Source organism: Eschrichtius robustus, chromosome 1, assembly GCF_028021215.1.
Source record: "Eschrichtius robustus isolate mEscRob2 chromosome 1, mEscRob2.pri, whole genome shotgun sequence".
Classification (NCBI taxonomy): Eukaryota; Metazoa; Chordata; class Mammalia; order Artiodactyla; family Eschrichtiidae; genus Eschrichtius; species Eschrichtius robustus.
Genome location: NC_090824.1, coordinates 120,564,985 through 120,637,073, shown reverse-complemented (window position 1 = coordinate 120,637,073; position 72,089 = coordinate 120,564,985). Strand labels below are relative to the sequence as shown.

The window sequence follows — 72,089 nt, the reverse complement described above, 5'->3', positions numbered from 1 at the left end:
TGTCACTCTCTCCCTAAGTAATTTTATATGCTACTTCATGTATAAGCTGATATTTCAAAATTTTATATCTTTGCTCACGTATTTCTTCTGAGCATCAGATATATATGTTCAACTGCCTATTCTACATCTCCACTTGAGTGTCCCACAGGAACACCCAAGCCCAACATACATAGAATTGGATCTGCATCTATATGTCAGTGATTCCAGTCCATATAAATAACATATGTATTCCAGTAATATGTATATTATTTCATTCAATTTCTAAATCTTCCAGCTAGGCATTATCACCAAAGTTTTAGTTTATATTTCCATGATCCCTAGTGAGATTGAATACTTTTCATTTGCTGTCATGCCAGATTTACGGAAAGAGAATCAGAGAGTATAAGTAATTTTCCAAAATCTCTAACTCTACTGTGACCTTCTAAAGTCTAAGTCCTTTGTTTTACTCACTTTTGTATGAATGTTTGTTGAATAATTCAATTAAGAGTCATAAAGGGTCTTAAGGATCATCTAGTTGAGTCATCCTATTTTCCACTAGAGAAAAATAAACCCTAGAGAGATCAAGTAGCTTTCCAATATCCCATATCAATTTAGTTAGTAGCAATAATCAATTCTGGTTTTTTCATCTAAGAGTTATTATTGCCTTGAACTGATCATTAAGTGAAGTCAGCTTTATTCACATTTTAAATGAGACAATTATAGCTGAGACAGTTTAAATTACTTGTCCATGGCCAATGTGAAGTGTGAAGGAGTACACAGAGACAAGATGTTTCACGTTAAAAATATTTTTGTTGTTGGAGGAAGCATATTTTCCACTGCTTCACCTTTGGTTTATGCAACAAAACCTGTCTTAACAATGAGATAATGAACTTAGAAATGCAATCTAAAATTTTGAAACTATGACTTTTAAAATGTGAAATACTCACTAATACCTTGCTATAAGTGCTACTTTAAATGAACCATATTTTATTATATTTACTTACGTGTTTAAACATTCCCAATCCTATTCTCTAAAAGTATTTTCAAGAGCTTACATGAACACAAGTAATATCAAGGTAGAAACCTAAATAGAATGAGACTTTAGATAAACAATGAAAAGTAAATGAGGATAGGAAAATTTAGCCAGAGGGAATTATGCAGAAATACATACTGTAGAATCCTGGACAAATTCTAGATAAGAGCCACAAACCTAGCTTTAGATTCCTTTCAGCCAAAGGCAACAGGAAAATGCAGTCAGTTACAAGATTCACAAGTATCAATAAGGTAATATGTCTCAGAAGAAGCAGAAATTTTCCTTACATTGAGACCTGAAAGAAATATTATTAAAGGGACACTGTGTGACAGTAAACAGCATTCTTAGTAACATGCCTGTAATGATTATCATGGTGAGTTTCATGAAGAGAAAGAAGCTGAGGAGACCTATACCACAGTGAGATCCTCCCATAGCTCTTTAAGAAATTATTATAATAAGTCTTAAAATTAGATAGTGTGAGTCCCCAAATTTGTTCCCTTTTTGAAAATAGTTTTGCTCTTCAAGGTCCTTTATATTTCCATATAAATTTGAGAATCAGTTTTCCAATTTCTACCAAAAGTGTATGGGATTTTAGTTGGAACTGGGTTGAATCTATAGATCAGTTTGGATGTAAAGGACCTTATTATTATAAGGTAACAATAATCAAGACAATGTGGCAATCCTGTAAGGATAGATACACAGCTCAATGGAACACAAAGAGAGTTCAAGTAATAGTTCAAAACATATATGTTCAGTTGATTTTCCATAATGATGCCAAGGTAATTCAATGGGGTAATTCACGTAATAAAATGAACTTTGATTGTTATCTCACACCATATACAAAAATTAACTCAAAATGGATCAGAAGTTTAAGAGTTAAAACTATAGTACTTTCATAAGAAAACATCAGGTAAAATCTTTGTGTCCTTCGGTTAGGCAACTATTTTTTAGATAAGATGTAAAAGCATTAATCATGAAAATAATGACAGACTGTACTTCCTAAAAGTTTAAATGTCCTGTTCTTTGAAAATACTCCTAATAAAACTATGGTAGAAGCTAGAGAACAAGAGAAAATATCTGAAAGTCATATATCTAAGAGAGGACTTAGGGACTTACCTGCTGGTGCAGTGGTTAACAATCTACCTGCCAATGCAGGGGACATGGGTTCAACCCCTGGTCCGGGAAGATTTCACATGTTACGGAGCAGCTAAGCCCATGAGCCACAACTACTGAGCCCGCACGCCTAGCGCCCGTGCTCTGCAACAAGAGAAGCCACTGAAATGAGAAGCCTGGGCACTGCAACAAAGAGTAGCCCCCGCTCGCCACAACTAGAGAAAGCCCATGCACAGCAATGAAGACCCAACGCAGCCTAAATAAATAAATAAATGAATAAATGAATGAATGAATGAATGAATAAATAAATAAATAAAAGAAGACTTATATGGGACTTCCCTGGTAGTCCAGTGGTAAAGAATTCGCCTTGCAGTGCAGGACTGGTTCGATCCCTCGTCTGGGAACTAAGATCCCACGTGCTGCGGGGCAACTAAGCCCACGTGCTGCAGCTAGAGAGCCTGCATGCCTCAAACTACAGAGCCCAAGTGTTGCAACTAGAGAGAAGCCCATGCGCTGCGATGAAGAGCCTGCGTGCCACAACGAATGATCTCCCATGCCACAACAAAGATACCGTGTGCTGCAAACAAGACCCGACACAGCCAAAAATAAATAAATAAAAATATTTTTTTAAAAAAGAGTACTTATATGCATACTATTAAAAAAAAAACTTTAAACCATAATAAAAAATAAGACAATGAACCCAATTTTTATTAATTTTATTTATTATTTATTTATTTTTATATTTGTTTGGCTGCTCCACACGCAGGATCTTAGTTCCCCAGCTGGGGATCAAACCCAAGCCCCTTGCATTGGAAACACGGAGTCTTAACTACTGGACCGCCAGGGAAGTCCCAATGAACCCAATTTTTAAAATGAGCAAAAGATTTGAACAGACACTTCACCATATATACAGATGGCAAATAAGCACATGAAAATATATGCAAAATTATTAGGCATTAGAGAAATGTAAATTAAAATGACAATAAAATGACACTACGTATCTACTAGAATGGTTAAAATTTAAAAAGACTGAGCATACTAAGTGCGTATAAGAATTTAGAGCAACTGAAACCCTCAGATATTGCTGGTGGGGATGGAAAATGGCATATCTGGAAAACAGTTTGGTGGTTTCTCCGGAAGTTAAATATACAAAAACCATATTACCTATTTCTAGGTACCTACTCAAGAAAAATGAAAACATATGTCTACACAAATACCTGTGTGTGAATGTTTATAGCTGCAGCTTTATTCATAATATTCAAAACAACTCAAATGCCTATTAATTGGTGCATGGATAAACAAATTATGGTACAACCACATAATGGAATCCTGCTCAGCCATTAAACAGAAGGAAGTAATAATACATGCAAGAACATAAATGGAGCTCAACAGCATTAAGCTATGTAAAATAAGCCAAAACTAAAAGGTTTCATAGTATATGAGTCCATTTATATGACAAGTTGGAAAAGGCAAACCAATGTGACAGAAGTTAGGTCAGTGGTTGCCAGCAACTGGGAATTCCCCAACACTCGCTTCCAGGACTAGTATGATTTCATCTCATATTTAAATATCTAATCCAGGGACTTCCCTGGTGGCGCAGTGGTTAAGAACCCACCTGCCAGTGCAGGGGACATGGGTTCGATCCCTGGTCCGGGAAGATCCCACATGCCTCAGAGCAACTAAGCCCGTGTGCCACAACTACTGAGCCTGCGCTCTAGAGCCTGTGAGCCACAACTACAGAGCCCACGCGCCTAGAGCCAGTGCTCCGCAACAAGAGAAACCACTGCAATGAGAAGCCCGCACACTGCAATGAAGAGTAGTCCCCACTTGCCACAACTAGAGAAAGCCTATTCACAGCAACGAAGACCCAACGCAGCCAAAAATAAATAAATAAATAAATTTATATAAAAAAATAATCCATTTGGAATTCATCCTGGTGTTAGAAATGGATTCACTTTGGTTATTAAAACCCCCCAATTTTGATGAGACATCACTACATACCTATTAAAACAGCTTTCTTAAAAAAATGTATTTATTTTATTTATTTATTATTTTTGGCTGCATTGGGTCTTCATTGCTGTGCATGGGCTTTCTCTAGTTGCGGCGAGCGGGGCTACTCTTCGTTGTGGTGAGCGGGCTTCTCACTGTGGTGGCTTCTCTTGTTGCGGAGCACGGGCTCTAGGCACGCGGGCTTCAGTAGTTGAGGTACAGGGGCTCTGTAGTTGTGGCTCCCAGGCTCTAGAGCGCAGGCTCAGTAGTTGTGACGCATGGGCTTAGTTGCTCCATGGCATGTGGGATCTTCCTGGACCAGGGCTCGAACCTGTGTCCCCTGCATTGGCAGGCGGATTCTTAACCACTGTGCCACCAGGGAAGCCCAAAACAGCTAACATTTTTTAAGTGACAATACCAAATACTGGCAAGAATGTGGAAGAGCTGGCTGTCTCATAAATTGCTAGTGGTAATATAAAATCGTACAGCCACACTGGAAAAGTGTGACAATTTACTAAAAAATGAAACATACTTACCACATACCTTTTTCTCCTCTAGTTTTAGATGCTCTTTTCAAATTAGGGATATTAACTTTTCATTTTTGACACAGCATTCACACTCCTGGGCATCTGTCCCAGGAAAACGACTGGAGTCTACACACAAATCTTTGCATAAGTGTAGAAAGCAGCTTATTTGTGATAGTTAAAGGCCAAAAGGTTTTTTTTCAATAAGTGAGTGAGTAAACAAACTGTGGTACCTCCATACAATGGAATACTAAATAAAATAAATCTAAATAATATAAAAGAATAAAAAGGAACAAACTATTGATATATGCAACATCTTAGATCTCAAGGGACTTATGCTGTGTAGAAAAAAAAGACCATTTCAATGATTCTATTTCGGTAACATTCTTCAAATAAATTATAGAAATGAAGAATAGATAAGTGGTTGCCAGGGATTAGGTTTGATGGGGGTGGGGGAGAGGAGTGGGTGTGCTACTAAAGTAGCAGCACTAGGGAGATGTTTGTGGTAATAGAATGGTTCTGTATCTTGATTGTAGTGGTGGTTACATGAACCTGTGTATGACAAAATGGCATAGAATTATACACATGCATTGTACCAATATCAATTTCCTGATTCTGATATTGTGGTATAGTTACATAAGATGTAACCATCTGGAGAAACTGGATGAAGTGTATATGGGAACTCTGTACTATTTTTGTAACTCTCTTAACTGTATCTTCTGTTTTTTAAAATAAATAAATAAATAAATTTATTTATTTATGGTTGTGTTGGGTCTTCGTTGCTGCACGCAGGCTTTCTCTAGTGTGGCGAGTGGGGTCGTTGCAGTGTGCGGGCTTCTCATTGCAGTGAGTTCTCTTGTTTCAGAGCACGGGCTCTAAGTGTGTGGGCTTCAGTAGTTATCGCATGCAGGCTCAGTAGTTGTGGTTCCTGGGTTGTAGAGCATAGGATCAGTAGTTGTGGCACATGGGCTTATTTGCCCTGTGGCATGTGGGATCTTCCCGGACCAGGGCTCGAACCTGTGTCCCCTGAATTGGCAGGTGGATTCTTAACCACTGTGTCACCAGGGAAGTCCCAATTGTATCTTTTGATGAGCAAAATTCTTAATTTTAATGTAGTCAAATATATCAATATTTTCCTTTGCAGTTGGTGCTTTTTGTGTCATTATAAATAATTTTTTTCCTAACCCAAGGTCATAATAATATTCTCCTAATATTATCTTTGAGGAGAAACAAATCTGAGGGCTAACCCTCATATCAAGCCTTCCTGTTTGAGCAGGGACATCAGTCTTCTTCTGCATGTGGACTTGGATTTACACCACTGGCTCCAGTGGTTCTCAGGTGTTTGGACTTGGATTGGAATTATGCCACTGGCTTTCCTGGGTGTAAAATCAGGAAATCTTCTTGATCTATAGATTTAAGAAGTTCAGCAAAGCCCAAGTAGGATACATTTTTTAAAAAAAGACATGAAGATGCATGTCCAGATTGTAGATAGCAGATCTTGAGACTTCTCAGCCTCCATAACGATATGAGCCAAGTCTATATATATATATATGTCTATGTCTATGTCTATGTCTATGTCTATGTCTATCTCTATCTCTGTCTCTCTATATATCCTATTGGTTCTATTTCTCTGGAGAACCCTGACAAACATCCAAATCTCGGAGTAATTATATTAAATGTTAATGCATTAAATATTTCAGGTAAAAGAGATGATTGTCAGCCTCGATTAAAACAAAAACAAAAACAAAAACAATCATATGCTAGTTAGAAAAGCACATTTAAGGAACACACAAAAAAGGCTGAAGGCAAAACTTTGTAAAAACTCGTCAAGAAAGCTGGTATAGTATTAAAGGGAGAAAAACCCACTAAAGATGAAAGGCTCATTTAATAATGACGAAGATATAACAACTGAACTTTTGTATGCACCTAATAACAAAGCCTTAAAATATATAAATTAACATTTGACAGTTCTACAAAGAAAATCAACAAATCCACGTTTTTGGTGGGAAATTTTTAACCCACCTCTCTTGGTAAATAATATAACAAGCAGAAAGAAAATCAGTAAGTACGTAGAAGATTTGAACTATGTATTTGGTCAAGCATTTTGTTATCTTCAGAGGGAGCACATATCTAATTTACTTCCTCTGTCATTACCAGAAGCTATATACTTTTCCATTAGGAGAAGGATACAATCATGGAACTATTGCCAACAGTAAATATGGAGGTCAAGCAAGGGTATTTCAAGATATAAAAGATTTCAAAGCCTACCTGAAAGTAAGAGTAAGGAACAAAGATGTTGGGCACAAAGATGGTAAGAAGAGACTAAGGTGTCTCCAGAAAAATGGAGTGAATGGTATAAATTGGGACCTAGCTTTAGGACAAAGGAAGAAAGCTCTTTTGGGGAATGCAAATAAACTTTGATGGAAAACAAGATGTTACATTTTTAAAAATGCAGTAGGTTTGGAATCCTCCTGGATCTTCCATTTACTAACTCTATGATCTTGGACTACTTATTGACATTTTTGAACCTCAGGTTTCTCTTTCATAAAATAAGGATCATTCTATCTATCCCTATAAGGGTTAAATTTTTCTATTATAGGCTCTCAGAGCACTGTGTATTTCTCCTTCATTCCCCTAGCTACATTTGCAATTTTACATGTGTTTTTAAGATTGATTGTGTCTTAGTTTGCCTCATAAGTGCAGGCCAGTCTGTTTTCCTTCAGGTAATCAGTATTTACTGAGTGTCTACACTGTGTTAGGAGCCCACAAAATGAACAATATAGATGAGGTAATCATTTTCTTCCTAGAGCTTGGCATGCCTGGCAGGTAGTAAATATTCAATAGATATTTGTTTAATGATGAGCTTTTATAAAAAACCAATTAACATAATGAATTCCATATCTGAGGGAGCGACTGCAGAGGCTTGGGACCAACCGTCGTGAGTAGGAAGTTTCCTCAGCCGGTTGAGCGCTGAGCAGGGAGATTCGAGGATGTTTCTGGGGAGAAATCCCAACACAAACTCAGAGGAAAGGGAGATCCTTTGAGTGGGATGTGAATACACTAAATACTCAATATTGGGACCTTCCAGGAAAATGAGCTGGGGACCCGCTTTCCGAGTCATGTTGGAACCAGAACCCCAAGGTCCTGGTGCCCCGGCCTGGTGTCAGGCCTGAGCCTCTGAAGTGGGAGAGCTGAGTTTAGGACATTGCACCACCAGAGACCTCCCAGCCCCACATAATATCAATCAGCGAGAGCTCTCCCAGAGATAGCTGTCTCAACGCTAAGACCCACCTCGACCCAACGCCCAGCAAGCTCCAGTGCTGGACACCCCACGGCAAATAACTAGCAAGACAGGAACACAACCCCACCCATTAGCAGAGAGGCTGCCTAAAATCATGCTGAGTTCACAGACACCCCAAAACACACCACTGGAGGTGGGCCTGCCCACCAGAAAGACAAGATCCAGTCCCACCCACCAGAACACAGGCACCAGTACCCTCCACCAGGAAGCCTACACAAGGCACTGAACCAACCTCACCCACTAGGGGCAGACAACAAAAACAATGGGAACTATGAACCTGCAGCCTGTGAAATGGAGACCCCAAACACAGTAAGTTAAACAAAATGAGAAGACACAGAAATATGCAGCAGATGAAGCAGCAAGGTAAAAACCCACCAGACCAAACAAATGAAGAGGAAATAGGCAATCTACCTGAAAAAGAATTCATAGTAATGATAGTAGAGATAATCCAAAATCCTGGAAATAGAATGGAGAAAATACAAGAAATGTTCAACAAGGACTTAGAAGAACTAAAGAGCAAACAAACAGTGATGAACAACACAATAAATGAAATTAAAAATTCTCTAGAAAGAAACAATAGCAGAATAACTGAGGCAGAAGAACAGATAAGTGACCTGGAAGATAAAATAATGGAAATAACTACCACAGAGCAGAATAAAGAAGAAACAGTGAAAAGAATAGAGGACAGTCTCAGAGACCTCTGGGACAACATTAAATGCACCAACATTAGAATTATAGGGGTCCCAGAAGAAGAAGAGAAAAAGAAAGGGTCTCAGAAAATATTTAAAGAGATTATAGTTGAAAACCTCCCTAACATGGGAAAGGAAGTAGTCAGTCAAGTCCAGGAAGCACAGCGAGCCCCAAACAGGATAAATCCAAGGAGAAACACGCCAAGACACATATTAATCAAACTATCAAAAATTAAATACAAAGAAAAAATATTAAAAGCAGCAAGGGAAAAGCAACAAATAACATACAAGAGAATCCCCATAAGGTTAACAGCTGATCTTTCAGCAGAAACTCTGCAAGCCAGAAGGGAGTGGCAGGACACATTTAAAGTGATGAAAGGGAAAAACCTACAACCAACATTACTCTACCCAACAAGGATCTCATTCAGATTTGACAGAGAAATTAAAACCTTTACAGACAAGCAAAAGCTAAGAGAATTCAGCACCACCACACCAGCTTTACAACAAACGCTAAAGGAACTTTTCTAGGCAAGAAACACAAGACAAGGAAAAGACCTACAAAAACAAACCCAAAACAATTAAGAAAATGGTAATAGGAACATACATACTGATAATTACCTTAAATGTAAATGGATTAAATGCTCCAACCAAAAGACATAGACTGGCTGAATGGATACAAAAATAAGACCCATATATATGCTGTCTACAAGAGACCCACTTCAGACCTAGCGACACATACAGACTGAAAGTGAGGGGATGGAAAAAGATATTCCATGCAAATGGCAATCAAAAGAAATCTGGAGTAGCAATTCTCATATCAGACAAAACAGACATTAAAATAAAGACTATTACAAGAGACAAAGAAAGACACTACATAATGATCAAGGGATCAATCCAAGAAGAAGATAGAACAATTGTAAATATTTATGCACCCACCATAGGAGCACCTCAATACATAAGGTAAATGCTAACAGCCATAAAAGGGGAAATAGACAGTAACACAGTAATTGTAGGGGACTTTAACACCCCACTTTTACCAATGGACAGATCATCCAAAATGAAAATAAATAAGGAAACACAAGATTTAAATGACTCATTAGACAAGATGGACTTAATTGATATTGCTAGGACATTCCATCCCAAAACAACAGAATACACTTTCTTCTCAAGTGATCATGGAACATTCTCCAGGATAGATCATACCTTGGGTCACAAATCAAGCCTTAGTAAATTTAAGAAAATTGAAATTGTATCAAGTATCTTTTCCAACCACAGTGCTATGAGACTAGATATCAATTACAGGGAAAAAACTATAAAAATAAAAACACATGGAGGCTAAACAATATGCTACTAAATAACCAAGAGATCACTGAAGAAATCAAAGAGGAAATAAAAAAATACCTAGAAACAAATGACAATGAAAACACGATGATTCAAAACCTATGGGATGCAGCAAAAGCAGTTTGAAGAGGGAAGTTTATAGCAATACAATCCTACCTCAGGAAACAAGAAAAATCTCAAATGAACAACCTAATCTTACACCTAAAGCAATTAGAGAAAGAAGGAAAAAAAAAAAAAACCCCAAAGTTAGCAGAAGGAAAGAAGCCATAAAGATTAGACCAGAAATAAATGAAAAAGAAATGAAGGAAACAATAGCAAAGATCAATAAAACTAAAAGCTGGTTCCTTGAAAAGATAAACAAAATTGATAAACCATTAGCCAGACTCATCAAGAAAAAGAGGGAGAGGACTCAAATCAATAAAATTAGAAATGAAAAAGGTGAAGTAACAACTGACACTGCAGAAATACAAAGGAGCATGAGCGATTACTACAAGCAACTATATGCCAATAAAATGGAAAACCTGGAAGAAATGGACAAATTTTTAGAAAAGCACAACCTTATGAGACTGAACCAGGAAGAAATAGAAAATATAAACAGACCAATCACAAGCACTGAAATTGAAACTGTGATTAAAAATCTTCCAACAAACAAAAGCCCAGGACCAGATGGCTTCACAGGCGAATTCTATCAAACATTTAGAGAAGAGCTAACACCTATCCTTCTCAAACTCTTCCAAAATATAGCAGAGGGAGGAACACTCCCAAACTCATTCTACGAGGCCACCATCACCCTGATAACAAATCCAGACAAAGATGTCACAAAAAAAGAAAACTACAGGCCAATATCACTGATGAACATAGATGCAAAAATCCACAACAAAATACTAGCAAACAGAATCCAACAGCACATTAAGGATCATACACCATGATCAAGTGGGGTTTATCCCAGGAATGCAAGGATTCTTCAGTATACGCAAATCAATCAATGTGATACACCATATTAACAAATTCAAGGATAAAAACCATATGATCATCTCAATAGATGCAGAAAAAGATTTCAACAAAATTCAACACCCATTTATTATAAAAACTCTCCAGAAAGTAAGCCTAGAGGGAACTTACTTCAACATAATAAAGGCCATATATGACAAACCCACAGCCAACATCGTTCTCAATGGTGAAAAACTGAAGCCATTTTCTCTAAGGTCAGGAACAAGACAAGGTTGCCCACTCTCACCACTATTATTCAACATAGTTTTGGAAGTTTTAGCCACAGCAATCAGAGAAGAAAAAGAAATAAAAGGAATCCAAATCAGAAAAGAAGAAGTAAAGCTGTCACTGTTTGCAGATGACATACTATACATAGAGAATCCTAAAGATGCTACCAGAGAACTACTAGAGCTAATTGATGAATTTGGTAAAGTAGCAGGATACAGAATTAATGCACAGAAGTCTCTTGCATTCCTATACACTAATGATGAAAAATCTGAAAGAGAAATTAAGGAAACACTCCTATTTACCATTGCAACAAAAAGAATAAAATACCTTGGAATAAACCTACCTAAGGCAACAAAAGACCTATATGCAGAAAACTATAAGACACTGATGAAAGAAATTAAAGATGATACCAACAGATGGAGAGATATACCATGTTCTTGGATTGGAAGAATCAACATTGTGAAAATGACTCTACTACCCAAAGCGATCTGCAGATTCAATGCAATCTCTATCAAACTACCAATGGCATTTTTCACAGAACTAGAACAAAAAATTTCACGATTTGTATGGAAACACAAAAGACCCTGAACAGCCAAAGCAATCTTGAGAATGAAAACAGGAGCTGGAGGAATCAGGCTCCCAGACTGCAGCCTATATTACAAAGCTACAGTAACCAAGACAGTATGGTACTGGCACAAAAACAGAAATATAGATCAATGGAACAGGATAGAAAGCCCAGAGATAAACCCATGCACATATGGTCACCTTATCTTTGATAAACGAGGTAAGAATATACAATGGAGAAAACACAGCCTCTCCAATACGTGGTGCTGGGAAAACTGGACAGCTACATGTAAAAGAATGAAGTTAGAACACACCCTAAAAGTATACACGAAAATTAACTCAAAACGGATTAAAGCCCTAAATGTAAGGCCAGACACTATAAAATTCTTAGAGGAAAACATAGGCAGAACACTCTATGACATAAATCACAGCAAGATCCTTTTTGACCCACCTCCTAGAGAAATGGAAATAAAAACAAAAATAAACAAATGGGACCTAATAAAACTTAAAAGCTTTTGCACAGCAAGGAAACCATAAAGAAGACGAAAAGACAGCCCTCAGAATGGGAGAAAATATTTGCAAATGAAGCAACTGACAAAGGATTAATCTCTAAAACATACAAGGGCAGCTCATGCAGCTCAGTATCAAAAAAACAAACAACCCAATCCAAAAATGAGCAGGAGACCTGAATAGACATTTCTCCAAAGAAGATATACAGATGGACAACAAACACATGAAAGGATGCTCAACATCACTAATCATTAGAGAAATGCAAATCAAAACTACAATGAGGTATCATCTCACACCGGTCAGAATGGCCATCATCAAAAAATCTACAAACAATAAATGCTGGAGAGGGTGTGGAGAAAAGGGAACCCTCTTGCACTGCTGGTGGGAATGTAAATTGATACAGTCTCTATGGAGAACAGTATGATGGTTCTTTAAAAAACTAAAAATAGAACTACCATATGACTCAGCAATCCCACTACTGGGCATATACCCTGAGAAAACCATAATTCAAAAGGAGTCATGTACCACAATGTTCATTGCAGCCAACACTATTTACAGTAGTTAGGACATGGAAGCAACCTAAGTGTCCATCGACAGATGAATGGATAAAGAAGATGTGGCACATATATACAATGGAATATTACTCAGCCATGAAAAGAAACGAAATTGAGTTATTTGTAGTGAGGTGGATGGACCTAGAGTCTGTCATACAGAGTGAAGTAAGTCAGAAAGAGAAAAACAAATACCATACGCTTACACATATATATGGATATATGGAATGTAAAAAGAAAAAAAAAGGTTCTGATGAACCTAGGGTGAGGACAGGAATAAAGATGCAGACGCAGAGAATGGACTTGAGGACGTGGGGAGGGGGAAGGGTAAGCTGGGACGAAGTGAGAGAGTAGCATTGACATATATACATTACCAAATGTAAAATAGCTAGTGGGAAGCAGCTGCATAGCACAGGGAGATCAGCTCAGTACTTTGTGACCACCTACAGGGGTGGGATAGGGAGGGTGGGAGGGAGATGCAAGAGGGAGGGGATATGGGGATATATGTATACATATAGCTGATTCACTTTGTCATACAGCAGAAACTAACACAACACTGTAAAGCAATTATACTCCAATACCAATAAAGATGTGGAAAAAAAAAAGTTATCATACATTCACCACCTATTCAGCACCCTGGACCCCCATGGAACCCTGGCAACCCTGATCTTTTTAACGTCTGTATAATTTTGTCCTTTTCAGAATGTAATATAAATCAGATGATATAATATGAAATCTTATTCAGAGTGGCTTCTTTACTTAGCCATATGCATTTAAGTTACTTCTGTGTCTTAAGTGGCTTGAAAGTTATTTTTTGTTATTATTAAATAGTATCTCATCATGTGGTTGTAGCACAGATTGGTTGCATACTTTCCTATTTTGAAAGTCATTTTGAACCTTTCTTGGTTTGGATGAACATGAATAAAGTTGATGTTAATATCTGAAAAAACAATAAAATATTGAGTGCAGAAATAATAAATGGCAAGAGGCTTTATACATAAAATATAAGTTATCAGTGGATATATGTATATGTATAATAGATTCACTTTTCTGTACACCTGAAACTAACACAACATTGTAAATCAACTATACTTCAATAAAAAATTTTTTTTGTCAATTTTCTAGCAGTGTTCTTGATGTAGAAATAAGTGCATCGTGTTTTTTCACCTAAATATATTTCACTAAAAGATGAAAACAGGAAAAAAAATACTGTACTAAAAAAGATTCATTTAAAGGTGGATTATTTAGATAATTCCAAAAAACAAGAATCATAGGTTAAATGACAAAATTAAATATCCTACACGTTAAAAGTGAAAAAATATATTGTGTCCATTTTATTTTTTCTCTTTCACAAAAAGTTAGATTTATGTGTGGGTTTTCCCCCAACTTAATTTGAATAACTTCAAACCTATAAAAAATTTAAACTGTATACAGTGCACAACCTTATGCGTTTCATCTAGATTTCCTAATTGTTAATTTTGCCTAATTTTGTCACATTTGTCTCCCCAATTATTAACCTCTTGCCACACTTATTTTATTGTAACTTATTGCCACATTTGTATGTTCTCTTTCTCTTTCTCATGCTGCACTCTCTGTCTCTCTTTCCCATTTGAAAGTAAATTGCAGACAGAATGACACTTCACTTCTAAGAACCTCAGCAAATATCTCCTAAGAACTAGGACATTCTACATAACCATGATATAACACTCCAGATATTTAACATTGGTACCATAACACAATCTAATACAAAGCCACATTTCCCAATTGCCTCAAATTTCCCAATTGTCCATTTAAGCCGCTTTTTCATTCTTTGATCCAGGTTCCAAACAACAGTCACACATAAAGTTTAGTTATCATATATCTGTATTCTAGAACTGCTCTACTACTTTTACTTTCATGATATAGTTGGAACCTCCATAGCTATGCATTCAACCATCCATGGATTCAACCAATTGTGGATCAAAAATATTCCCCCCAATTCCAGAAATTTCCAAAAAGCAAAACTTGAATTTGCCACGTACTGGTAACTGTTTACATAGCACTTGCATCGTGTTTACAATTATTTACACAACATTTACATTTTATTTGGTATTATAAGTAATCTAGAGATGATTTTAAATATGCAGGAGGATGTACATAGGTAATATGCAAATGCTACACTGTTTTATATAAGGGACTTGAGCATCTGCAGATTTTGGTATCTGAGGGGTTCCTGGAACCAGTCCTGCACTGATACCAACAGACATCTGCACTGCTTTGTTTAAGAGTCCAGAGCAGTTTGTTGTTGTTGTTTTAGATATTACTTTTATTTATTTATTTGGTGGCACCGGGTCTTAGTTGCCCCTCACCAGCTCCTTAGTTGTGGCATGTGAACTCTTAGTTGTGGCATGCATGGGGGATCTAGTTCCCTGGCCAGGGATGGAACCCGGGCCCCCTGCATTGGGAGCACAGAGTCTTAACCACTGTGCCACCAGGGAAGTCCCCAGAGCAGTTATTTTGTGCAGTGTCCTACAATTAGATTTGTCTGATTGTTTTCTCATGATGAGATTTAGGTTAAACATTCTTGGCGATTTGGCAGGTGATGTGTCCTCCGGTGCATCAGATCAGAAGGTACAGGTCTCCATTTTAAGATAACTCCATTACTAGATTTTTTTTTAAAGAACAAAACTCATTCATTTTACGTGTAACATTAGCTTTGGGTTAATATAACCCCTCTTTACAAGTGTCCACAGAAGGTGGGAGCAGGGTGGAAAAGACACTGGCATGAGAACTGAGGTTTAGTGCCAGTTTGGTCAGTAACTAATTGTGGGATCCCTAGGTAAAAATCTTAAAATCTTCATCTATTAAAGAGAGAGAGAGAGAGAGAGAGGAATGAGCCAGAAGATTTCTAAAGATCCTTTGAGTTCTAATATTCTATGGCTATGAATCAACTTGTAATAGAGGCAGAGGTGGGTTTGGGATCAGGAGACCAGATTTGAGCACCAGTTCAGCCACATACCACCTATGTGAACACGGACAAGCCATTTAATCTCTCTAAGGCTTGCAGAGATTTACCTCAGAGAATGCAGGAAGATTAAGGGGTTATTGCATGTCAAAGTGCATTATAAACCATAAAAAAACTACCTAACTGGCGGGTATTATTTTATAATATCCAGTTTTTCTCTTTTTGCTCTAATTAGTTAATGAGAAAAGCAACCTAAAGTGACACAGACCTCATCAAGTTTAAAACCAGGAAATGCCAGTAAGAGTTGCGTGTCATACTCTATTCATGGAATTTATAGAATAGTTGTATTCCATAAATGCTTATGCTTTGACGATTAATAATAGTGCCTAAAGTTACTCACTTGTACAGGCTAGTCCCGCCTAAAAGGATTGTCATTGTTCTTGGAATCCTAAATTTTGAGGGGGACAAAACAGTGAACACAGTATATGAGAACGGTAACGAGTACTTACAAACTAAATTCCTTATTCAGCAATCAATTTTGTGTTGAGCCATCAAGACCCCCGGAGAGGATGGCAAACTGAGGCCAGTGCAGAAGGGAAGTTGTCCTGCTTTTTCAGTGAGATGGGCAGCCATAGAATAGACTAAGCCTCTTGAGCAAAGGCATGTTTTCCCGAGACGGCTAGTGGGACTTGTCACACACGCCAGCCCTATTATATTCTTATAACCCTTTATGCTCTTTATATTAACCGCCCCAGAGTTTCTTTCCGGCCTTTGAACGGAACTCGGGGAACCTAGTTAGTTCGTGCACAGCGGCCACAATTTTTCGATTATTCAGCAGAACCGATAAAATATTTCCCTGGAAGAGGTTTAGGGCGCGCACACGCCCCTTGGTTTGTGTTGAGTGACGCGCGCACTATCTATGCCGAGAGTGCCTAGCGCACTGCTGTTGCTCAAGACTCGAGACACTTCCAGAAAATGGCTAACGAAGCGGTGGGGAACGGCGGCACGGCGGACGTTGGTGCGGCTGAACGCGCCTGACCTCCCAGTCCACGCAAGGTTGGGGGGGGCGGGGGGGCGTCGCACCGCCCAGGTGGCAGCGGCCAACCCCGCAGCGCGCGCTGGGCACTATCCCCCGCCTCCCGCCAGTGCGCACGCGCGCCCCTCATCCGGGTGCTGGTTGAGGCTGCAGGTTGCGCCGGGGTGGCGGACGGGGGCGGGGCTAGTGGCTCATTGTGCGCAGCGCTGTGCGGCGCCGGCGGCCGGCGAGGCCTGAGTTGAAGTTGGAGCTGCTGCCGCCGCCCTGCAGATCACTCGCTGCCTAGGCAGCGCGCTGTTCTTCTAAAATGGCTGCCGCTACCGGTGCTGTGGCAGCCTCGGCCGCCTCAGGTCAGGCGGAAGGTAAAAAGATCACCGATCTGCGGGTCATCGATCTCAAGTCCGAGCTGAAACGGCGGAACCTGGACATCACCGGAGTCAAGACTGTGCTCGTTTCCCGACTCAAGCAGGTGAGGCCCGGCTAGGTCCGGGAAGGCGAGCTTAGGCCGCGCCTCGGAGCCCCCACTTCCGCCGCAGCCCCCGGCTGCTCGCAGCCGCCGGGGCCCGCGGGGCCGCGAGGTGGGGAGGCCCCGGGCGGGGCCCGCGCGCGCGGGAGGGCGAGGACCCTCTCGCGGCGCCCCCGCCCCCGCGCGCCGGGCCGGGCCTGCGAGGGGCCCGCGAGCCTCCCGGGACCGGCCGCCGCAGCCGAGCGCACTCCTGCCTCCCCCGGGACGTCCCTGCCAGGCTGCGGACGGCCGGCGCGGCCTCCCAAGGGCGATCGTGGAGACCCGGGAGGCGCTCGGTCCCCAGCCTTTAGCGATGGTGAGCGCGTGCATTTCTTGGCCTCGTAGGGACTGGTTACTTTGGTGACTTCTGCGAAGTTAACCGTTTAATTGTGTCCAACCGTTTCCTCCCCATATTGGGGGTAATTGGTAGTGGGAGTTGATGGGTGGGTAAGAGAAAGGGTTTGTTTTCCGCTGGGTTTTCAGTTTTTGCAATAGCGCAATAATCTTCTTTTTCTTCCCTGATTATCTTTCTGGTTTGAGTGAGCGTTGGAATTGTAGTAGAGGAGAAATAAGTTTGTACTATAGAAATTAGGAAAGCTCCTTTTAGTTCTTTAGTTTCGTAGCTAGCAACTTTTCTGCAATCGAGAATATTTAGACTTTTGTTCAGTATGATAATATGAGTCAGTTAGTTTTCTCGACTGGGTAATATGTAAAACTTCATGTGATTTTGATACCTAATGATATTTCCTCTGAAAGTTTCTCTCGTGTAGTTTAATTGCTCCTTTGTGAAGTTGGTTTATGAAATGACTGGCAATTCTAATGTCTTGAGGCTTGAGGTTTGCTAATTTTTTTTTTCATTTCGTTTTTTATAATAAGTTTAGATAGACTGTGTAGCATATTAACTTCTCTTTCTAATGTAGGCTATTGAAGAGGAAGGAGGCGATCCAGATAATATTGAATTAACTGTTTCAACTGATACTCCAAACAAGAAACCAACCAAAGGCAAAGGTTGTTACGAGTTATAAACATATTTTAAAATATATTTTGGTTATATAACTTGCCTCTGCTCTTGTGCCACTTGCCCTGTTTATATAGTGCTACTCTTTGCTATTTCCCTCTGGCACTCTGCCTTGTTGGGTCAAGGAAGAAAAGTTACTGTTGCCAGGCTTTGGGTGACTAGTAGCCCTTAAGATTTGGCTGAAGCTGACCTGAAAGTGAGACCAGTTCTTTCTTGCTCCTGAAAAAATTACAAAGTCAAGTTTCATAATATTTCTTCCTTCATAGTGTGAAGACCTAAAGAATAAAATACGGTTTAATACATGTCTACCTTGCCCCACAATTGGCAGAGTATTGATGGAATTCCTACCAAATCTTTCACCTTGGCTCCTTGCTGTTTTCTCTAGTATATTAAAATTTTATAACCTTTGTGTTTAGTATTTTGTTTGACTTGGTGAACTTAATTTGCATTTATGCCATTAAACATTCTAATTTTCAGTGAAATTCAAAAAGACCTTACCAATCATACTAACAAGGTAGGGGGAAAAAATCCATGACTAATTAGCTTAAAAATAAAAAGTTTTAAGTTATAGGGATATGTTAATGATTTTGATTTTGTAACTTTTAAAGTAGGCCAGAATATATTTCTAGGATATGGTGATTTAATGAATAGGTAAAGGTGGTTTTAAATGAACATTTTAACAATATAAATGGGACTTAGATATATTTAAAAGGTTCTGGTAAGTGAAATACTTACTTGAATAATTACGGATTTCTCTCCTGATAAGGACAGTGTCAGAGGGTGGGCATGATGTGGGTATCTGGATCCTGGTACCTACATACAAGTTCCATGCAGCTGCATTTTAAAAACCTAACACTCTTTACTGCTTTAAGTGATCCTAAATGCTACTCTCTGCTGTAGACCAGATTGATTGAACTAGAGTAAAATGGTAAATGGATTAACCTTGAAAAGAAGGAAGTAGTCAAGTTTGATCTTAAGCAATCTGCATGAGTATTGGGACCAGGCACATCTTGATGCCGTCTCACTGAGAGTTTTTGTAGGTTTGCAAGAGTGCCCTATTTGTGCCAAAGGAAATTGAAAAGGGCAAAGAAGCATTTTCTGGATGGGATGGGAATGGCAGAGATAGAAATGGTGTTTAGAGGAGTAACAAAGTTATCTTGAAGATCTGTGGCTTTTAATGTAATTCTTAACTCAGTGTATCACTTTGAGGGATACATTTCCCTGTGTTAGAGAAGCTTGTGTTGAGAAGCCTCTGCTGACAAACCCAGAGGCAATTTCAAAATGAGGAAGCGTAAAAAATTCAGAAATAAGTACATCAGGAATTAACCATGTTTCTTATTGTGATTTCTTATAATGATTTTGATTCATGTCATTTATTTAGCATATTATGGTAGTTTGATAGATGTTATGTATTAATCATAGTCCCAAATTATTTAAGCTGATTACTGATTTTAGCATGTAAAGTAAATCTCATTTGATTTATTCATTCTCACCTATTTTTAATTTCTCTATGTATCCCTTTCTTTTTCAGTCATTAGGAACTTCACTCATCCTACCTTTAGCAATAAATTCAGCAATATACCATTTTAAGAAGTTTTTCAGTATACATATGTATATGTGTATGTATGTATGTGTGTGTATATATATATAATAAGTATGTTAGTTTTTTCCTCTTATATGGATTATAAGGATACTTGAAATTGAATTTTTCCATAACTCTGATGTTAAGGTATCTTGTAGTATTTAGTCAGGAGTCGTAGCATTAATTGTCTGTCTGCAGCACACTACAACTGAGTACTTCATGAGACTCATTCTGGGACATGTGTGATAAATAGCTCTTGTCTCCTTGAGTTCCATTTATCATTGTTCTGAAAATCCTGTGAATGAGAAAGAACATAATGTAAATCCCAAACTAAGAACCTAGTTTGAATTAATTTACAGTTAAGATGCTTATAAGTAAGATTATTTTAAATTTTAAATTAAGTTTAAAAATAATTTTTAGACATCAAATTTGAATAAGGAAACTTTTAAAAATAATAATTAACAGATTTTTAAAACTAAGGATTCAAGAAATTAAATAGTATTGTAATATGATGTTCTTTTTGTCACATCTTATTTCACTTGACAGTATCTATCTTGAAAGTAATTGCATCTTGGTCATACTACTTTTCCTTCAATGGGTATACTTCCTTTTTGTAAAATTGGAAAATTTACTAGACCATCTGTAAGGGTCTCTTAATTCTGAAATTTAATAATTATATGTAGCTAGGAGCCAGAAGAAAAATTCTTTTTTTAGCTAAAATAGATGTATAAGGAAGGAACAGGAAAACTCATAGGTCCTCAGTCAGTATGGATATCTTTAGCTGGGAATACTAGAAAAAGGATAAGAATAAAGAAAGGGATTACTTAGAGGCAGTCAGGTAGACAACAGCAAGACACCACGTTTAACAGCTTGTTAGGCAAAATAAATAATTCTTATGATGATGTGGCTTAATGTAGCAATAAAATTAAATGATGTTGAATGATAAGGCAAGAGAAGCTTCATGGGTCTTGAAAAGTTACTTAGGTGAAATATTAAGTTTGTTCTCTTATAAGTGCAGGGTCACTATTTCTCAAACAATTTTTTTGTGTTAAAATGATTATGTTTTGACAGATTAGAGGAAAAGGAGTCTGCATTCTTAAATATATTGTAGAATATTTTTTAAAATGCTGTTATTACAAGCACAAACTCACAAACTTGTAACAAATGTTGATAATGTTATAGCGGGTCCTAATATTTATGGTTAACATATTTGTAAAATCTATTTGCATAGAGTTAGTGGGGTGAAGTTTTAAGCTTAGATTGGTTCTCACTTCTGAGTCTTTTCACATTCTCTTTGCTATGAAATTTTTAATAAGTAACCTAGAAGAGCGCTTCACCAGTGAGAGTTACTGTCATTATTTGGGTGTATGTTAAGAAAGCGGTTAAACAGGTAGAGCTAACTCCTCATTAGTTTCTTTTAGAAATTATAGATGTAAACTTTTCTTTCGGTTCACCTGTAAACAGCATATCATTCTTTTGGATATTCAGCCTTTCGAGTCACCTCTAAACTTCAGCAAAAGTTACTTTAAGTAGTTAATCAGTGCAATATTCAGAAGTATATGTAATCAGTACTTACCGAATTGAAACTCACTTAACAATACTTGCAGGTTTAAAAAAGATTCAAACTGCTATATAAAATCTGTTTTGTTCCCACTGTAGAAACAAGTATATTTTTGGGTTACAGATTTATCCAAACATAATGCCTGATTATGTGTGGAAAGTACTACACTCAGTATAATTAATTACATGTTTACTGTGTAAAGCTTTCTAAAATTTGTATGCCAAATAAGAATATAGTAATCAACCACATAAAATGAATTTCATGTAATTTAGTATCATAGTGCACTGTAATGCTTGCTTTTTTTTTTTAACTGTTGTGTGTTTGGATGTTAAGGAAACTTTAATCAGAACTGTGGCATTGAGAAGCATTTTGGGGACAAAATTGTCATAAATCTTTTTTGGGTACCCACTGGGCTAGAAGCTTTGTGGGGGTGAGGACATAGTCTTTTATTTACATTAGTCTCTGTAATGCCTGCATATTGCTTGGCACATAGCAGGTTTGTTGAATGAATACTGAGGGCCATATGATGACTTTCTTAACAACTGCTTTTAAAAATATTTCTTTTGGTGCTTATTTTAATTGCATATTTTTTTGTAGGCAGCAGTCTATCAGAGATTAATAGTCTTTACTATTTTCCAAACAGTTTTTCTTTTTAAGGTGCTTTTCTCAACAGCACTAGTGGCTTCTCCTTAAACACTTGATTGTGAAATGTACTTACTTTTAGAGTACGTGAATCATGGCACTCGCCTTTTTATCCCTCACCAAGTTGTTGCTGTGTTGGAAAGCCTCATAACTTTTGCTGGAATATTGTCCAACCTCAGAAGTTGTGTGTGTCATTTTCATTTCACAAAATCAGGCCCTTTTACCTCAGCCATTAAAGCCTGCAATTGACTTATGCAGTTGTATATGGTGGATTATGTTTATCATCAAACACTTTTGTACTTTTTTCAGCTATTTTATTGTGTCAAATATGGTGTGTGTCAAGGATCCTGGTGGGGAGATAGATAAAATTTTCTAGTACTTTATGACAGTGTCTTTCTCCCATGTCATTCATCTCCTAGGCATTTTGAATTAAGGACAGAAGACTTCACACTTTTTCTTCTCTTTCATGAACTCATGTAAAATAAAGTGAGAATTGTCCAGGAATTAGAGGAAAAAGCAATCATTATTATCAGTTGGTGGCATCAGAGATGACTTTAATGAAGAGACTGAACAATGGCTTAGGGTTTAAGGCTGAAGTTTACTGATGTATTTAATCACCTATAAGATAGTTCTCACACATTACAATAAAAGGGCCTCGGTGTGGTGCAATTCCGGGAGTTAACCATTCACACCATAAACTCCACAGCCCAAGTTAGCCTTATGTGGCAGTTCTGGTAACCTGGAATAGTTTGTATTATGGCTTTACAGAATTGTTTTCCAGATTATAAAAGTGAAATGTTTTCATTTTAAAAATTAGATAATCCAGAAAAGTACAAAAAAGTGAAAATTGCCCGTAATTCCACCACTCGGATTTTATCACAGATAACATGATCTAAGGTATATATGTACATGTGCATGTACTCATAGGAGGTTTATGTTTAAGGATTTTTTTTTTTTTTTTTTTTTTTTTACCTTGTCGAGAATTAATACCGGTTCATACCTACGCAAGGTGTTTTGTTGAAGGTAGGTAGAATTTAAATTTTTTCTAGTCTGGAGAATCTGAAAACAGTAACCTTGTATGTTCTTCTCACTCCAACTTCTTCAGTTATGCTCAGTCTGCTCTACATTAGAGTCGTTTGAGTTTTTAAAAATACAGATACCAGGCTCCTGCCCCCCAGAGAGTTGGTTTTGGTTACTCTGTTGGGGGCCCAGGAATCAGTATTTTCTAAAAGTTCCCCAGGTGATTCTCATGCAGCTTGGGTTAAGAACCACTGGCTGCTCTAGATTACAGCTTGAAAAACTTAGCATCATTTTCATTCATCTCTTTCTGCCTGTCAGTTTGCAATTAGTTCTCTGTTACAGTTTTCAAAAAACTTTCACATTGCTTTATTTGATGCTCACAGCAATGCTGAGTTAAGCAGTGCTATTTTCTTTTTATTGATAGGATAGAAAAGTCATCCGTTAAGAACTCAGTTACATTCTTGCTGCCTTTTAAAATCTTGTGCAGACGCTCACAAGTGTGTGTGGATGTTCAGTTTGGTTGTCTTTAGATGACAAAGTTAAGAGATTTTAAAAAAATGTACGTTTGGTGTTTTCCAGATTTATTTTATTATAATGAGTATGAATTATCTTTATGGTAGATTTTTAAAAAATAATAAAATGACCTATTGGATGACTGCTATGTTTAAGACAGTGTGCAAAGCCTTTTAGAAAACTGATTTCATTAGTGAAATACCACTTTAATAGAAGAGAGACTAAAACACATATGCAAATGGTTAACACAAGGCATAGTACATGATTATTTTAAGATTTCATACAGTTGAGGAGAGGTTGTTGCTGGAAACATCAGTGTTGTTCAGTTTGGCCTGGTCTCTGAGTCTTCCCCCCTCTTATCCAACAGAAATTTTATGACTGAACATTTTCTACGTTTCATAGCTTCTGTAAACGTTTAGGGGAAAAGTTACTCAGCCACAAAATTTTTTTGGCAAAATTACTTTAAAATCTACTTGCTAAGTGGATTTTTTGTTTCGTTTTGTTTCTGGAGGTATTTCTGAACTTGAAAAGGAAAATTACCAAACCTTGTAAGGACCAGTTTGCCTTTGAAGGAGAAAACCAAATTGCCATCCAGAATTCTTTATTGTTAATTCTGAAATACAAACATTCTGAAAATGAAGTTTTTTCTTAAGTTTGGTGGCAAAAGTGAGGCTACTTATAGTCTTGATTTATCCTAATTGATGTTACTATTCATATATTTCATTGCACAAATGTTTCTGTGATTGATTGAGAGAAACTGTTCCAGAAGCCACTGGGAGGTTTAAATTTACAAATGGTATATACACTATTGTACTCTCTTAAAATCTGACAGTTATGAAACATGTCTGGTCCCAGCGGTTTCACTAAGGATTTGTGGACCCATACAAACAATGTTGCATAATTAAGGAGGTGTTCTAGTGTCATCTTCCTTTGGTGTATACATTTTTACTTTACCATTTTACTTTTGACCCTAAAATCATGCAGTGAAATTTCAAAATAACTATATGTTACTACTATGATAGTTTGAGATGTGGTAAGTAATTTTGCTTCCATTTTTTTATTTTGCTATTCCAACTATCTTTACTACTCAATTTATTTTCTAGTTTTGTTCCTCAAAGCATTAAAGTTAGGCTTCTGACTACATTGCACTTTCAGTTAGCTTCTTCATCCTGGTGGTGCTACTTTGCTTTTGGACCAGTTCCCATTTCTGTGGTATATGCCAGATTCCCTGAAGGACAAAAGATTCATTTATTAGTTTGTTGTAGGAGCTTTCATAGCACAGGCTTAAATGGGATATGGGGTATAAACGATTACTGACTGTACAAAAATGGGCCTAAGCTGGTGGTTCTTGTTGAATTAAGTGGGATTTGATTTTGCTTTTAAGTTATTTCTTATCTGTGACATCATAAAAGTTAGGAATCTGTAGATGTACTTTGTAACATCGTTAAAGTTGGAGTTTACAGTCCTTACTGACAGGATGGGGTTGCACATGATGCTACTTTGACTGGCGTGTCACGTCTTACCTTTGTCCCAGTGAGGGCTGATAGAAATTCTGAATAGAAATCCAGACCTTGTTTACTGCCAGCATGCAGCCTAGAACCTACACCATTATCAGTCAGGATATATATAATGCTTGAGTATCTACTTATTATATAGCATTGTACTAGGTTCTGGGCTGGATGATGAACATCATAGCTTTTTAAGATGTGAATTATTTTTGTATGGTGGAGGGGTGATACTTTTTTTCATAAAGGAAGAAATTACAGTATAGTTTCTAATTCATCATGTGTAAACAAGTGCAGAGTTACAGATCACGAGAGGAGTCAAAAACTAGTGTGTGAAATGTCAGTTTCCTTAAATATTATGTACCTATCAGGTTATTATTAAAGTTTCATCACTGTATGTTTGAAAATCTCGTCCTTGTGGTTTTTATGTTTACAAGCTTATGACACATTGTGTCCAGTGTTTTCATGTGATACAGCTGTTAAAAACAATAAGGGATAGCAAACTTGGAGCTTTTTGTGTGCCTCTGCCTCTTGTTGCCTGTTTGTCATGGGGCAAGTTACGTAATCTCTGTGACGCTCACATTTTAAAATTTTATGGATGTGGCTTGTGGAGCCTGTGTTCACGCTAAAAGAGATAACATTTTTAACGACTGGCACATTGTAGCTACTTGAACATCAATGGTTTTGTGGTTTTTGAGGAGTGGGAATAGGCCTGGGATTAAACTGAAGCACTACCCTTACTAACTTTGTCATCTGATTAACTTTTCAGCATTAGTTTCCTATTTTGTAAAATGGGGCTAGTTAAGAGGATAAAATAAATGCATTAATACATATGAAGCATTTATCCTAGTGTCTGCACTGTGGAAGCTGCTTAAGCAGTGGTAGTTACTGCTGTTGCTGTTTTGGTTGATGTAGTGTAATTTGGTTTTCGTTTAAGTAAACTAAGGCAAGTGAAACTCACCATGGAGTGTGCATAGTATATGTAGCTTGTCATTATGCTGAGGGCTGCCATTTCAAAGATGGTATCTTTAAATTGAGTTCATTAACCACTGCTTACTAGAATAATGTCTTTTAAGTAGGTCATAGTAAGATGAAGTGGAAAGAATTTAAGACTGGAAATGAGAAGCCTTGGCTTCCAGTCTGACAATGCCATTTACTAGCTTTGGGCAAGCTGTGTAACCTCGGGTTCATTTTCTCTTTTGTAAAATCGTGATTACCGGCCCTATGTACCATGGGGTGATAGGAAAAATCAGTTGACCTTTTTTTTTAAGTGCTTTGCGGCACTTCCCTGGTGGCGCAGTGGTTAAGAATCCGCCTGCCAATGCAGGGGGCACGCGTTTGAACCCTGGTCTGGGAAGATCCCCCATACTGCGGAGCAGCTAAGCCCATGCGCCACAGCTACTGAGCCTGCGCTCTAGAGCATGTGAGCCACAACTACTGAAGCCTGCACGCCTAGAGCCCGTGCTCCGCAACAAGAGAAGCCACTGCAGTGAGAAGCCCGCGCGCTGCAACGAAGAGTAGCCCCCTCTCGCCACAACTAGAGAAAGCCCGCGCACAGCAACAAGACCCAATGCAGCCAAAAATAAAATATAATAAAATAAATTAAAAAAAAATAAAGCGCTTTGCAAATTGTAAAGCATTTTATATTTGTAAAGAGTAAATGGTATTTGCAAATGATCTGAAGGAGTTCACCCAAAAGCTCGATACTCTGTAGGTTATTTGGTGGTGTATGTGTTGGGGGGTGGATTCCTATAGTTTTATTTTATTTATTTAATTTATTTTTGGCTGCGTTGGGTCTTAGTTGCGGCACGCGGGATCTTCGTTGAGCCCTGCGGACTCTTCGTTGTGGTGCGCGGGCTTCAGGGCCATGGGGTCTGTAGTTGTGGTGCATGGGCTGTGTAGTTTGTGATACGTGGGCTCTAGTTGAGGTGCGCCAGCTCAGTAGTTGTGGCATGTGGGCTTAGTTGCCCCGTGGCGTGTGGGGTCTTACTTCCCCGACCAGGGATCGAACCCTCGTCCCCTGCATTGGAAGGCAGATTCTTTACCACTGGACCACTAGGAAGTCCCAATCCTATAGTTTTAAAAAGCTTATTTCTTCTCAAAGGTAGCATCTTTAAAGTTTTTATATTATGGAACTTTCTCTAAACGTGATAAAACAATTTAGTGAGCTCTTTCTCACCTGATACTGTTTTCTTTTGTAAGGAAGGAACAGCTCTCTTGTTGCCCTTACAGTAACTTCTAATTTGTATTGTCTCTAAAATACAAATGCCACTAAGCTCCACATTTTGTTTCTCTTTTGATTCACACAAGCCCTCAGTGGATAAAAGAAAACTCTTTACTCTTAATCTTTTCACATATTTGGAAAGGACCAGTATCTTGTTTCACTTTTCATCTCTCATTCATGGAAAGGATTTCAAATTGGAAGTAGATGGAAGATAGGAGCTGGTGAGGAGACATGGGAAAGGGAGGCATCCTAACTTTTTTTTACAGTTACCTCACAGCGAAACCCTCTACTCTGGGGGTCATGGAAGCTTGCGACATGGCAACTCCTGTTTTACACAAAGGAAAGGTTGATTAGTTAGCCTCAGGAAAGAACATTCGTTAACATCTCAAAATAAATAAAAATTTAAAAATTTAATAGTAAAATTTTAGCAGCTGTGATTTTTTTTTTTTTAACAGCATTTCTGATACATTATGGGTTATTTAATTAGTAGATTTTTGTGGACTAGCTTGAAAACACAAACTTTTAGCTTTGGCTCTGTGGAAAACTTTTTTTTTCTGATGTGGAAAACATTTTTAAAATTCCAACCACCAGTTTGCAAAGGTTTGAAGATGAGGGCTGGGTCAGGGAGGCCTGTAGTCTATCTAGAAGCTCTTAACAGTTTTTGGTCTGAAGTAATTTCTACTTGCCTTAAATCAGTTAAATCAGTCATTATGTTAAGCGCCCAGCGCTATTTATATTTAGGCCTTTGGAGAAACACAAAATAAGCATAAAAGCAGTCACTGTACTTAAGGTATTTTTTTAAATGGTGAAGCAAGATGTGTTTGAGAGTACAAGGCAATATATAATCAGCTGATGGATTGTGAGGTGTCAAGTGTGAGAATTTTATTTTAGAGAAAGCTTGTTGACAAGGAGAACTTAGGGATGGCTTTATGGGGGATATGAGTCTTGAATTTAGCTATCAGATGTCTGGTCATGTATACAAATAGTAGAGAACTGTTGAAAGGTGCTGCTACTTCCGGGAGAATTGGAGGTAGAGAATTTGAGTGGTGTAAAAAATGTATCTCATATGTCAAGTTGGTTAAGATGATGGGTTCATATGTAGGATTAATTGTACAGTTTATTTTAGTGAAATGAAACAGCATGACATTGTTAATAAAGCTTTTTTTTGTTTGGGACAGCTGTGGCCAGGTGGTTTATAAGCAGTTGGCATTAGCTTTGTCCGATGATTTGGGAGTGGAGAGTGGTACCTCGGGGTAAACTTCTCTGAATGTTTTTTGCTTTTAAAGTAATAAAATATTGGTTGTTAGCCCATTTTCCTTCTTTCACAGGTAAAAAACAGGAAGCAGATGAGTTGAGTGGAGATGCTTCTGTGGAAGATGATGCTTTTGTCAAGGTAAAGTGTTAATTACACAGGTTAAGATGTTTATTTTGAGCCTAGCATTTTGCATGATGAATTCATGCATTTTACTTGAACAATAGACACTGAAATATGTAGGTAAAATAATGATAGAGACTTATATCAATATTGTCTTAGACTTCTATATAATATTGTCAATCTTATTAATTCTCATAGTTGAGAAATATAATAAATAACATTATCTTTAGTTAAATGAGACAAAGCAAAAACTGTTTGTCCGAGCCTTTAAGTAGAAATCGGAGACATAGGGGCCAGAGGAACAGCTACAGGACAATTGTTGTCTTAGTTCCTGGACAAGGTACTGTCCATCGCATTAGCTTTCGTATATAACAAACAGAACTTAGAATAATGTAGTCCCTAAAATGGAGAAAGTTGCTGATGTGTTGCTACTTGGTGAAGATCAGATTAAGAAATTTGTTTTGCCCTTTAAAGATAAGCCAGGTCTTTATTGGCTAAAAAAGAATGTATTTTAAAACTGACCAACCAGAAATATGAAGTATTTCAATTTTAATTGAGGTTGTGGCAGTTCTACATACTGTTATTTTTAATCATAGTTAGATTTTTTTTGCTTGTTTTCATTTTAATGAAGTGTGATCTGCTATTTACTGATCATTAGATCTTAGGTAGTGTGGCATTTGCAGGAATTTTTTAATGAGCATAGTTCCTCTTAAATTAGGTACATTTACACCCCATGTATTTCTGTTTTCTGTGTACAGTTAGGCCATATTGCCGTAACATCTTGGGATGTCTGTGTGCTCCACCATGAAGCCCGCTCATGTCAGTTCACCCACCCATCTCTCCTGTGGTCTAGCTCTCTACCCTGCCTACGTTATACACACACAAGCCACACAGCACCGTGCGTCTCAACGCTTTGTATCTTACACTTTGAGGGCAGGCACAGAGAGAAAGAGATGTTTGGTTGAGGAGTTAGCCCTGCAGTCAGATAGTTTAGGAAATGTTTGCTCAGGGATCCATTAAAATTGATGATTGCATGTCTGTAACCAGCTTTCGTTTGAGCATTTAAGAACTCTTCAGTCTTTGTATTCTTTTATACTTGTGGTATATCTTCCATTAGGTTTGTTCCTTTGCTCTTCTCTAGTTATCTTCACTAGTGAGTGCATGATTAAGCCAAAATTATCCATAACCTGGAAAAGCATTGTGACTTAGTAAAAACCCTTTTAGTTTTCACATTTCTAACTTCCTTTCAGCTCTTCAATTCATAAAAATATTTCAGTTGTTTGAAACATTACAAGATGTACTATTGCTGTCTCTTATATGTACTGCAAAGGATGCCTTTGTGTAATTATTAAATGAACCTGGTCTCATAATGTCTAGAAGAACAAAAGAGCTTTAAAAAAAATCCTATTTAAATATATCTTCACTCTCTTTATATTTCTTTTTCCCTTTGGAAGTATCCGCGTATGTGATGAATTTGATAGAAATTAAGTGAATATGCTTTCCCTGTTTCTCAGAGTTGGTAATTTTGGAATTTATACAGTAGTGGTGGGTAAATATCACCTGTTGCTTAGATATGTGAATACTGTAGGAATTACTTCTACTTATTGGTGAGGAGAATGGTCAAAGTTGGCACTTCAGAGTAGATGAAGTTCCCTCAGGGACTTCCCTTGTGATTTTCTTTTGTTTTGTACCTATTCTTCTACCATCATATAACCAACCACCTACTCCATTTTCAATCCCCTACGTTCCTCCACCCATAGGTAGTGAAGTTGGTTAAACCTCTGTCCCAGAGACGCCCTGCTCCCCAAGCACTCCATATTCCAAAACAATCGTATTTCTTCTCGGTGCCCACCAGAAATTTCAATTCACTCATTGCAGTTCAGCTATGAATGATTAATAGTTATACCCCTGCACTTTTCCCCTTTTAACCCAGAAACTTTTTGTTAAATCTGCTAGATGTACCATGAGAATAGGAAAGGAGGAAGGAATGTTCATTGCTTTCAGCCCTTTCTCTGCAGTTAATCAAAGAGGGAACTAGGCAGATTGCTGCTTTTCTTTGTTTCTACTGAGGTACCCTTGTATCCTTAAACTTTGAAGGGCAAACAGATATTCTTTCACAGAGGCAATCCCAACCTATGTTCCCCTGCTTAATCGGCTTTGTGGCATAGTGGTAGATTTCAAAGCTAATACATTTAGATTAATTATTTGCATATTTTCTAAGAACAGACATTGGTGTAACAGTTGGGATTCCTTATTATTTATTAGAAATAAGCTTTATATTATCATATGTAAGATTTCCATGGTCTTTGAAGTTAAATCAAACTGTGACATGTGGAGAAAAGAAGTCATTTCTTTGAAGCCATGTCTTAAAGGACAGCTCGTACAAGTATGTGATTTGGTAAATATTAAACAACTGGAACTTGAGAGCAATCCAGTTAGTGTGTATGTATTTCAGTGTAAGAGATTTGGGAACTCTGATGCATAGTTTAATGACGTTGGTATTAGACCCCCTCTATTTTTAAAGACACAGTTAGTGTGTCCTATAAAATGATTGAACTTTGACTTTGGGAATAATGTCAAAATATGATAAAAGTGAAAACGTTTAGAGATGTAAATTACCAAAAAGGTTTGGTGGATAGCCTATAGTACTTTGCCTTGAGTTGTACCAAATTTTCTTACCATTAAAAGGACTGTGAATTGGAGCATCAAGAGGCACACGAACAAGATGGAAATGACGAACTAAAGGACTCTGAAGAATCTGGTGAAAATGAAGACGAAAATGTGCATTCAAAGGAGTTACTTTCTGCAGAAGAGAACAAGAGAGCTCATGAATTAATAGAGGCAGAAGCAATAGAAGATATAGAAAAAGAGGACATCGAAAGTCAGGTCTTTAGCCAGTTTTTTTTAAAACATGACACAGTTAAATTAAGTACTAAATAATAAAAAATATTTTTCTAGTTCAATGTGAAAGTCACAGAACTTTCAAAAAATATATTTTTAAAGTTATTTATAAATCACCCAGACTCCTACCATCTAAGATGACCCTTTTATTTTTGCTTATTATCTTCCACATATGTATATATTTTTACCTAGTAGTTATCATGCCATAAGTTGCTATCCTATATAATATTTTCACATGACATATCATAATGACTTCATAATTCTTGTGTTACACCACAATTTATTAGACTGTTTTCTATGTGTCTAATAGCTACTCCTTTAATTTGGGATATTTAAGTTTTAAGTTGTTTACTACCCCGCTGTGAATGAGTGTACCAATCTAACTCTGACCTTGCTAACATTATAAGGTGGTAGTTTTGGTTTGTTTTGTTTTTACTACTTTAGTACATATAAAAGACTAATTTGCATTTATTTGGTTATTATCAATGGTGGGGAAGTTACTTATGAAGGTTTAACTTAAAAGCATATAATTTTTAAATCTTTTCTTTGAATGAAATAGATCATTTGTCCTGCTTTGAAGTATATTAGTACATCTTAAGAAAATCAAGGGATTAGGGGGTCAGTATTCATGCCTAGAACACTTCGTTCTACCTAGCCTAATAAATGAAGGGCTCATGAAGGACATTTTTCAAATTCTTTTATCAATGTGACTAAGCGTTTCTGTTGGCATAAAAAATATAGCCTGAATTATTAAGCATTGACTTAGGACCCATGGTATCCATAGACCCTGCACAGAACACGAGGCAAGTGATAATCGGGTATAGCATAAAAGCATTCTCATGTTACCCAGATATTTTGTAAAGCAAAGCTATTGTATACCCTTTTACTTAGGAAATTGAAGCTCAAGAAGGTGAAGATGATACCTTTCTAACAGCCCAAGTAAGTTTACATTTAGTCCTATGAATTTGATATTGTGGGTGGAAGGGCTTGGAAAAGGAATCTTATTTTGACTTCATAATTCTTTAATTCATAAAATTGCCTTAAATTTAATACTGAGTTACTTATGTGGTATATACAAAATACTTTAAAGTGGCAGCTGAAATTTCTGTTGCCATAGAGGTAATTGGAAGTTATTACAACAAGGTTCCTACCATTTTCAAAATAAAAATAAAAACAGTCTATCCTTTGTATAAAACATGACTCTAGTTACCAGTCTTTTGGGAAGCCTTCACACTCCTTGATTTTTTTTTGGTCACTTTGATATAAAATAAATCATTTAGAAGTACTAATACCCTTTTCAAGGCTTTAAAATTTTGTTAATTTAACACTCCTAGGATGGGCATAGTATAAAAATGATAAAAATCTCTGTTCAATTAATTTACTTGGGGTATGTATGTATGTATGTGTATGTGTGTATAGAAAATGACAACTCTTCTGTATTAGATTTTGGTTTTGGTATATGTGATACGCATAGTGTACATTTTAAAGTATGACGTACAGATGCTGTAAACACATTTATAGCTCAATTTCTCTACTAAAAAATTATCCTTTGTCTTTTTCTCATATCTGTACTCAAGAATACCTTGTTCATGTACCCTCTTTAAATAGTATACTTTCAAATAGAGATAGGGATTCCCTCTGTTGACTAGATTTAGAAAAAATAGTGATCCAGCTGTGTTATTTCCTCACTCTAATATTTACTGGAAGAGTATATAATGGGGCGTATATTCATAGACTGCTTAGCTGATTGCCTCTGGTCATGCCTTCTTTCCTGCAGCTCTCTTGCCTTTGAAATGCTGGTGAGGCTATATATTGGCTCTCTGTGTTTATTACAATGGGGGAGAAATTGCATTTCTGGGAGAAATGTTTTTGGTAATTTGGAATATTCAGGAAGGAAATATTAGGACTCTGAAAGTCTGTAGACTTGTCCCCCATACTATCCTCAGGTACATTCATTTCTGAATGATGAAAAGTAGATGAGGAAGATCAACTCCCACATTGGAGGAGTACCTTCTCTAGATTACTAATTTGCAAAAAGGTAAAGTTGAACTCTTCATATTCTTTGGCAACGAGTTTTTAAATTTTCATCAAGGGCCTCTCTTACAGTTGCACAGGTTGTGAGTGTGTGAAAGCATCACATCTAAGGGTCCCCATTCTCATAATAGATTATATATTTATTGTAGAAATTTAACAGATAGAAGTATCTTAAGGAATGAGTGCCTTTTTCTAATTTTTGCAAATGTTTATGGGCTAGATTTGGCCTTGCTCCCATTCCATCCAGAGAATGAAATAACACATATACTTCTCATCAAGGGGCAAGTTTTGCCTTATCATATCAAAAGGGGGAGGATACATCTTCAGAGAAGTTTTAAGTAAAATGACCTTTTTCCTCTTCCCAAATGATGTATAGTGGAATATCTAGAAATATATATGAATGTATCTGAGTTCCATCATGATCTGATGCTTCTAAACATGACTAATGAATGTATTGTCTTACTATGTGTGTTAAGGAATACTGCATAGAGTGTACCCATCACACAGCTTCTGCTGTTATCAATTCATGGGCAGTATTATTTCATCTATACCTCTGTTCACTTCCCCTTTTCTGCATTATTTTGAAACAAATTCCAGACATTGTATTTCACTTTAAAAATTTCAGTATGTAAAAATTTAAAAATTTCAGAACTCTTTTATTTTTTACATTATTACTCCTAAAACACGATTTTTAATATCTTCAAATACTCAGTTGTCCAAAATTTTTTTTAAAAACAGGTTTTATTTGAATCCAGATACAAATAAGATTGAGACATTGTGATTGATTGAAATGTCTTTTAGGCCTCTTTTAATCTATAGGTTTTCTCTCCATCTTTTTTCCCCTACTATCTTATTTGTTAAAGAAATTGAGTTGTTTATCCTATAGAACAAGAGTTGGCAAAGTTTTTCTTAAAAGGCCAGGTAGAAAAGGCCATTAGCCATTGTGGGCCATATGGTCTGTCACAACTATCCAACTCTGCCACTGTAGTGTGAAAGCAGCCACAGACATTAGGTCAATGAATGGAGATGGCTGTTTCAATAAAAATATTTACAAAAAGAGCATCTAGCATAGTTTGACAAGTCATAGAGCTTCCAAAGTCTATATTTTGCTGATTACATTCCTATGGTTTTGTTCAACATGTTCCTCTGTTTACTGTATTTCCTGTAAATTGGTAAGTTGCTTATAGGATCCAGAGGTTTACTACCTGATTCCTGCGCCCCCATCTCCATCCCCCCAAGACATACAGCTAATTCCCAGGTAGTGTTGTATTCTTCTCTTTGGATACACATAATGTTTGACTGTATCTTCTTGGTGATGGTACCAGTCATTGATGATCCATACTGCACTGATTATTTAGGGAGATCAAAGTGGTGATATTCTAATTCTGTCATGTTTTTCTTTGTTAGCTGGCATGTTCCTTGGAAAGAGAAACTTCTCCTCACCTGCTATTTGGTTACCCCGTGGTACCATTTACAAAGAAAGGCGGGATATATGTTTGATTATTTTTCTTTTATTTACCGATTTTCAAAATAATGAGCTGGTTCATGAGCATCTCCAATAGTGACTAATGAGGTTTTGTGGTTTTTTTCCTTTTTCTCCCATAGTTTCATTTTGAACTCATGGACTTAAATATTTTTAATGTATTTCAGTCCATTGTAGTTATTATCCTTATTAATGCTCAAATTGTCCCATCCGTAGCCAGTGAGAACCTCTTCAGGCTGGCGTTTGAGTCCTTTCAACATGATCCTAGTAGTCTTTGCTTCTGTGCTTTCTGGTAAAGATGTTCCATTTCCTGCTCCAGACCTGTAATTAGCCATTTTTTCCTTTTAGTGGTAAATGGTGTTTCAAGACAATAATCTCGATGGTAGGGGTGTTCATTGCCACTGGGTTATTCATGTTTTCTAGGCCTTTTCAATGTACAGTGCTAGAGAATGTGTTTTTTGTTTGCTTGTTTTTGTTGGTTTTTACTTCTAAGATAAAATAGATTTTGAGTTCATAAGGATACTTCTAAGTTAATTATTTTCTTTATCTCACAGTGTATATACAATAGTCCTAGAATGATAATACCAACACCACCACCAGTGTGATTTCTGAAAATAATTTAAGGTTTTTCCCCCCAGTTGTATCTCTCCTAAGGATGTACCTTAGGAACAAACAAATCACTGTGTTTTAGACTAGTCTTCTGTATGATCACCAACTAATACATATTTAGGTTGACTTGTTTCATTTTATTTTCAATGTTTAAGTATTGTTTTTAAAAAAATTTTAATCTGTAACTTCTTGTGAGTCTATAATTATTTCAAAATAAAAAGTTATAATTTTAAATTTAATTTTATAATTATTTAAAATATTTACATGGTTCCAAAGTCAAATCTAAGACACAGGATATATTCAGAAAAGTCCCCTTCACCCATCCCCTTATTGGTGAACTTTCTAAAATTCAGGATTTATCCTTTTATTACTTGTTTTTAAAAATACAAGTAAATAGGCAGTGCATTTGTATAGGGATATATTTATTTAAAGCCAGTCTTCAGGCTTTGACTTGAAGCTTAAATCTTTAGCTTTCAGGTGTTAGCCTCTAAGCAGTTTGTCATACCAGGTAGAATTTGGTTTGCATTCTGTTAGTTACTTATAATATTGTGAGTTTGGGCATGTTTTCTTAGTCAATTTCTATGTCTGTAAAATGAACATTGTAAGTCCTACCTGCTAGAGTGATGTGAAGATCAATCATATACCCTGGCACATAGTACATGTGTAATTAGTGGTTACTTGTAGTACTGTTCTACTTGCTTGAAGGTATCAGTTACTTGAGAATTGTTTGGAAAATTTTCTCCAAAATGTTTGTATTTGGTAATGCTTTAATTCTTAAAAATTTCCTCTAGTGTCAGTCTTGTCAATCTTCTGTGATTGCATCATGTATATTCCTTTTGCCATTTGCCTTTGCCCCTAATGTTTCATTAGCTTGAAGGGCCTTCCCTTTTTTTGTCATACGAAGTCTATATACCTCTCAAAGCCAGACTTATCTCTGTCTCCTCCATAAAGCTCTCTCTCATATCTCTCTCATGTAGTGATTTACTGTTTACAGAGAAATTTTTACACCCCTTATCTTATTTAATTCTGTATATCCTATTTAGGTCATATGTTATCTCTATTTTATAGGTAAAATTCACCGAGGTAGATGACACTACCACAGAGTAAAACTGTTCTAGTGGTAAATACAGAATAAATACCTGCGTCTCATGGTGCCTAGTCTGGTATTCTTTTCACTAAATGACTCCACGCTCGTAATTGTTGTTTTCTGAATTCCATTGTACTTGCACAGTGCTGCAGTTAGTTCAGTCCCTCCACCTAAAAACAGCAGTGTCTTACACTACATTTATTCAGTAAATTCATTCAACAGATATTTGTCAAGTGCTTATTATGTGCCAGGTATTTTGTATTTCCCACAGTCTTTAGCGTATTGCCAGATAGATAGCAGGTAGTTAGTGGTTTAGGGTTATTTTGAAGGTTTATTGTAAATTAGTCAGACTGAATACAGTGTTTATATACAAGTCAGGGGAAAGGAGGCCTTCCAGAAGAGGTCTTCTTACTTAGCACATATATGTACATGTATCACAAGATTAACCTAGGGGAAGGTAATAGAATGGGTATATAGTAAACACTTTGTTAACTGAAAAACAAGTCCTAGGCTTGTCTTTATCTCTCACGAGTCATTGCTGCTCCTAGAATGAAATAAAAATAGAGAAGCTATCTGTATTAATTTTCACATTTGACTTAAGGGTTGTAGATCCCATTACAAAGATAAACAACGTGAACATTATAGACATTTGTTTTCATTTTCATATGTGAAATACATTTTTTCAAGATGAGCACAAAAAGTAGTTAATTTAAAAGGATGCTTTTCATTGTGGTTACTTATTTACCATATTCCTTATTCTGAAAAAACATCTGTTTTCAGCAGAGGAAAATTATTTTCCAATAAGGTACATGTCGTGTCTGTGCCTATATATCATTTACAGGGAAAATTTTCCACTGTCTTTCTTGTATTTCTTGGTTTGTTTCTTTATTGTAAGGAATGGTTTAACCTTAGTAGTGAGTGCTATGTTTACTGCACATACTGAACAATAACGCAAATATGCACTGGTATGTGGCTCATCTTTTCTACTAACCCTAGTTGTTTTGGTGCTTCACCCCCATTGTAATCAGTTTGTTTTCTGGAAGTTGGCTCAGACTCCTGTCCTAGGGACATTTAAGTATATGTAATAAGGCTAGTGTTACTACTATTTTGAGAAACTAAAGTTGTGAAACCCTTCAGAAGACCTGTTGAGTAATTAGGATAGATACCTAAAAACTCTTGAACAAAGTAAGGCAAACCTTACCAATTATTTTAGCAGCTAGAAATAACATTTCTAATTGGCAGAAAGTACAGCAGAAAGATTTTGTTTTTTACATCACAGTATTTTTAAAAATTTTACTTTTTTTAAAATGGCAAAAAAAAAAAATGGCAAATACTTTGGCCATTTTTTTTTTCTTGAACATATCAATATTGCATCTCTAAAAGAATATCTTGGAAGTGGTGTGCTGTTGTATCACAGGTAGATAAAGGAGAGGCAAGTTGCATTCTTTAAGTTACTTTATTCTGCTTTTAAGTAAAAGTTAAGATAACTCCAGTTTATTTATCCCTCTGAGATAAATGACTAAAAGAGAGTTTGGGAGGAAAAGACTTATCAGTGATTCCAGCATAACTCATCCTTTCTTTGCTGCCACTGCCTACCACTCCACCCAAGTTAAAGCATTTTTCTTTCCTTTCCAGATGTTGCACATTAGAAATGTAATGTTTAAAACTAAATTCCAGCATAACAATTAGGAGATTATTAGAGCACAGTATAATGGACTTCTATAATAATAGGATTCACATTGCTGTCAGTCAGTAATCTACTTGTTTTGGACGATTTTACTTCCTAAGCTTATGGCTTAATTGTTTCAGTGTTTTCGGTTTCCTTCATGTTACTTTAGTTTTCAGTACAATTGGTCGTTCCCTAATTGGGGCACTTATGTGTTCACTTAAAAGTTGAAAAATTATTTTAAAAATGACTTCTCAGAAATATGGTTGTTACCCAAATGTTAATTTTGAGCATATGGTAAAATATTTGACATTTTTAAGGAATGCATGCTTTTATATGAATCCAGAATAGTGTTGTAAGATTAATGCGGCATTTAAAATTTTGTTTACAGTTCAGTTTTGCCTTCAGTCTAATTTCCCTGCTAGGCTGTCGCTCTAAGGCACAGTTCTTAAAGTGTAGCCCCTGGACCAGCAGCGGCATCACCGAGACTCGTTAGAGATGCAGATTCCCAGGCCCTGCTCCAGACTTGAATCAGAAACTCTAGGGTTGGTGCTCAGCAATCTCAATCTCAATCCCAAGCCCTCGGGGGATTCCGATACAGACTCAGAGTTTGAGAACCACTCCTCTAAGGCTTCGTGTACGGTAGCTTCACACCACCTTGACTAAAAACAATCCACTTCTACTCAGCTTTTATTTTAAAAGTTACAAGTTAAAACATTCCTTAATTTGTTTCCATTACTGAGATTATAATCCGTATTACTAGCTTATTTGTTACGATCTTTAATTTTGGGAAATGTTGTTTCTGTTTTGCTATGATTCAGTTATTTTTGTAGTATTAGCTTGGTGTAGAGTAAATAAAGATTTTCCCCTCTGTGATATTCTTGTTTTCAAGCCAGCACATGCTTAATTTTAGATTACGTGATGTCACAGATTTTAAAATTGAAATATCACAGATTTTAAAACTAAAGCCAATCATTAAAAAAAACTGTGTTACTTGTTTTGATTACCTGTAGCACAAATACCATTTTTAAAGTGGTTGACCACCATTGTATATGAGACAGCTTATGAACTCATTTTAACAGATTAAAAAGGAATGAAGAATTTGAAACTACTCTTGTAGTCATTCTTAACTTCTGAGATACCTAAGAAGGGAGTGTTTTTTGTTTATTTATTTTGTTTATTAATATGCATTCCATCCCTTGAAAAGTATATGTTTTCATGTTAGATTTTCTGGTGCATTTTGAATAGTAGTCCTAAGAGTGCCTTTGAACTGAGTCATGTAAAATAATCAGGGCAGGCTTTTTATTGGTGTCTTTTTGCATCTTCTTTTTTTGGGGCGGTGGGGGGCCTGCGCCTCACGGCTTGCGGGATCTTAATTCCCAGACCAAGGATCGGACCCAAGGCCCAGCAGTGAAAGCGCCGAGTCCTAACCACTAGACCACCAGGGAATTCCTAGTGGCTTTTTGATATGAGTAAGAGTCCGGTTATTTAAACTAGTTTTGAGTAGTGAAACTAAATAATCCAGTTCATTGTTGATATAATCATTGACAGATTTGCCTGTTTTCTTGTGTAAAATCATGTATAACAGACATATGCTACATTTCTGTAAATGTGTTTTGGTTCAGTTCTGATTGGAATATCCTGTATTTGTTAGTGATAGGTGTCTCTAATATTATTAAGTCATTCAGCAATTAAACTTGATAGATCTTGTACTATTACTGAAATCCAGTTTTAAGTGAATTCATTTTACATTTGATTATTCTTTGAATTTCAGGATGGTGAGGAAGAAGAAAATGAGAAAGGTATGTTTGATGCTAAGTAGAGTTTAAAAATAGGTGACATTTAGAAAAACAGTAAATTATGTGAAAATAAAACATTCCTTATTTGAAATCTTATTTTTGAAATGAGTTTATTTTCAAATTATCAATTTAGTGAATTAAGTTAGCACCTTGATTTTATTTTTCAATTGGTTTTAATTTTCTTTTTCACACTTTAAAGATATGTTCTAACTTAATGGTACATATCAGTTACTGTAGTGGACAATGCCATTTTTTATTTAACCCAATTTAAATTTTATTTTTAAAAATAACTCCTAGCATACGGTAAGTTGATTACATTCTTGAGACTGGCACTGCAGTAACTCATACGTGCTTGTTGGGAGTCCTGGTATGTAATGGATAATTAATTTTACAACTAGTTCTAAAAATGTTGGGTGACCAGGAGACTGACTTTTTGTTTGCTGCTTAGAGAAATTTCGTACAGTCTTCTGACAGTTTCAGTAGTTTAGGAGAGCTATCTCATCCAATACAATTGCAGGGACACCAGTAGCAAAATACGTGGTCAGTATGAGGTTTATGGAGGAGTTCTTGGAAAGACGTCAAAGGATCCTCCTACTTTGGACTAGAAAGGACATGGAACAGGGTTCTAAGCAAGGCAGAATAAAAAACCTAGAAGAAATGATGAAGTAAAGCAACCAGCTGAAAATCTCAGATGGCCGAAGCCTTTCTCTTTTGGGGGAATGCAAGACATCTTTGAAAATGGTACTTGCAGGACTGACTGGACAGGATGAAGCCTGGAAATAACCACATTCCTAAACGTTATGGAGCAGGCCATCTTTGGAGCCTCCTGTAGCAGTTTTCCATGTGATTCTGGACTACACAAGAACTGAATAAGAAGAGCGAAAAAGATGAGGCCCTGAATATTTTGAAGACCGATTGGTATCCTCAGACTGTGACCTTTCAAGACGTCACCATGGGAGTTCTGAAGGTCACAAGGGTTAAATCCCAAGATAATTTGAACATTGAATACCAAATCTGCACATTTGTCACTCTCTCGTGGAGGAAAAAAATCTTCCATATGCCATTAACTTACTTATAACCAGAAATGAAGAGCTGGTATCCTCAGGATGGAACCATTTCCTCACTTTTGTTGTTTGGTATTTGTATTTAGAGATCATTTTTTCCATGAAGAATAAGTGATCCTGGGTAAAGGATTGTTTATGTTAGTTAATACCCTTGTGTTTTTCTTCCTAACCTTCCATCAGTGCTAATAACTGGCTTTATATTTTCTAGGTCCTATTCTAGCTTATGAATATGAAATTGTTTAAACTTCTTGTTTTGCCGTATTTATTCCTGTTAAATCCTCTTAGATATAGCAGGTTCTGGTGATGGTACACAAGAAGTATCTAAACCTCTTCCTTCAGAAGGGAACCTAGCTGAGGCTGATCACACAGCTCATGAAGAGATGGAAGCTAATACGACTGTGAAAGAAGCTGAGGATGACAACATCTCGGTCACAATCCAGGCTGAAGATGCCATCACTCTGGATTTTGATGGTGATGACCTCCTAGAAACAGGTAAAAATGTGAAAATTACAGATTCTGAAGCAAGTAAGCCAAAAGATGGGCAGGACGTCATTGCACAGAGCCCGGAGAAGGAAAGCAAGGATTATGAGATGAATGCGAACCATAAAGATGGTAAGAAGGAAGACTGCGTGAAGGGTGATCCTGTCGAGAAGGAAGCCAGAGAAAGTTCTAAGAAAGCAGAATCTGGAGACAAAGAAAAGGATACTTTGAAGAAAGGGCCCTCGTCTACTGGGGCCTCTGGTCAAGCAAAGAGGTTTGTTTTTCTATGTCAGTTCTTTACGATACTGAATTCCAGCATTCAATAAGATCACTCTACATTAAGGGGGTGGCTTCAAGACCATGTACAGTAATTAGTACTTATGATCCTGCCTATAATATTTTTGACCGTCATAAGTTACTTTAAAAAAAAAGTTCAAGATCTTCGTAATATGCAGTGTGTCCTACTGATTGCATTGTCGAATTGTCAGCATATATTTGGTTTTTTTGTTGTTTTTTTTTTTTTTTTCAAATTGACAATTTTTTTGTGTTTTATTTTTAAAAATCCTTGTGATGATGGTTAATGAACAACTATCAGTCCTAAGAACACAAAATGAAGTCAAGTCCCAGTCCTGAAATCTGGAGAAGATGGCCATATATCCACTGAATAGAATTGTCAGAAAATCTAGATCATCAGGCATCTTGGGGAAAATCAGTGCAAGAATCCTAAGGGAATCATTTGTTCAAATAACCTAATCTAGGCCTTTGGAATTATTAATTTGTATGAATAGCACTAGTTTGAAATATAGTCAATATCAAGCTGTTCGATTTTTGTTCTTTTGTTTTTGTTTTTTTCTGTTTTTTTTTTTTTTTTTCAATTTTCTTCTGGTGATTTGCTTCTTTAGCTCTTCAAAGGACTCTAAAGACAGCAAGACATCATCCAAAGATGACAAAGGTAATGGATTTTTTTTCCTGTTTATTTCAGTGATAAATTGCATATTTTCATTAAAAAGTAATAATTGCCTGGGGTTTCCTTTGACATTATTTAGTCCTCAAAAATTGACATACTAAAATTTTTCGATGGCCTTTATGTAAACAATGGAGTTAGATTACAGCAAATTCTCAGTGTGATTGAAGCATTACTTTCTTAATTAATCTGTAAACTGGTATGAATTTGCTTAAAATATATTTGGTCTGTGTTTCTCACATTGTGTTCTAAGCATCTGTATGGAATATAACAGATATTTAGTTTTCTTATATTAGAATTTCAAGTATTTTATCTTTGATTGCAGTCACTTTTAACCCTTGTACACCACCACAGTCTTTTCCCTTTCTGTCTAGTAGGAAATATGGTATAAACAGTGTTTGTGTATATTTGTGGCGCTGAAAGAAAGTCAGTCTCTAACATTTGGTTTTACTTTCTTGATTCTTTAAATCAGGGCACACTTCTGTTAATATAGCCAGTTATACAGTATTTTAATTCTTCGGAATTTACTTCCTATTTGACTTATTTTGCATTGATGAGAGTTTTATGTAGAAAAGTAGTTTTATTTTAATTTTTGTAAGCTTAAAGTTGCATTATTTGATTACTTTTTGTTACTGGGAAGTCTCAGTCTCAGTTTGTCTCCTGGTCATGTGCATTAGTGTCATTTGTATATGCTGTATACTTGAAAAATATTTCTTGTGTTCTAAAAAAGCATTTTAAGGGAAAATAACACAATTTAGGTACTACAGATTCTGAAAATGCCTCGAATGCCTGAAAAAGTAACGTGTTCCTTATACTTTATTTAGTATATTTTGTTGGTATATTTTAATAATTAGAAATTTTAGTGGTTGGTTTAGTAATTGACAATTAATTAATTGCATTACCCACGTTCCTTACAGTTTGGTTAATGGATAAGACATAATAAATGTATTAAATGTTATCCTTTAAATTTAGAAGCCTAGTGTAGTCTTAATTAAATGTTAACTTTTTCCTGTCATTAAATTTTTTTTTCTGTAGTTAGAGAAGTATGTGGGCCCAAATGTTTCTGGTAAAATAAAAAAGATACACAAACTTCCAGTTAACATTTCATAGCAGATCGTTTGATAAGTACATTTCTTAAGAACACAAATGCAGCAACCATTAATATTTAAAATATTTGAGTCAGGCATGTGTTGTCTCCTCATAAGTACGCTGACAATAGTTCTTCAACTAAAACTTGTGGCTTGTGATTTTTAAAGCATTAAACATTTTACTCCAATAATGCAAAGTTATAAAAATTGTTACTTTTGTTTGTTTAGATACTGTTTCCCTTAGAATGGGTAAGAGTTGTTTTCCAAGTAAAGTCAAATGAATGAAAATTCCTTTTTTATAATAGCACATTTGAAGTAAAGCACCGAAGGATGACTGACCAGGCCTGTATTTTAAGAAATGGCATTTATCTGTATGAAACCATAATTTGTGTATGGAAATAGTGCAGAAATAATTCATATAACCATTTACCTACTCTAAAGGGTTTTGAGGTCTCTGATCTTATTTTTGTAAGTGATTTTAGAAGATTTTTTTTTTTTTAAAATACAGAGTTATCCAGCTGCATGTGATTCCCACTTTCTCTTACCCTTTCTCTGATAGAGAATGAAGGTGAACTGTGGTTGGCTAGTCTTTGTTATTAAACATTCAAATTCTTGAAAACAGTTTATCCCTTTGTTTGACTTTTCCCTTTGCGCCCCCAAGTTTCTCAGGATCTAAAGCCCACCACAGATGTAGGTAATTAAGCAGTCTGTACATTCCTAGATGACTACTTCCTGGTTGCCTGTATTTAGTGCAGTGGTTGAGTATAAGTTACTGAGCTTAACAGCAAAAGTCCAAGACGTGTAATTGATTTTTTTTGCCTACTTTGTCTTAAAATTGGTGCAGTAGGAAATGTACAAATGTTCAGACATGTTTGTATTATCTGTTATTGTGTTTGATTTTAATAATAGATGTGTAGGATTTTGATGTAGTAAAGTTGTACTATCAACATTAGAGGGTATTATAATTTTGGAAGAATATGGCCCTAATAATTGTGTTAAAAAAAATTCCAATTGAGATACTTAAACTTCTGATATTAAATCTATTCTAGGAAGTACAAGTAGTACTAGTGGTAGCAGTGGAAGCTCAACTAAAAATATCTGGGTTAGTGGACTTTCTTCTAATACCAAAGCTGCTGATTTGAAGAACCTCTTTGGCAAATATGGAAAGGTACATTCTTTTTACCTTTTTATCCATCTTTCTGGTATCTCCATTTTAAATAGAGGTTATATTCAAAACAGTATATATAAAACCTAGTTTCTTGTCTGTCTTAGGACTGTTACAGGCATAATTATTGAGTTCTGTAGTAATGGTGAGTTTCATCATATAATCTCACTCTGAGCCCTGGGAATCTTTTATTAAGAGCTCATATTTTGAGCCCATTTAAGCCAAGGACTGAGTTTGATTCATTACATTCATCATGATATTTCTTGGACCTAGAATTGCTGAGGCTGATCTGGTCATCTGGAAAATATAGGTAGATTAATATTAGGCAATGGGATATAGAATATGAGGGAAAAAAACCCAAAACTGATGTGGTCCTTCTCATTATACAAATTCCAGTACAGTGGTGGTGAAAAATGTAAAACTGGTAAAACTTAATCAGAAGTTTTGATATGTGCTGTGAAGGAAGAGTGCAGGGTGTTAGCAGAGGGAGGCTTTACTGTGGTTGGTTCATCAGGAGAACTTTTTCTGGCATATGAGGGGAGCCCTAACAGAAGAGAAAAATAGTCAATGATTAAATGAATTGAATATTCAATTAATGGCTGTTGAATTAAGTTGCAGTTGATCTGCATCCCTTAGGGCACTCACTACTTTCTACTTTACATTTTAGTGTTCAATATATTGATACATCATATGTAACCTCCTCTGCTGTAAACTCTTTGATAGCAGGGATCTTTATCTACTATACTATGTGTGCACATGGTAGGCTTTCAAATATTTATTAAATTAATGACCAGTATCGGTAAATAGCCATTAATGAGTGTTACAAAAATCTATCCTATTGATTTTAGGAGTTTTTTCTTCTTCTTCTAATTAGAGAGTTACCTGCACATTAAGGAGGTTCTTGTAGATGTCAGATACAGAACACTGAGAATTGTGGTCCCATGATCAGCTGTGGTATATTTTTGGTTCTATTTTCAACAATTTATTGTTAGAGCTGTAAAAACGGTATTTTGATGTTGGCATTTATTAGGATTAAAACTATATTAGGAAACCATGTACTTATAACAAGGACCTCGGGCTTAAGAATTAAGCTGTTGTTGGGGCAAGTCAGCGTTTCCCAGAGTTGAGATAAAAGCTGATAGCTTCCAGCTACCCACACCATACAGCCTCCTAAATTCCTTACGTTCCTCTTCCTGACACTGCGTCCCTGTTCCTATTTATTCAGCCCTACATTGTTCTCTCTCGCTTTTCTTCTCACTCATCCACCCCTGCCTTGTCTCTCTTAGCTATTCATTTTATAGAATTGAAATTATTTGTCACCTTTATATCGGTATACATTTTAAAAGTACATAGATGGAAAGTGTATCTTTTTAGAGTGTGTTTTTAGGGTGTTTTTTTAAAAAATTAATTTATTTGTTTTTATTTTTGGCTGCGTTGGGTCTTCGTTGCTGTGCGCGGGCTTTCTTTAGCTGCGGCGAGCGGGGGCTACTCTTCGTTGCGGTGCACGGGCTTCTTGTTGTCGTGGCTTCTCTTGTCGCGGAGCACGGGCTCTAGGCGCACAGGCTTCAGTAGTTGTGGCTCACGGGCTCTAGGCGCGCGGGCTCAGTAGTTGTGGCGCGCGGGCTCAGTAGTTGTGGCGCACGGGCTTAGTTGCTCCACGGCATGTGGGATCTTCCTGGAGCAGGGCTCGAACCCGTGTCCCCTGCATTGGCAGGCAGATTCTTAACCACTGCGCCACCAGGGAAGCCCTAGGGTGTATTTTGAATGTTGCTTTTTTACATGTGGCAGATTCTTTATTTTTGAAAGACGCATTATAGAAAAGTGTTAACACTTATTTAGACACTTTCTAGGAACTTACCCTTTTTGTTTTAATATCTTTAAGGGATTCAGGGTGGGCCTTTGATAGGGAAATTTTGACACAAATCTAATTGAAAATATTATTTCTTTGCTTTCGTTAATTGTGCCATTACTTCATTGATGTGACTGACTGTGTTTTGGCAATGTATTTGAAAAAAAAAAAAGGAAAAAACTAAAAGCAGGTTAGATTGCTTTTTGATATTTTAAATTGTTCCCCTGAATATTTACTGAGTACTTACAGGCAAGGTAGATGGTGATCATAGAATAATATATGTCCTAAATTTATCCTTTATCCTGAATATATACATCCTGAACATATCCTTTAATTTGAATAGTCTCCATTCTGAAGTTTAATCTATTTCGAAATGTATGTGGTTGTAAAGTTGTAAAACTTTCTGAAGTATAATCTCATTTTACAGGTTCTGAGTGCAAAGGTAGTCACAAATGCTCGAAGTCCTGGGGCCAAGTGCTATGGCATTGTAACTATGTCTTCAAGCACAGAGGCGTCCAGATGTATTGCACATCTTCATCGCACTGAGCTGCATGGACAGCTAATTTCTGTTGAAAAAGTAAGCTTGCTTAAGTGTTTATAAAAGGGAGGTTACTTTGAGGGCTAGTCATTTTCAATTTAAAGATGTTACACTGGTAGGGAGTAGAATTAGGAATGACTTTTATTTTTATATATTATTCATTTCTGTTTTCCAAATTTTCTACCATCAACATACTTTTTACAAACATAAAAATGTAACGTTAAAACACATATTTTTTCCTGTTTAAACCTTTCAGGTTAAAGGTGATCCTTCTAAGAAAGAATTGAAGAAAGAAAATGATGAAAAGAGTAGTTCAAGAAGTTCTGGAGACAAAAAAAATATGAGTGATAGAAGTAGCAAGTAAGGATTTATTTTGTTGATAAGCATATAGACTTTTTTGGTACACTGATGAAGTAGTCCTCATTTTGTTGTTTTCTTGCTTGGGGTGGTATGGTCAGGACACAAGCCTCAGTCAAAAAAGAAGAGAAGAGGTTATCTGAGAAACCTGAAAAAAAAGAAAGCAAGGATACTAAGAAAATAGAAGGTAAAGATGAGAAGAATGATAATGGATCAAGTGGCCAAACTTCAGAATCGATTAAAAAAAGTGAAGAAAAGAAACGAATAAGTATGCTATGCATCTTTCTTCTCAATCCCTTTCTAATGCATCCTACAATTTAATTTTTACAGTGGAAGGGGAAACTTGAGATTACAATCCAGATAAATATTTAAACATTGTTATTAGAAAAGGAGGTAGAAAAGGAGGTCTAATAGACTGATTGTCCTCTCCTTTTCCACTCTTAGGAGACAGATGTCTTCTTCCACCTAAGCCCATTTACTGTTAAATCTGGGCTGACTGAAAACGGTCATTGAGTAATAGCTATGTAATAGATCTTTTGGTATCTCTGAAAGTATTTATGTTAGCGGATCAAGCTTTAAAAACTCTTTAAGTTCTCATAGAATAAGTGTTTTATTTCATGTATTGGTTTATGAATATTTGGTTGTCTAAGAATTCAGCATTTTTACATTATATTTTCTTTTTTACTGAAATATTTTTAGACATTTGTTTATCTAATTTTTTTTTTTTTCCTCTTAGGTTCAAAGAGTCCAGGACATATGGTAATACTAGACCAAACTAAAGGAGATCATTGTAGGCCATCAAGAAGAGGAAGATATGAGAAAGTAAGTCTCTGAGGCAGATGTTGTTTACTATTCCACCTGTTCCCAAAAGAAGATAAGTCAGTGTCTCTAACCATTTGCATACTTCCATGCTAGAAAACCTAAGAAAAGGGGAATGTCATTACTCATTTAAGCTTTTTAAATGACCAGCTCAACTTGAAAAAACAAAATTATTTTAACTTGTAGTCCTGTTGTAATTTTTTTTTCTACAGATTCATGGAAGAAGCAAGGAAAAGGAGAGAGCTAGCTTAGATAAAAAAAGGGACAAAGACTACAGGAGGAAAGACATCTTGCCTTTTGAAAAGATGAAGGAACAAAGATTGAGAGAACATTTAGTTCGTTTTGAAAGATTGCGACGAGCAATGGAACTTCGAAGGTAGGAAAAGAGTCTATTTTATACCTGTCTTTAACTATAGGTACATCTTTAACACTAGTTATAAACCAGATTTCTGGAAATTGTATTCCTACAGAAAGATATTTGCCACTTTTAAGAAGTGCAGTAAAACCTAATGATTTCTTAAGTTTGCGTAGTATTTTACGATTTACAAAATACCTTTCCATCTGTTATCTCTGTCTTGACAGTTCTGTAAGGTTAGTTATGTCCATTATATAAGTGAAAAAAATGGAGGCCCAGAGAGGCTAAATGACTCTTCCAATGCCACATGGCTAATGAGTGGCAGAGTCGGGACTCAGACCCAAGTCTTCTGACTCCAAGTCCAATGCTCTTTCCTCTACTCCAAAGCTGCCGCCATAAAAAACATGACTTTAAAGGAAAAATTGATTTTTGAGATAGGATAGTCTCAATGTAAGGTATAGTGGTCAAATAATATGTTGACATTTTAGGGAAAACTTATTGTACTTTGAATTAGAGACCAAGTGAAGGCAGATTTACCCTGTGAACCTTATTGTGTTAAGCTCTGTCCCAAAGCAGGCATTCTTTTTAAAACAAAACGAGAACAAAACATTTCTATTTTTAGTGGCAATATCTCAACAGTTCATCATGAGTGCCAGTTTGCTTTCATATATCAACTTTTGGATGCCACTTAAAATATTCTTGTGAAAGTGTTTCATAATATAAATTTCCAAATATTAACCTATACTGTCAAATGGTCACTTACAATGAAATTTCATCTATTCATTCACAAGAGTGCTCGGAACTACCAGAGATACTTGTAGCAACTTAAATAATACTGTGATGGCCGCACAGTTTACCTAAAGGAAATAACCCTTGCATTACTCAGAAGCTTTGTTGGATGAGGTCTCAGCACGCTTAGCCTCCTGTTTAGAGGACCACAAGTTGAGAGGAGGGTGGGAGTGGGAGTTATTAGGCAGCACTCCTCAAACCCATTAGACCAGCACCCCTTTCATAGTAAACAAAAGAGTTGCAGCACCTTCTTTACTAATCTGAAACGAAATTGGTATATAATATACCTACACATACAAATATATGAAAAATATCAATATAAAGCCTTAACTGTAATACGAAGGAAAAATGAAAGTAATTTGTAATGAAGCATATATTCCAGATATGAATGTTTAGGCATGACTCTCTAGAAGATCTAATGAAGTAGTCAGATGTTTGCACCCTTCTTAAGACTCAGTGAGAATGTGACAGCTACAAATACAGATTGATACCGGTTTGTCATATTGGTGAGTCAAATACCAGGAGTGTTGTTGACGTTATGACATGATTTCTGAAATGGTTAACAACTCTTGGTGAAGTTCTCAAGAAAGTATAATTTTCCCTCTTACTTATATGGAGTTGCATTCCTGGAAACTTTAGTGTACATAAAACCACGCCAAAGCAAATGAACCTAGCATTTATTAAAAATTAGTTAAGTTCTAGAGCTAGATTTTTTTTTCTAGAGGTGATTTTGTTTTGATGACATGAATGTCCATTATGGCATCTGAAAGGTATATTAGGAGTGTTGGACAGTTTTTTGTTATGCAGAACTGTCTTGACTATTCCACACATCAGAAGATATTTAGAATCCTTGGTCCCCTTCACTAATTGCTGGTAACCGCCCATGGTCATTGTGATAATTAAAAATGCCCCTCAGATTTCCATGGGGGCAGTACTGAACCGTTGAGAACCACTGGGTTACTAGGGGAAGACATGGTGATAGACAAAATACACTGGGTGCCTTAAAGTAAGGAAATGATTTAAAAAAAAAAAACAAAAACTGTTAAAAGTCATAATACAATAACTTAATTTAGTTGAGCAAACATTTGAACTACCTCCTGAATCAAAGAAGCATGTTACCCGGAGCCATCTATCATGGGCCGTGAACACTCCAAAAGAGGCTTTGAGGCAGCCGTTCATTGTATATAGCGTTTGCTATAATTCGTGCTGATGGTTATGATCCCAGGTTATCAAAAATAGGGCCTACCTCATTTAAGGAGACAGACTGTATCCTATTTTTCTATCGAAAACAGTAGAAGTTGTAGTTTTGTAAATTCATGTATGTAGAATATCTCCTTTTAAAAATGTTGATTAATTAATGGGCTGTTATAGTGGGATTTTTATTTAAACAGGAATCATCTAAGAGGCAACTACTCTATAAAATTCAGCTGTTCAGTTGACAGTCTTACTAAATAAATGACAGTATTGAAATCTGTTTAAAGTTTTATTTTGAGTTCTCTTTCCAATTACATTAAAACTACTTAGAATGAGTTGAAGTTTAAAATTGCCAACCTCAGGGAAAAGTACAAATTCAAAAGCTATTCTCTTTCACACAGTGCTAGCATAATTTAAGTATTTCTAAATACTGATTTTTGTTAGACGAAGAGAGATTGCAGAAAGAGAGCGTCGAGAGCGAGAACGCATTAGAATAATTCGTGAACGGGAAGAACGGGAACGCTTACAGAGAGAGAGAGAGCGCCTAGAAATTGAAAGGCAAAAACTAGAGAGAGAGAGAATGGAACGCGAACGCTTGGAAAGGGAACGCATTCGTATTGAACAGGTGCAGTCAGAAAATCTTTTCATCTTAAATAACTGACCTTTTTCAAACCCTGTGATTTTTGCCCTAAAATTTGCTTTACATGTTGTAAAGCTTCTATAGAATAAGTTTAGCTAATGAGCATTTATTAAGTGTCCCTGAAAGATAACAGTGAATTAGGTGCTAGTTAAAAATACATTTAGTCATGACTTTGTTCTAGCCAATTGGTAATACCTCGAGCTCTGCAATATCATGGCAGCCTAATAGTCTGAGCATAGGACTATGAGTCCAGAGTAGTTGTAATCCAGGCTCTGTCACTATCCCATTCTTAGAAAATAACTATTTCCTTACATATTATAGTGGGAGTGATTTCCCAAGGCTGGAAGGAAATAATGCCTCTCTTTGCAGAATTGCATCCAAGGTTTTAAGGCACTTAATCTTCATACATATTAAGAACTCTATTTCTAATTCCCTTTAGGTGCTTTTGTTTAAAATCATTCAACTAAATCTGACCTTCCAAATTTAAAAAATTGCCAGCTTTTAACACCCAGTCTCTGTTAATTTTAATGTTGCAGAACAATAGTCATAGCTTAGATTGCTAATTACTGAAGTCAGGTTTTTTTATTTGTCCCAGGTATGTGTTTTGCCTGGTGCTTGCCTATGATGGTTTCTTAATGACAGGATTAAAACAAAGTTGCAAATATACTTACCTTATGTTTTCATTTTGCATTGGTTGGTTCTTCCTTCTATGTTATCTGAAGGAACGACGTAAGGAAGCTGAACGTATTGCTCGAGAACGAGAGGAACTGAGAAGGCAACAGCAGCAGCTTCGTTATGAACAAGAAAAAAGGAATTCTTTGAAACGCCCACGTGATGTAGATCATAGGTAGTTGCTTACTTTCTTTAACAGTAGCTTACTACCTTATTCCTTAGTCCAAGCTAAGACTAACTCTGGAATTGGAGAGTACAGGCACTCATCACTGGAGTAAAGGGTCATGATCAACAGGGATGGGAATGATTGCGGTATTGAATTGGACCCAGTGCATTGTCAAGGAGAAGAGTCTGCTCTTCTTTCTATTTCCCTTCCTAACGCAAATGTTTTTCCACTATGACTGGAAATACATGGTAGACTTCAGCAATGGCTCTCAAACTCAGACCCATTTTGAAAATTCTTACAGGGTAGTGCAGATGGTACAGAAATCAACGTCATAAATTTGGGAAGACTAAAATATAGACTCTGTATGTGTTTGCATTCATGGTTCTTAATAGATTTCAAAATACAATATAGTCATTTAATTTTCTCATTACACATTCTGTGAGATTTAGTTGATAGTGTTGAGAAATAAGTGGAGTGAATGAATTGTGCTTGGGACTGACCCCTCTAACCTTTCCAAAGTTAAGTATAACCAAAAAGGTTGTATACACCTAGTTAGAATTTTATTATAAAATGGTATCGAGTATTTATCTTATTTGTCTTTTCCATTTAGTAATTTGGAAACAGACAATTTTTCAACTATTTTCTTTCCTGTGAAATTCCTCTAATAACTATACGACTTTGTATAACAATAATTTTTTGCTAGCTTGTTCTTGTAACAGAATGTTTTGTCTTGAGTTTATTAGCCCTCTGTATCCACAGTTCCTAGCATGTGGTATGTATGACTCCAAGTAGGTGTTATTTGATTGTTGTAAAACTAATTTATATAAACGAGCACATATTTCTCTTCAAGGCGAGATGATCCTTACTGGAGCGAGAATAAAAAGTTGTCTCTAGATACAGATGCACGATTCGGCCACGGATCTGACTACTCTCGACAACAGAATAGATTTAATGACTTTGATCACCGAGAGAGGGGCAGGTTTCCTGAGAGTTCATCAATACAGTCTTCATCTTTTGAAAGGTAAACAGATTATGTTGAAAAATGCTGTATTTGGTATATGAGCCTTGTTAGTGATAGTTTGGTTCTCTATTAAAATCTTAAGAAGTACAGGTCATAACTGAGTGTTCAGAACAAATCACATGTTTGGTTTTTGTATTTGTTAATGAGACTGTGATTCAGTATTCAAAATTAGTTTTATAGGCCACCATAACACAGTTAAGTAGGTTGGTTTTATCTTCTTAACCTTTAAAACTAAGTGGGAGTACTGTTAACTTTGAATGGGCCTCAACTGTGAAGAACAGTAAAATGTCCCTCAGGTTGGTAGTGACTTGAGTGTTTGATGTAATTTCCCTTGGACGGCAGAAAACCAACCTTCATGCCAGACATTTAGCTCAATTTAAAAGAATATAGGTTATTATCAATAATTGTGGCTATTTTGGTCGCTTTGCCTTAAGTTAATTTTTAAAGAAGGTGTTATTATTGTAGGTTATGCAAATAAAGTTAAGAAGAATAAGGCCAAGTAAGTACTTCTCAGGACCTGTGTTCTTTGTTTTGAATAACAGGCGAGAACGTTTTGTTGGTCAAAGTGAAGGGAAAAAAACACGTCCTTCTGCACGAAGAGAAGATCCAGGTTTTGAAAGGTATCCCAAAAATTTCAGTGATTCCAGAAGAAATGAGCCTCCACCACCAAGAAACGAACTTAGAGAAACAGACAGGCGAGAAGTACGAGGGGAACGAGATGAGAGGAGGACAGTGATCATTCATGACAGGCCTGATATCGCTCACCCTAGACACCCCCGAGAAGGAGGGCCCAATCCATCTAGACCCACCTCCTGGAAGAGTGAAGGAGGCATGTCCGCCGACAAACGGGAAGCAAGGTATTTGTGTAGTTTCTAATGACTAGCTAGTGGTGGGTTATAATGCATTTGGGTTTTTCAAAAAAAGGTATAATAGAGTTTGATTGTGTATGTTTTTGGATTTTGTTTAACAGAGTTGAAAGGCCAGAAAGATCTGGGAGAGAAGTATCAGGGCACAGTGTGAGAGGGGCACCCCCTGGGAATCGCAGTAATGCTTCAGGCTATGGAAACAGAGAGGGAGACAGAGGAGTAATCACAGACCGAGGAAGTGGAGCACAGGTAAATGCTTATGCAGGTTTATTGTCAACTCTCCAGAAGTAAATTTAAAGGACTTATGAGACACATTGTATCTGTAGTATCATTTGGGTGTGGACTAGACTAGTTAGATTAGAATGATTGAGAGTTTCTTGTGAAAGATCTTAATGCCTCTTGTATTTTCAAGTCAGTAGTTGAACATAGTAGTCCAGAGAAGCAGGATACTAGCCCTGAAATTTTTTTTTTCCTTCCAGTTTTATTGAGATATAATTGATATACAGAAAGAACTGTGTAAGTTTAAGGTGTACAATGTAATGATTTGACTTACATACATGATGAAATGATTGTAGCCCTGAAATTTTTATTAAACTTCCTGCTAAAATTTGAGAATTGTTACATTTGGTAGATGAGCCTTCCTAATGATGACTGGCTTTATTTCTTTTTTAAGAAATCGAGGCTTTCAAACTGGATGGGAAATCTTGGGCCCCTACTTGTGTTTCCCTTTCACCTTTTCCTTTTTTCTGTTTTTTTTTGTTTTTGTTTATAATACTCTCTTTTCTCCCACTTTATTAGGTAGCTTAAAGTATAGAACTGAAATAAAACCACTGTCTCTTTTTTGCTTTTTTATTTTTAAAGGTAGGTAAGTGGAATATTTTGTATTTGCCTTTTTTACTCTTGTGACGCTTTATTGACTTGAATATTTTCTATTAAGAAGTCAATGAATCTCGACAGGGGACATCTCTTAGCAATTCAAATGAGCAAAAACCTTTTACCTGATTTGAAAGCATTCTGTCCATGAAATACTGGCGTAATATGGGTTGACAGTAGCAGAGATAGAATATTCTCTTAAATTACATACAAAAAAGAATTCTGAAGTGTGTGTGTATGTGTATGTGTGTCTCCATCCTTCAGCCTGTAGTATACTCTGGTGCTCTGTTTTGTATTTGAATACATATTAGGTTTTGTAGCAACATTTTTTACCAGAAAATTTTTTAATCTTTTGGCATTCCAGTTAATACAACTCTGCACTTTCCCTTTCATACAAAGCATTTTTGAAACGGATTTGGGCCTGCTGGGATTTATTAAGTTTTAATGTTTCTAGTAAGTAGAAATGTTCAATAGATGAATTCATTGAGCTATTTATCCTGAATAGAACATTTAAGATTTGTTACATAATCCAGATATTCTGCCTTAGTTAGAGTAAAATTTAAGTCTCATAGACTAGTGCCCTTGCATTCAGATACCCTTTTTGCAAAAGGTATCCTGAGGGAAGAGATCCTGTTCCTCCCTTGGAAATTTGGTTTTCATGGTGTTGGTCTATAAGCTGTTCTGACTGTAGTATTGGGTTGGCAAAAAAGTTCCTTTGGTTTTTAAGTACAAATAAAAGACACATTTTTCATTTTCACCAAGAACTTTATTGAACAACGTATTCACCGTTTTGTTCCACTACCTTCTGCCATTTTTCAGGCAACTTCATAATTCCATCTTCCCAAAACTTTTTATCTTTTTGAGCAAAGAACTGTTCCAGGTACCTTTTGCAGTCTTCCAGGGAATTGAAATTTTTCCCATTAAAAGAATTTTGTAAAGACCAAAATAAGTGGAAAGGCGAAGGTGCAATGTCTGGTGAATACGGCGGATGAATCAGAACTTCCCAGCCAAGCTGTAACAGTTTTTGCCTGGTCATCAGAGAAACATGCAGTCTTGCATTATCCTGATGGAAGATTCTGCGTTTTCTGTTGACTAATCTGGACGCTTTTCATCGAGTGCCACTTTCAGTTGGTCTAATTGGGAGCAGTTCTTGTCGGAGTTAATTGTTTGGTTTTCTGGAAGGACTCCCTTCTAATCCCACTATATACACATCACCTTCTTTGGATGAAGACCAGCCTTTGGTGTGGTTGGTGGTGGTTCATTTCACTTGTCCCACGATCTCTTCCGTTCCACATTGTAGTACGGTATCCACTTTTCATCGCCCGTCACAATTTGTTTTAAAAATGGAACATTTTCGTTACGTTTCAATAGAGAATCGCATGTGGAAATACGGTCAAGAAGGGTTTTTTTCACTTAACTTACGTGAAACCCAAACGTCAAAGCAATGAACATAACCAAGCTGGTACAAATGATTTTCAACACTTGATTTGGATATTTTGAGTATGTCAGCTATCTCCCACGTGGTATAATGTTGATTGTTCTCAATTAATGTCTCGATTTGATTGCTATCAACTTCAACTGGTCTACCCGACTGTGGAACATCATCCAGCGAGAAATCTTCAGCACAATACTTCGCAAACCAACCTTTGACACGTTTGATCAGTCACAGCATCTTCTCCATACACCTCACACATCTTATTTTGTGTTTCAGTTGCGTTTTTACCTTTCTTGAAATAATAAAGCATAATATGCCAAAAATGTGGCTTTTTTCTTCCATCTTCATTATTAAAATGGCTACACAAAAATTCACCAATTTTGGGTTTTTTTTAAATGCACGCTGATATGACAGCTGTCACAATATAAACTTAACAAAATTGTTTTGAATGAAGTTAAAGACAACTGAGCGCCACTAGAACCATCCTACGGGAAAACCAAACGAACCTTTTGGCCAACCCAATATATCTCTGTAGGGCGTCTTCAGATTTCTGCAGGCTAAGTATCATAACTTTTGACTCTTTTTTTTTCCCTCAGATCCTTAGTTCTCTGCTTTTGTTTCTTTATGTTCACTATTCTTTTTATTTCATAGTCCTGGGTGTAAGACCTTGTAAGAGCCATAGCACTAACTAGTACTGTGTACAGTAAGATGACAGCTCTTGTTTCTATGCGGTATTTGCATGTTGATCATATATCCCACCTTGATTTGTCTTAAGGTTTTGACCTCTCAGTATGCCTTCTTACATATATATAGACGATCCAGGCATTATATATAGACCCAGAAATACTCAAGGGTCAAAAAGTACATGGGTGCTAGAAGGTATAGAAATAACAGTGCTGAATCATATTCTATCCTTCTACCTTTTCTACCCTGAAGCCTGAGAAGCTTCTTAGTTTAAAGTAGATAGAAACCTCTTTTCATATTATTCATTCTTTCATCTTCTCACACATCTTATTAATTTCCTTCTGACGTTAAAAGTACACCATAAGGGACTTCCCTGGTGGCGCAGTGGTTAAGAATCCGCCTGCCAATGCAGGGGACATGGGTTCGAGCCCTGGTCCGCGAAGATCCCACATGCAGCGGAACAGCTAAGCCTGTGGGCCAGAACTACTGAGCCTGCACTCTAGATCCCGTGCTCCGCAACGACAGAAGCCACCGCAATGAGAAGCCCGCGCACCACAACAAAGAGTAACCCCTGCTCGCCGCAACTAGAGAAAGCCTGCACGCAGCAGCAAAGACCCAATGCAGCCAAAACTAAATAAAAATAAAATAAATTTATCAAAAAAAAAAAAGTACACCTTAAGTAAATTGGCCTGAGGCTGAGTCTGTCCTGACTTTTCTTTTAATATGTTATTCTTTAGCACTATCCCGAAGAACGACATGTGGTTGACCGCCATGGACGGGACACGAGTGGACCAAGGAAAGAATGGCATGGTCCACCTTCTCAAGGGCCTGGCTATCATGATGCAAGGCGAATGGGTGATGGCCGGACAGGAGCAGGCATGATAACGCAGCATACAAGGTAAGTAGTTAATCAGTTAAGACTTTTCTGCCAGCATGCAACCAAACCTTTTTCCTTTTCCTTAAAGGTCATTATAGTTTCTGAGAGATTGAATTGCAACTAGTAACAACCCTAGGTCTGCCCAGATATTTCCTCATATTAACCCAAAGTCTCCAGGGCAGCTGATGTTAATTTGTGAGTTAACGTTCCTCACTGTAAGTTAATTGATTGACATTCTGGCATATTGATCTCGATACAGGTAGGTATGTATGTCAGAATGCAGTAGATAATGAATATTAATTTCATGTTGGAACCATCTTCTTGTTCATTATCATTCTGAAAATTCCTAGAAAGGAAGAAGAAACTGAAAATATGTTCTGCTTCCACCCTTTTCAAATAGGTCTAGCAAAATTTTTGGACATTTATCCCAAAACCTGTTCAAATGCTAGGAGATGAGCTTTATTTTCTCTTCATACCAACATCCGCTGTGGCCCTTCAGCTGGCAAGGGTTTGGCCTCTCTCTCTCCCATGCCCTTTTTTCTTTCCCATTCATCTGTCTTAGAAGAGACAGTGGCTTGGCTCAGTGATCCAAGTTACTGCTCTTCTATTGGTTGCTTCTACCCTCAGACTTAAGTGACTGTTTACTGTCCTTGTGCCCTGCACAGCCTCATCACTCATTCTGTCCTTGGTTATTAAAGGTCACCAGTACCTTTTTTCTTGACAAATATAGATCCCTTTATTTTTTTAGTTCTTGGGCTCCTTGGTGGTTAAGCACTGTTGCTTTTCCTTTTTTAAAACATTTCTCTGCTTTCTAATGTACCATAATTTTCTTTTCTACCTTTTTAATTTACTTTATTGGCTCCTTCACACGGTTGGATTTTAGATACTATTCTTTATTTTTAGCTTTATATCATGATCTCCATGTAAATGCTTAGATTTCTCCATAAATTTAGGGTCACAAGCAAACTCATTCCTCTGCGGTTTCAAACCTTTATGTTTCAGTTGTTGTCTCCAGCTTCTTTTGATTTGGCATTGCCAGACTGGGCCTCATCTTTATCTTTCTTCACTCCTAGCATAAATTTCTAAGTATGGTTCAGTTAAAAAAATATATTTGTGGTAGCTTTGTCTTCTTGCTCATTTCAGCTTCTGTCGGATCTTCCCAAATGAGTGTTTTCTCTCCTCCATTTTTCACGTTATTTCTAAATTTAACCGTTGGGACTGTTTTCTTACACTGTTTACTTGCTCCAAAACTACAAACAGCTTCTTTAGGTGACAGGATCTAATCCAGATTCCTCAGCCTGGCATCCAAACCTTTCTGTAATTTGGTTTTATCCTACTTAAACCATTTCGCCATGGGTTTTTCTCTCCCAAATTTGTTGTAGGATTTTGGGGTGGGTCTTTATTCCTGTATTATCCATTCGTACCTACTGTGTTGCATTATACGTGTAAAAGAAATTCCAAAAATATTTCTTGAATGATGTCCTGTAGTTCAGAGGTTCCAGTTCCTAGCTGATGCCGATGCTGCAGATCCGGGGGCCACACTTTGAGAACCACTGCTCCAGTCCATTCATGCACAGACCATTGAATGGCTTACTAAGAGGCAGAGGCTTTGACGTGAGGTTGCCTGAGTTGAAATCCTCACACCACCATTTATATCAGTTCACCGTTGTGATCCTGGGCAAGTTACTTAGCGTCTAGATCTGTCTTTCTTCATCAGGAAAGTGGGGTTAGTAATGGTACATACCTGACAGGACTGTTCAAAAGAGTAAATTATTCAATATGGGTAAAGCACAAAGAACAGTGTCTGTTAAATGATAATCACTTTTTAGGTATTAGCTGTAATTATTTGTTCTTTTGTTCTCTGACGTTTTTTTCTTTTAAACCTTTTTCAGTAATGCATCCCCAATTAATAGAATTGTACAAATCAGTGGCAATTCCATGCCAAGAGGAAGTGGCTCTGGATTTAAGCCATTTAAGGGTGGACCTCCACGACGATTCTGAAAATTAGCTCTCTGCCACGGTTTCAAGATAATTTATTGAAATCTCCTGTAAACTTTACTTGACTACTTATGAAGAGGACCTCTGACTTGCTTGAGATTTCTGTCAGACTTTTTCTTTTTTCTCTTTTTTTAAAATTTAACATGATTGCTTTTCTCAATTTTGGAGAAGATGTTTAAATAGTTCTGTTGTAACTTTTAATAGTTTTGTGTATCATTCAACTTTTTTTCTTGCAGCACCAAGACACATTTGAAAAGATAGGAATCAAAACCATTTTAATGCTGTGTGAATATAAAGCGTAGTTCGCAGGTGTGTGGTAGTAGTTTAATTTCCAGCATTAGCTCTGTGGTGTCAGGCTCTAGAGTTACTTCTTGTCACCAAGCATTTTCAGCCTCCATTTTGAAGGCTGTTTAAGCTTAAAAAGTCTGCTGTTTAATTTTTAGAGAATAAGATTGTTCCTTGCATTTCTGAGTATTATGTAACCTATTTTTGCAGAAGGTACTGTTACATTAAGTGCATCTGTGTATCCTGGTTTTAAAAAATGTACTCTTTTTTGAAATAAACCTTCATATTCTGTATAGTTGCTAAAGCGTTGAGAACCTTTTTAACTGTAAAATGAGAACCGATTTTCAGTTTAGTGTAGCAGCACACTTGTTCAGGTTTGCATGGTATGAAACCAAATAGATTACTGAAACCTTGGCCATGAGGTTTGTATCACTGAGGTTCTTAGACTGAGTTGTGCAGGTAAGTGCACTTTTAGGTAATCTGCACTGTTTGATGGATAAATTCCATCTCTGGGAATTGTGTGGGTATTAATGTTTCCATATTCCCAACTATGTTGAGAAGTGGAAAAAAAAACCCGGGTTCTAGCTTGGTGAATCAGTTGGGTTTTGTAAATACTTGTATGTGGGAAGGCATTGTTGTCTCTTTGTGAAAATAAAAATCCACACCTGGAAGTGTATGTGTCTTTGTTTCCAGCTTTTTAGGTGTTAGTCCTCCAGCCCTTTTCCTTACTCCAAGTAATTGACTAGGTTTAGAGCTTTAACGACAGACTTTTGGTTTTTGTTCCTAGGAAATAAGTCTAACTTTGACTCTTCATCTCAGTAGCTGGGCAGCACACTTTGTTGAAGTGTTGGAAACTTAAGCACTAACCTTACTGGTTTTTTTCTTTAAGGCATCTTTTCCAGGAAAGTCCTTCAAGGTAAATTCAGAATAGCGCCTCTTAAAGCCTCGCATGTTCCTTCATATAAATCAGTGATGAGTAATTCAAATGGTCTAGATTCTTGGAAAACTCAGCAGTCTGTATGCTCGTACAGAGTAAAAGATGGGTGCCAAGGGATTGTTCTGAGGCCACCTTTTGATTTGAGAAGGAGTCTTTATAGAAGTTCTTGTAAGTGTCCCTGAGTGGATATGGCTGTGCCCATGAGATGGCTCAGACTTTGAGTGCTGTGGGCAGCCAGGGTACCCTTGTCTTTGACTCTTTGGGGGAACTGGCACTTTTTGTATTGTTCTGGATTTCATACCCTTTTCTTCCCTTCCTAACTCTGCAGTTGTGGGAGCAGGTGATGTGTGTGTGTGTGTGTGTGTGTGTGTGTGTGTGTAGGGGTCTACTTCTTCATTTCCTGATCCCCTCTGCACTTTGTAGACTGGCACAATGGAAGCCTCAGCATGTATTGGAGTGAACTAACTTCTACTCTGCCTCTCTTTGTGACTTTGGGTCTCTGTGTCACTTCTGATCTTTTTTCCTCATTTGTAGAGTGGAGCTATGCTTACCACAAGGGATTACACAGTTGCTAACAAACAAGTAAGCACTTTATGTGCTGGGCAGCGTACTAAGCATTTTAAGCGCGTTGCTTGCCTAATACTCAAAAGAATCCTACTAACTGTAAGTAACAATTATTGTCCTACCCATTTTTCAGATGGGGATCTGAGAAGTAATCTCTTAAAGTATTAGATCTTTGATTTGTTATAATCTCTTCTACACCCACACTGAATGGTACAACAGTCTACAGACTGGTAGGTAGTTATTTTTTCCTCAGTTTGCCATAGTATAGCATTTTCAAGTTGAAAAAAACCCAACAAAACCACCTTCTGAAATTTTGGCATTGAGTTTGGGAGTAGCCCTTAGGGTTCAGGGGCACCAGTTAGTAGAGAGCTGGCTGGCTAAGGATCAGTAGTGAAAACCAATTTTAGAGATTTTATAAAGGAAGATGGGTTCCTCAAAACCAAGGAAAAGGAGAAAATTTTGTTACTCTCCATATACTTGTTGAGCGATCCAAAAATGTTTCAGCAATCCAATAATATAGAAGGTTTCAGTGATTTAGGAGTAACAGCTTACAGTGGTTTAAGAAAAAGCGCATCTTAGCAAGCTTGGGCAAGACACTGAAGTCAGAAACTACACATGCCCAAAATAATTGTAAAAGAAAAAAAAAAAAAACTTCAGAGTTGCATAGAAAAATTTAGAAACCCTTCTGCCTATGTTTGTATCCCTTGCTAGATCGTCACTTAACTCAGTTCCTCCATACTTAAGCCTGTTCCAACAATTAAACATTTACTGAATCCTTACTGTAAAAATGTCAAATTACTTTTGCATTCTTTCCAGCTCCGTCTAATCCAGCTCCTTACCTAAAGATGAATCTTTTCCAGTACCTCCAACAGTGCTTAATTAGCTTTCCTCTCAGTGCCTCTGATTTAACATGTTCAATTACCGCCCCCCACAAACTAGCTAATCCTCACAAACATTTAGTCACTATCTTCAAAGTCCCTAAGGCTGCCATACATAAAATTCTCTTTCCTACAGCACTTAAACTGCATCAGTCAACAAATACTGCCTATTTTTACCTGCAACAAATTGTTTTCTGAAATCCTTAAGTGCTTCCTGCAAAATAAGCTATCTTTCCTTTCTCTGTTATACTTAGCCCTTCTAACCAGGCTTACCGGTCAGGTTCCAAACAGTTAATTTTCACCTATGTATTCTGTGCTAATTACCTTTATCTTATGTCCACACCACCAAACGGCATATATTTTTCTCTTCTCTGTTTTAAACCTTCAAGTTATCACCTCATCTCCCTTGGAATAAATCTAAAGTCTTTGGAGTTGCACTACTTCTCTCACCTCATTTCCTGCTACTCTCCTTGCTCAGTTTGTTTCCATTACATTGGCCTCTTCTTGTTTCTTGAATACAGCATCCCGTCTCTGGCCTTTTGCCTTGATTCCTTGATCTGGAATGCACTTCCCCCACATATCCACATGTCTCACTTCAAGTCTTCATGAAAATGTCATGTTCTCAGTGATGCCTTCCCTGGTATTATATTTAAAACTGCCACACTCTTAGCCCACCCTCAGTTTTCTCCCTTCCCCTTCCCATCTGACATTTATCATTTGTTTCTTCCAACTTGGATGTAAGCTCCAGGAGGGCAGCAATTTTTGTTGGTTTCTTGTTTTGTTTTCACTGCCATATCGTGAGCACCTGGCACTTAGTAGCTACTCAATATAATTGTCGAATAAATATATGGAGAATTCAGAATTTGTATACAAGGGGCTTAGGGGCTGCAGTCTGGTAGGAATGGGGGTTGGGGTGGGGGTCTGGGCTTTATCTTGAAATTGCATTGGTGTAACCAACACACTTTTTCTAAGAAACCTTGAGAGTATCTGGTGAAAATTAAGGTAAGGGCTTGAGGACGGCCAAAAGCCTCTCCAAGCCACCCTTCGGAGAAGCCACCAGTAAGAAATGAGACCATTTAGAGACAGGCTGCCCAGACCATCAGATGTAAGCCACAGAGGAGATGCCTGCCTTAGGCATGAATATTAGCCATTAGATCATCTTTGCTCCAGCTCCAAGCTCACCAAATCATATATTTGCTTCCCACTTGGATTTGCCAACGGGGTTAGGAAGCAAGAATATGAAATCTGCTTAATAGTTAAATTTTTATCGGTTTATTAGAGACTGCCTAAGTACATCAAAAGCTCAAGCAATAACTAGTCATTTGGATAAAGACAGTTTTCCTTCTCTAAAATTTCTAATGACATCCATCAACATATATTAATTCATTAATTTACTCATCATATGCTGCCAGGCACTTGGGAGATGGAGTGGAGCGGAGACAGATCAGATGCCATGACAAGTAAGATATATGGTGCATTCCTTAAGTATATGATAATAAGACTAAAAATTCTAAAATATTATTCTGTAAGATAAGGAGCAATTGAGGTTGAGAATCACTGTGGAGATACAGCTCAGAGTAAGAAGGACCAAACGCTCTTTGAAGAGCAGCTGACAATTTTCTGAGTAGTAGAGTTTTCCTGATCACTGCTCCAACACGTCATTTTAGTTTCAGAAACACCATCTTTTGCCAGTGGGATGAGATGCTCTGGTTAATGTAATTTTGTAGTTAACTGATGATTAATAACTTCATATAGCTGAATCACTTGGGGTAGGGGAAGGGGAACTTCGGCATCAGCTTTAGGAACTTGTGTCCAGGGCTTTTCAGAACTGTCTTGGTTGAGCTCTGAAATATTAATACTATGTATTATTTAGATAAGAAGTACTTTGTTTTTATTCTGTTAACTGGAGAGTCACCTTTAAAAAGGATTATAGATAGATACCAAGATTAAGAGACTAGATCCAGAGTTAGAAGTCTTGGAGTCTGGTTCTGATCCTACTAACTGGAGCATATAATCTAACCTTTATGGTCCCCAATTTCTTTATCCACAGATTTATGGCTTTTATGATTCCTGTCTAACTTATAATAAAAATTCAAATATAGGCAACTCTGGTCATTCTAACTAATCACAGGAGCCTAAAGGGGAAAAAAGTCTTGTCACATAATAAGGTAACTAATACTTCAAGCTTAATGTTTGTCAGGCATGGTAAATATGTTATAAGCTTGACTGTCATCACAGAAGTTAGTATTTATTGAGCAATTACCACGTGCTAGGCGTTGTACTAGGTAATTTACATGCATTAACTCATTTAATTCCCACAACAGGCTTACGATTTAGGTATACGTACTGCTATTATTCCCATTTTAATGTGTGGAAATGAAGGAACAATTTGCTCAAGATCATAAAGATAGCAAGTGGTGGAACCAAGATTCAAACATAGGCATGTACTTAGAAGAAGATCACTTCAAGTCATTTCATCCAGTGTAGGGGAGATATGACCAGTGACTTATATGTGATATATTTGACACCACAAAGCAAATAATTTCTAAACATCTCCTCCTCTATATGACAAAATTATTTTCCATAATAAGCATTTCCTGTATTCTTTAGTTTTAAATTAGTGATTAAAAAAGAATTTTCAGTTTAAAAGATATTACTACAGTTCAATAAAGTATTTTTTGCATTAACTAAATTTTGTACTTACGAAGCAAAGATATTACACTTTATAATTCTCACTCTATTTAACTATTTTAAAAAATTTAAACATAAAATCTCAAGGTGAACATGGTGAATGACAAATGAGGTAACTCGAGGTCTAGTTTTGAGTGTATAGGTCTCGCACATATTTTGTTATATTTATATTTAGTATGTTTGATGCTATTATAAATAGAATTTTAAATTTCAATTTTCCATCATTTGTTGCTAGTATGTAGAAATACAATTTTTTAATTTTTGAAGTAAAATTTACAAATAATATTATGCATACATTTCAAGTGTACAGTTTAATGAGTTTTGATAAGTGTATACAGCCAAGTAAACACTACCATGTTCAAGATGCAGAATATTTTCATCACTAAAGGTTTTCCTCGTGCCCTTTCCTGGTTATTACAATTCACATGTTCAGCCCTAGGCAACAATTTATCTGCTTTCTATCGCTAGAGATTCTGTTTCCTAGAGTTTCATATAAACAATCATAAAATAATCTCTAGTTTTGTATCTGGCTCCTTTTGTTCAGTGTAACATTTCTGCAATTCATCCATGTTGCTTTGTGTATCAGTAGTTCCTTTTTGTTGCTGTATAGTATTGCACTGTATGGGTGTACTACAATTTTTTATGCATTCACCTATTGATTAAAATTTGAGTTGACAGTTTTTGGCTATTATGAATAAAACTGGTATGAATATTTGTGTACAATTCTGTGCACATGTTTTCATTTCTCTTGACTAAATATGTAGGAGTGGAATTGCTGGGAATATGTGTGTGTGTATATATATATATGTATATATATATAATATTTATATTTTTTATTATGTAAGGCATACCTCATTTTATTGTGCTTCACAGATAACTGCTTTTTTACAAATTGAAGGTTTGTGGCGACCCTGAATTGAGCAAGGCTATTGGCACCATTTTTCCAACAATATTTGCTCACTTCATGTCTCTGTGTCACAATTTAATAATTCAATATTTCAGACATTTTCATTATTATTATATTTCTTATGGTGATCTGTGATGAGTGATCCTTGATGTTACTACTGCAACTCGCTGAAGACTCAGATGGTGGTTAGGACTTTTTAACAGTAAAATATTTTTATATTTATTTATTTATTTTATTATTTCTTTAAAAAAAGATCAATAGGGATTTAATCATTAAGGAGAAGTTGATATTTAACATGATACAAGGTTTTGAAAAGTATGGACTTTGTTTCTTTAGTACATAAGAGGATAAACAAAGTAACATTTGTTTTTTTTTAATTTATCATTTTATTTATTTTTAACTTTTTTATTTTATATTGGAGTATAGTTGATTAACAATGTTGTGATAGTTTCAGGTATACAGCAAAGTGATTCAGTTACACATATACATATATCTATTCTTTTTCAAATTCTTTTCCCATTTAGGTTGTAACATAATATTGAGCAGAGTTCCCTGTGTTACAGAGTAGGTCCTTGTTGGTTATCCATTTTAAATATAGCAGTGATAACATGTCAATCCCACACTCCCTAACTGTCCACTTCCCCCCTGGTAACCATTAGTCCGTTCTATAAGTCTGTGAGTCTGTTTCTGTTTTGTAAATAAGTTCATCTCTTTCATTTATTTTTAGATTCCACGTATACGCGGTATCGTATGATACTTCTCTTCCTCTGACTTACTTCACTCAATATGACAATCTCTAGGTCCATCCACGATGCTGCAAATGGCATTAATTCATTTTTTAATGGCTGAGTAATATTCCTTTGTATATAGTTACCACATCTTCTTTATCCATTCCTCTAACTGATGGACATTTAGGTTGCTTCCATGTCTTGGCTACTGTAAACATTGCTGCAATGAACATCGGGGTGCATGTATCCTGTTGGACCATGTTTTTCTCTAGATATACGCCCAGGAGTGGGATTGCAGGATCATATGGTAGCTCTTTTGTCAGTTTTTTAAGGAACCTCCATACTCTTCTCCATCGTGGCTGTACCAATTTAAATTCCCACCAACAGTGTAGGAGGGTTCCCTTCTCTCCACATCCTCTCCAGCATTTGTTGCTTGTGGATTTTTTGATGATAGCCATTTTGACTGGTGTGAGGTGATACCTCATTGTAGTTTTGATTTGCATTTCTCTAATAATTGGTGATGTTGAGCATCTTTTCATGTGTTTGTTGGCCATCTGTATGTCTTCTTTGGAGAAATGTCTGTTTAGGCCTTCTGCCCATTTTTTGTTTGGGTTTTTTGTTTTGATGATATTAAGCCACATGAGCTGTTTGTAAATTTTGGAGACTAATCCCTTGTCGGTTACATCATTTGCAAATATTTTCTCCCATTCTGTGTGTTGTCTCTCTCTTGTTTATGGTTTCCTTTGCTGTGCAAAAGCTTTTAAGTTTAATTAGGTCCCATTTGTTTATTTTTGTTTTTATTTTCATTACTCTAGGAGGTGAGTCAAAAAAGATCTTGCTGCGATGAAGAATAGTTTTCAATTTTGATGAAGTTCAATTTATCAATTTTTGTTCAAGGTTCATGCATACGTTTTGTCCTATCTTAGAAATCTTTGCCTACCCAAAGATCACATATGCCTTTCTCTATGTTTTTGTCCAGAACTTGTACAGTTTTAGTTTTTTGATTTAGATAAAATCTATTTGAAGTTGATTTATGTATGGCATACATGGAAGGGGTGAGGTACATTTTTTTTTCTATATGGATATCTAGTTTTTCCAGTATAATTTGCTGAAAACACTATCTTTTCCCCATTTATTATCTTAGCACCCTTGTTTAAAAAAAATCAACTTACCCTATATATGTAAGTCTATTCTGCTCCATTGATCTGTATGTCTATATTTTCACTAATACCATAGTCTTTATTTCACCCCTTTGCATTTCCATGTAAGTTTTAAAATCAGCCTACCAATATCTACCAAAAAATGCTGCTGGAATTTTGAATGATTTATGTTGAATATGTAGATAAATTTGGGGAGAACTGACATTTACAAACAATATCAAATCTTCCAAACTATAATTAGTGTATCTCTTCATTTAGTAGGGCTTCTTTAAAACCTCTCAGCAATGTGTTTTAATTTTCAGTGTATAAGTCTTAAACAATTTTTGTTAAATTTATCCCTAAGTATTTAATATTTTTAATGCTATTGTAAATGGTATTTAAAATGTTTAATTTTTGATTGTTCACTGCTGCTACATGGAAACATAATTGATTTTTGTATGCTGAGCCCTTATATCTTGTGACGTTGCTAAATATACTTATTAATTCTACTAGCTTTTTTGGAGATGCCGCAAGGTTTTTGATGTACACTGTCATGTCTTCTGGGAACAAAGGCAGCATTATATCTTCCTTACCAACCTAAATGCCTCCCCTCCCCCATTGCCTTATTGCATTGGCTAGTATCACCAATAGAATGTTGAATAGGAGTTGTGAGGGCAGACATTCTTGCATAGTACCCAATTTTAGGGGAAAAGCATTCAGTCTTTCACCATTAAGTGTGATGTCAGCTGTGAGTTTTTCATTTATACCCTTTATGAGGCTGAGGAAGTTCCCTGCTATTCCTAATATGCTAAGAGTTTTTATTGCAAATGGGTGTTGAATTTTGTCAAATGCTTTTTCTGTATCTATATAGATTTTCCCCTTCATTCTGCTAATATGCTGAAATTACATTGACTGATATTAAAATGTTAAATTAACTTTGCATACCAGGGAAAATTCATACTTGGTTATGGAGTGTGTGTGTGTGTGTGTGTGTGTGTGGGTGGGTGGCTGGATTTCATTTACTGCAATTTTGTTAAGGATTTTTTTTGTTTCAAAACTGCTTTATTGAAAGATAATTCATATACCACACAATTCACCCAGTTATTTGGTTTGGATTGACATGTACACACTACTATATTTAAAATGAACAACCGACAAGGACCTACTATTTAAAAAAAACGGAGAGGGGACAAGAGAATGATACAGATGATATGAGATTGGCCATGTGTTGATAATTCTTGAAGCTAATTGATGGATTCATGGGGGTTTATTACACTACTCCTTCCACTTTTATATATGTTTGAAATTTTCTATAATAAAAAAGTTTTTAAAAATAATAAAATCTAAAAAAAAGTGTACAACTCAATGATTTTAATACATTTACAGGTATGTACAGCGATCACTACAATTTTCACCTCAGAAAGAAACCCTGGGGCATCCCTGGTGGCGCAGTGGTTAAGAATCTACCTGCCAATGCAGGGGACACGGGTTCGAGCCCTGGTCTGAGAAGATCCCACATGCTGTGGAGCAGCTAAGCCTGTGAGCCACAACTACTGAGCCTGCGCTCTAGAGCCCGCGAGCCACAACTACTGAGCCCATGTGCCACGACTACTGAAGCCCGTGCGCCTAGAGCCTATGCTCTGCAACAAGAGAAGCCACTGCAATGAAAAGCCTGCACACCGCAACAAAGAGTAGCCCCCGCTCACCACAACCAGAGAAAGCCTGCACGCAGCAACGAAAACCCAACGCAGCCAAAAATAAATAAATAAATTTATATTAAAAAAAAGAAACTGTACTCCTTTTTTTTTTTTTTTTAAATTATTTTTATTTTCGGCCGTGTCAGGTCTTCGTTGCTGCACACAGGATTTCTTTACTTGGGGTGAGCGGGCTTCTCATTGCAATGGTTTCTCTTGTTGCAGAGAACAAGAGAAACAGGCTCTAGGTGCGTGGACTTCAGTAGTTGTGGCTCGCTGACTTTAGAGCGCAGGCTCAGTAGTTGTGGCGCACGGGCTTAGTTGCTCCGCAGCATGTGGGTTCTTCCCGGACCAGGGATCGAGCCCATGTTCCCTGCATTGGCAGGCGGATTCTTAACCACTGTGCCACCAGGGAAGTCCCTGTACTCTTTTTTAATTGTCACCTCACTCACTCATTTCCCTCCCCTGCCTCTAATCCTAAGCATCCACTAATTTACCTTCTGTCTGTAGTTTTGGCTATTCTGGACGTTTTATGTAAATGAAATCATATATTATCTTCTGTGACTGGCTTTTTTCACTTAGCATAATGTTTTTAAGGTTCATCCCTGTTGTGGCATGTATCAATACTTCATTTTTATGCCTGAAAAATGTTACATGTACGGTTATATCAAACATTGTTTATTCATTCAGAGTTGGTTGATGGACATTTTTTTCTCTCTTTTTTTTAACTTTTTATTTGGTATTGGAGTATAGTTGATTAACAATGTTGTGACAGTTTCAGGTGTACAGTAATGTGATTCACTTATACATGTATCTGATGCACATTTGGTTTGTTTTCATCTTTTAGCTATTGTGAATAATGCTATTATGAACATTCCTGAACATGTTTTATGTGGGCATATGTTTCCATTTCTCTTGGGTATACACCTAGTAGTGGAATTGCTGGGCCATATGGTAACTCTATGTTGAGGAACTGTCGTGCTGTTTTCCAAATTGGCTGCACAATTTTATATTCCCATGAACAGTATATGCAAGTTCTGATTTTTCCTTTTTCTTACAATATTTACTCTCTTTTTATTCTAGCCAATCTAGTGGATGTGAAATGGTATCTCACTGTGGTTTTGGTTTGTATTTTTCTGATGAGTTATAAAGCCGAGCATCTTTTCCTGTGCTTATACGCTATTTGTACATCTTCCTTGGAGAAATGTCTCTTCAGACCTTTTGTCCATTTTTTATTGTTATTTGCCTTTTTTTATTGAGTCGTAAGAATTCTTTATATATTCTAGGTAGAAGTCCTTTATCAGATATATGATTTGTAAATATTTCCTCCCATGCTGTGGGTGGTTGTTTCACTTTATTATGGTATCCTTTGAAACACAAAAGTTTTAAATTTTGATGGAGTACAATCTACTTCTTTTTCTTGATGCTTATGCTTTTGGTGTCATTTCTGTGGATTCATTGCCAAACCAGAAGTCATGAAGACTTACCAGTATGTTTTCTCCTAAGAGTTTTACAGTTTTAGCTCTTACATTTAGGTGTATGATCAATTTGGGGTTAATTTTTTTTATACGGTATGAGGTAATGGTCAAATTTCATTCTTTTGCATGTGTATCATCAGTTGTTTCAGCACCATTTGTTGAAAAGATAATCCTTTCCCCATTGAACAGTCTTGGCACCTTGTCAAATTCAGCTGACCATAGACATATGGTTCTATTTCTGAACTCTAAATTCTATTCCATTGATCAATATGTCTATCCTTATGACAGTAACATATTTATTTTTGTTGCTTTGTAGCAAGGTTTGAAATCAGAAAGTTTGAGTCTTCATTCTTTGTTCATTTGTTGTTATTATTGTTGCTGTTAAAGGTTTTTGTGTTGTTTCCATGAGGAATATTAGTCTGTAGTTCTCTTTTCTTGTAATGCTTATGAAGGTAATACTGGCCTCATAAATGTAATAGAGAAATGTTCCCTCCTTTGCCTTTTTCTGAAGGAGTTTGTATAAGATTGGTATTATTTTGTTCTTAAATGTTTGATAGAATTTACCAGTGATGACATTT

General features: G+C 36.6%; 1 protein-coding gene across 4 annotated transcripts; it reads left to right on the top strand.

Annotated features, from left to right (window-relative positions):
• Positions 1-17,000: 17,000 nt before the first annotated feature.
• SLTM (SAFB like transcription modulator) lies at positions 17,001-69,813 on the top strand. Of its 4 annotated transcripts, none has more exons than XM_068552515.1 (21): positions 17,001-17,261; positions 18,218-18,305; positions 28,691-28,755; positions 31,426-31,623; positions 32,530-32,577; positions 40,292-40,319; positions 41,666-42,134; positions 42,763-42,812; positions 44,962-45,080; positions 47,354-47,503; positions 47,721-47,824; positions 47,923-48,089; positions 48,558-48,643; positions 48,853-49,016; positions 51,423-51,603; positions 52,341-52,465; positions 53,307-53,477; positions 54,020-54,334; positions 54,448-54,592; positions 58,073-58,233; positions 69,726-69,813. In XM_068552515.1, exons 1-21 carry the CDS (start codon positions 17,100-17,102, stop codon positions 69,796-69,798), a joined length of 3,069 nt encoding a protein of 1,022 aa, XP_068408616.1. In that variant the 5' UTR covers positions 17,001-17,099; the 3' UTR covers positions 69,799-69,813. The 4 variants fall into 4 exon arrangements, with proteins under 4 accessions (XP_068408616.1, XP_068408633.1, XP_068408625.1 ...); XM_068552532.1 differs by lacking the exon at positions 69,726-69,813 and adding an exon at positions 60,105-61,158 and having other exon boundaries at positions 17,002-17,261; positions 41,723-42,134; XM_068552524.1 differs by lacking the exon at positions 69,726-69,813 and adding an exon at positions 60,105-61,158 and having other exon boundaries at positions 17,002-17,261; positions 41,720-42,134.
• The last annotated feature ends 2,276 nt before the right edge of the window (positions 69,814-72,089 follow it).

Excerpts from the sequence above, each read along its gene's own strand:
- SLTM (XM_068552505.1), top strand. The coding sequence starts at position 17,100 with ATGGCTGCCGCTACCGGTGCTGTGGCAGCCTCGGCCGCCTCAGGTCAG. Across the intron at positions 17,262-18,217 it reads TCGTTTCCCGACTCAAGCAG|GCTATTGAAGAGGAAGGAGG; the intron begins GTGAGGCCCGGC and ends TTTCTAATGTAG. Across the intron at positions 54,593-58,072 it reads ACCGAGGAAGTGGAGCACAG|CACTATCCCGAAGAACGACA; the intron begins GTAAATGCTTAT and ends GTTATTCTTTAG.